The 71,784-nt window shown below is 47.4% G+C and overlaps 4 protein-coding genes across 4 annotated transcripts; 2 read left to right on the forward strand and 2 right to left on the reverse strand.

The window, feature by feature from the left end:
• The first annotated feature begins 14,066 nt into the window (after positions 1-14,066).
• LOC142002586 (olfactory receptor 52K2-like) lies at positions 14,067-15,053 on the forward strand. The gene has a single exon (XM_074978803.1). It carries the CDS (start codon positions 14,067-14,069, stop codon positions 15,051-15,053), a length of 987 nt encoding a protein of 328 aa, XP_074834904.1.
• An 11,051-nt stretch (positions 15,054-26,104) lies between these two features.
• On the forward strand, positions 26,105-27,052 carry LOC142002591 (olfactory receptor 52M1-like). The gene has a single exon (XM_074978816.1). The coding sequence runs from the start codon at positions 26,105-26,107 to the stop codon at positions 27,050-27,052; it is 948 nt and encodes a 315-aa protein (XP_074834917.1).
• A 13,310-nt stretch (positions 27,053-40,362) lies between these two features.
• Positions 40,363-41,334, reverse strand: LOC142007620 (olfactory receptor 52E4-like). The gene has a single exon (XM_074984308.1). It carries the CDS (start codon positions 41,332-41,334, stop codon positions 40,363-40,365), a length of 972 nt encoding a protein of 323 aa, XP_074840409.1.
• A 15,285-nt stretch (positions 41,335-56,619) lies between these two features.
• Positions 56,620-57,558, reverse strand: LOC142007621 (olfactory receptor 52N2-like). Its single transcript, XM_074984309.1, has one exon. The coding sequence runs from the start codon at positions 57,556-57,558 to the stop codon at positions 56,620-56,622; it is 939 nt and encodes a 312-aa protein (XP_074840410.1).
• Between the last annotated feature and the right edge of the window lie 14,226 nt (positions 57,559-71,784).

A 71,784-nucleotide genomic window follows, 5' to 3' on the forward strand; every position in this document is an offset into this window, starting at 1 on the left:
ACCATCAGCTGAGGGGTTGAGAGACGCTCTCTCTCGAGCCCCTGCGGGGCTCTATGGTCACCGTGGGCAGCAGCCCTTAGCCCAGGGCTTCTGGCTGCTGCTGCCGCAGCTGGGGATCCATGCTGCAGGCACAGGGTCTGCAACCAGTTGTCAGCTCTGTGTATCTTGTGTTGTTTAGTGCATCTGTGTCTGGGAGGGGCCCTTTAAGGGAGTGGCTTGCTGTTGAGTCCGCCCTGTGACCCTGTCTGCAGCTGTGCCTGGCACCCTTATTTTGATGTGTGCTACTTTGGCATGTAGACGTTCCCTCGCAGCGCCTATTTCGATGTGGTGCCGCACAACGTCGAAGTCGAACATCGACGTTGCCAGCCCTGGAGGACGTGTAGACGTTACTCATCGAAATAATCTATTTCGATGTAGGCTTCGCGTGTGGACGTAGCCCAAGAGACTTTTGAAAGTTACCCTCAAATTCCTAAACATGACTTGTCATTAACTGCTTGAGTAATTGTCCATCTAAGGCTGGGTCCACATGGCATGGCTTTCCCGGCAGGTCCTTGCTAACGAGCAGCCTCGACATTGCAAATGGCTGCTCATTAGCATGGTGCCTTGGCTCATTAGCATAGCCGTGCAAGAGCTCGCTCTCGACCAGGGCAGGGAGGGGGCATGGTGGCAGTAAAGAGTCCATGTCGACATGACCCTGCTGGCAAAAAGCCCATCTGTCACCACACCCTTATTCCTGGGGCTGGGATGGGGCTGGGAGCAGAGGGAGGTCAGGTGGAAGCAGGGGTGTGGCGGGGTTGGGTGCAGCAGAGGGGCAGGGGGAGTAGGGGCACTGGCTAGAGCCATTGCCCAGTGCTGCAGGGTCTGCACCAGCACCTGGGACTTGGGCTCCAGGGGAGCAGGGGTGTGGGGGGCAGGGGAAGCAAAGGCAGCAGTCGGGGGGAGAGAGGCAGGAGCCACGGCCGTGGCAGCCTGGGCCGTCCTGGCCTACAGAATATCCAGGAGGCAGTTGACCTGGGCCAGCCACTGGTTAGGGGCCTGCTCTGGGGACTGTTTCCTCTGCTCCTCCCGCCACAGCTACTGCTCGGTGATTTCATTCTCGTGTCGAACAGTAGCCACCACTGCCCACTGCCCCTTGTCAACAGTGTGGTGATGGAGCCTCTGGCCACTGCCACGCCTTGTGGTGGTGGGCTGCCCTCCCTGTGTAGTCCTGGTCCCAGCTTGTGCAGCTCCAGCACCTCCCTGGGGATGGCCTGGCCCCTGGATGCTGCAGATGGGAGGACAGTCCAGGAGATGGTGAACCCTCACCATGACATGGGCCCTGAGGTCCCATCCCCCTGGCCTCCAAGCTATGGGGTGGGGCTATTCCAGGCTCTGCTGCATGGGCACCCTGTGGTGCCGTGGGTACTGGGCTGACCACTGCATCCTCCCACCGGCCAATGGGCGAGTGGCCCTGCAGGGAGTGCATCCAATCACAGAGGGGTTCCGGCATAGGTAGCAGGTGAGCCGTGCACAGCTAGTCCTGCCTGGAGCCTGCCAACATGCCCACGACTGTCAGCACTGTCCGCTGCAGTGGGTCCTGCCTGTTGGCTGTGGGTGGTCCTGCCAGCAGCGAGCCACCCCCCTCGATGGTGTGTCCAGGTCAGGTCATTGAATGTGTGATCATCCTGCTCCCAGCCACGTCTAGGGAAGCCCCGTCCCCCAGTTTCCTGGGGTTCATGAGGTCTCCAGTGGTGTTGGCCATGGGCCAGTGCCTGTGCCCATGGGCTGCCTGAGGGTCTGGGTGGAATGTACTGCCATGTACATGGGCCAGGCCTGCAGCGTGGGTACCTGCCTGAGCCATGCTGTCAAGGTCAGCAGCACACCCTACGTACACCTCAGCTCTCCTGATCCCCCCGGGTGGGCAGCTCCTGGGGTACTCACCATACGGGTCTTTTGAGGCCCGTGCTGAGATCCTTGCTCTGGAGGTGCCTGACTCCAGAGTGATGACTAGTGTCCCCAGGCTGGACTCTGCATCCGAGGGCTGGTTCTCCTGCGGCTCCAGCTGGGTGGGCTGGGGCACAGGCTGCATTGTGGGAGACAACTCCCCTGCCAGTGGATGTGCCTGGTTTTGTCGACAAAACCCTCTTGTGTAGGCACAGCGCTCTAGTGTAGACGTAGCCTGGCTGTTTTGGTTCCATGGCTGGCCCAACTGGATTCCCCTGAAGGAAAGGTTTCCTTAACCAGGCAGCTGCCTAAAAGGTGTGGTGGTCAGTACAGCAGCAACTGCTTCTTTGTTCCCTTCTGCAGCCTTTGTGGGGCTGTCCTGGCAACAGGCTTGCTACAAAGATGTACATGTCTAGAACAATGGACACCTCACTTTCCTTAAAGGAAAGAGATACAGAAAGGCTGAAAATTTCTGGACTGACATGTTCCATGTCTTTAGCAGCTGCTCAGCAGAAAGGGGCAACACAGCATCAGGAGTGAAGATATGTTGAACCCACAACCATCCCCATCAGATCTGCCACTTCTGGAAGCTTTTTAGTGGGGACTTATAACTAGAGAAAATGTCTAGGAAATTCGGAAGTGGGCAGACCAAGGAATTCCACTAAGGAGCAGGTGAACATGCAGCGAGAGCTTCCTTGTCCCAGGGCTGCCGCACACATAAAGAACCAGAAGCTCTTGTGGACATTCTTAGAGGTTAATCTGGGCAACACTCGCTTTGCGAGGAGGCTACATTGCATTGGTACGGATGGGAAGATGATGAAGAAGAAGACTGATGGGATAAATGGCTCCCCAGGTACTGTGCTAAAAAGTCTGTTGATCCAGTGATGTGTGTGAGGCTGGAGACCGAGAAATTGCAAGTGACACTGACCAAAGAAAGAGAGAGGCAAGATTTTCAGAGGGTCTCATGTTGGCACTTGATGAGCACTGGAGAAAACACTGTTTCATTCTCCTTTTGCTCTGTACCTCAGCTTGCTTTTGGTCTGTTGTCCAAACCACAATGCAGACTTTTCCAGGACATGGATGTGTCTTACTTATCTAAACATACAACATTATATCTTACAGAATTCACCTTCAGTTGTCTGGTCTTGGCTCTCATTAAGGCCAGAGATGGACAGAAGAACAGCAGGCATGGGACAGGGAGAGAAAACACAGCTTCAAGGGGAACAGTACAGAAGTGGAACCAGGTGCTAGGGCACCACATGGCGAAGTGAGAGGGTGTCTCTAGGGCTGCCAACTTTCTAAACCTAGAAAATCAAACTCTCTTACCCTGTCCACTGCTGAAGCCCTAACTCTCCTGAGGCCCCATCGCCACTCACTCCATCAGCTCTCCCCATCACTTGTCTCCCACACCTTAGCTCCCTGCAAAGCCCAAACAGGCATATTTATTATTCCTACAGATATAGGTGTGTGTTATACTAAGTTAAGGTTTTATTTGTTGAAGGACACTGGGGCTGCGTCTACACGTGCACGCTACTTCGAAGTAGCGGCACCAACTTCGAAATAACGCCCGTCGCGTCTACACGCGTCGGGCGCTATTTCGAAGTTAACTTCGACGTTAGGCGGCGAGACGTTGAAGTCGCTAACCTCATGGGCTACGTCTACACGTGCACCCAACTTCGAAATAGCTTATTTCGATGTTGCGACATCGAAATAGGCTATTTCGATGAATAACGTCTACACGTCCTCCAGGGCTGGCAACGTCGATGTTCAACTTCGACGTTGCTCAGCCCAACATCGAAATAGGCACAACGAGGGAACGTCTACACGGCAAAGTAGCACACATCGAAATAAGGGAGCCAGGCACAGCTGCAGACAGGGTCACGGGGTGGACTCAACAGCAAGCCGCTCCCTTAAAGGGCCCCTCCCAGACACACTTTCATTAAACAGTGCAAGATACACAGAGCCAACAACTAGTTGCAGACCCTGTATATGCAGCACGGACCCCCAGCTGCAGCAGCAGCAGCCAGAAGCCCTGGGCTAAGGGCTGCTGCCCACGGTGACCACAGAAGCCCCGCAAGGGCTGGAGAGAGAGTATCTCTCAACCCCCCAGCTGATGGCCGCCATGGAGGACCCCGCTATTTCGATGTTGCGGGACGCGGATCGTCTACACGTCCCTACTTCGATGTTGAACGTCGAAGTAGGGCGCTATTCCCATCCGCTCATGGGGATAGCGACTTCGACGTCTCGCCGCCTAACGTCGATTTCAACTTCGAAATAGCGCCCAACACGTGTAGACGTGACGGGCGCTATTTCGACGTTACTGCCGCTACTTCGAAGTAGCGTGCACGTGTAGACGCAGCCATGAGGAGATAGGAATAGCGCCCTACTTCGACGTTCAACGTCGAAGTAGGGACCGTGTAGACGATCCGCGTCCCACAACGTCGAAATTGCTGGGTCCTCCATGGCGGCCATCAGCTGGGGGGTTGAGAGATGCTCTCTCTCCAGCCCCTGCGGGGCTCTATGGTCACCGTGGGCAGCAGCCCTTAGCCCAGGGCTTCTGGCTGCTTCTGTGGCAGCTGGGGATCTATGCTGCAGGCACAGGGTCTGCAACCAGTTGTCAGCTCTGTGGATCTTGTGTTGTTTAGTGCAAGTGTGTCTGGGAGGGGCCCTTTAAGGGAGCGGCTGGCTGTTGAGTCCACCCTGTGACCCTGTCTGCAGCTGTGCCTGGCATCCCTATTTCGATGTGTGCTACTTTGACGTGTAGACGTTCCCTCGCTGCGCCTATTTCGATGTTGGGCTGAGTAACGTCGAAGTTGAACATCGACGTTGCCGGCCCTGGAGGACGTGTAGACGTTATTCATCGAAATAGACTATTTCGATGTTGGCTGCACATGTAGACGTAGCCTGGAGCTGCCAGCAAAAGAGTCAAAAAGTAGTGAACTTTCTTTCCCTTCTCTCTTCCCATTTTTCATAACCAGCTCCATCTTTTATGTTCACTGAAGTCATAATTTTATCTGTTAATTATCACAGCTGCAACTGGACCATTAAAAGCCCATTGATGAAGCCTACATACAAACCGATAGAGCACAGCCACAGCAATGCACCTGTCCAGATACCTGTATAATTAAATCAGTAAAAGCTGACTTACATACCTGCATGCAGATACACATGGGTAGCTTGTGTACACACGTAGTCTACAGCAGCACATATACTTCCACATTATCCATTATTACAAAAGTCCTGTAGTGCCTAGAGAGCCCAACTGAGATGAGGGCACCAGGATGGTAATTGCTGGATACACACATAAAAAAGATAGTGCCTGAAACTAAGAGTTTATAATATAGCTAAATGATGGCAAGAAACGTATGATACAATGGCTCTTCTGCAATTACTTGTCAGCAAGGCTGACTTTGAAAGAATTAATACATTTTTGGAGTGCCCCTCTCTTTGAAAAACCTTGCAAAGAAATGAATACACACAGATTTCATGTCCTCATTTTTCTTGTGCAGAAGCCGGAAAAAAGGAATAAAAATCAAAGTGTTATTCTGTAAACACACACACGGCACCAGAAGTTGATTCTGATGGTATCTGCTACAAAAAATATGTAATATGAATCATTTGGTGAAAGGCATGGACTGAAACACTAATGCACTGCTGTTTTTCAGCTAACATAGGCTCAAAGTTTTCAATGTCCAATGGCTCTGTTGTGTGTAAGCGTTCTATTTCAAAATGCATTGTGTGCGTAGCTGTGCTATTTCAGAATAAGCTATTCTAGAATTCCTCTTCCAGAACAGCTTATTTAGGAATAATGCAGCTGTGTAGACATAGCCTAACTCTCTTGCAATAAGCTCGTGGGAGGTGTGAAATTCTCAGTCCCAAACCAACATCCTGGCACTTCCATATTGGCAACACTGGTGTGATTCTGAAGTGTTTTATACAACACATATAATGTAAGGTATCAATAGAAAATATATGGTTTGCTGAATGTAGTGACCCTATTGATATGCGTGTATCATTTTTGTACCCAAAGGATGAATATTGAGTATGTACCAGTATTTGAAACATGTTTGCTCCTAGATATCACCCACAAGGTAGTTTCCATCTAGTTTTACCAGCACATTTTGGATGAACCAGCCAAGGTAGTGGCCCATTTAAACAACAACAACAATAACAACAATAAAACCCACATGAGGCCTTAGAAGATCTGAACTGAGTGTTTTGCTTCCCACCCCAAGCAGATGCTGTAATGGGGGAAGCAACCTCATCACTTCATAAAACCAATGAGAAGTCCCATGGTATCTTAAAGACTAACATATATATTGGAGCGTAAGCTTTCATAGTCAAATATCCACTTTGTCAGATGCATACTTCCTCTGATTGCTGTCATCACTTGGCGTAACTCCCCCTCCACTCAAAACCATACAATAACTGAGGAAAAAGGGCTGAACTGGACCTGGAATCCCAGCTGGAAGGATTTCTCACATTTGTATGGAAGATGGGTGGACTGTTTGTACAAAAAGGTTAAGACGCTGCTTGATTCAGATCCTGTATGGCTACGTCTACACGTGCAGCCAACATCGAAATAGTCTATTTCGATGAATAACGTCTACACGTCCTCCAGGGCCGGCAACATCGATGTTCAACTTCGACGTTGCTCAGCCCAACATCGAAATAGGCGCAGCGAGGGAACGTCTACACGTCAAAGTAGCACACATCGAAATAGGGATGCCAGGCACAGCTGCAGACAGGGTCACAGGGCGGACTCAACAGCAAGCCGCTCCCTTAAAGGGCCCCTCCCAGACACAGTTGCACTAAACAACACAAGATCCACAGAGCTGACAACTGGTTGCAGACCCTGTGCCTGCAGCATAGATCCCCAGCTGCCGCAGAAGCAGCCAGAAGCCCTGGGCTAAGGGCTGCTGCCCACGGTGACCATAGAGCCCCGCAGGGGCTGGAGAGAGAGCATCTCTCAACCCCCCAGCTGATGGCTGCCATGGAGGACCCAGCAATTTCGACGTTGCGGGACGCGGATCGTCTACACGGTCCCTACTTCGATATTGAACGTCGAAGTAGGGCGCTATTCCTATCTCCTCATGAGGTTAGCGACTTCGATGTCTCGCCGCCTAACGTCGAAGTTAACTTTGAAATAGCGCCCGACACGTGTAGACGCGACGGGCGCTATTTCGAAGTTGGTGCCGCTACTTCGAAGTAGCGTGCACGTGTAGATGCAGCTTATAAAATATAAAACTTACATTGTTTTCTTCACTTCTTAGGTAACCAACTTTAATCTGTAAACTATTCCTATTCCTTATAATCACTTACATTGGAAGTCTATGCTTAATAAATCTGTTATATTTCTCACTCACTCACCCCAGATGAGGTCTCAGTGCCTCTGGGTCTGTCGGTATTACAAATGCGAGAGGAAAATCTGCTCAGGATCAACATCTGGTGTACGGTTTTGTCGTCGTATGCAGGGGACCTTGGTGGAACTGGCTGGAGTCTCTCTGTTAGTTCATGAGTGGTTCTTGTAAGCATTCATGTAACTGCTGCTGGGTGTGTCCCTGCCTGTGTATTGCTGTGTAAGTGCAAGACCTGGGGAGCATAGCAGCCTGTCACTGCCTGACTGGCCAGAGCGAGCCAATACTGGTATGGCTCAGTGGTACTCAGATCTTGTGAATGCACAGTGAAGTGCATCACAATCACAAGCCCTGCTAAACCTTGAGTCCATCTTCCTTTTCTTACACACTTCCTGACAGAAAGACTGAGGTTATGGCCTGGAGGTCAGCATTCCTCAGCTCTGTCGGTCAATCTCTGTGTGACCATGGCCAAGACGTGTCTCACCGTGCCTCAGTTTGCTTAGCAGTGGTGGCAAGGTAGACTCGTGTCTTGTCAGGGTCCCACCCCTCTCCCTTTGGTGGGGGTGGTGTGATAAACTGCACCCGCCTCTGTCTGTCTGAGCCCCTTAGCCTGTCTCTTCCCCAGTAGCCACAGTCAGGGCTTTCAGTCCCACTGCGGGAGGGGATCCCATGCATGTTCCTGTCGACCAGTACTCCCTCCTGCTTCCCCCTATCCTTTGTAAAAGCTGCAGGCCTCCTTATGTGTCTTGTCTCTCCTTCTCTCACTCTCACCTGCTTCCCTACTTCCTCTGCCTCCTCTCCCACTCTGCCCTCCCCTTTCCCTGACTGGAGTGGCTGTTTAAAAGCCCCACCAGCATGCAAGCCCTGAGATCAGCTGCCCCTCACTGATTAATTGCAGTGCCTCCCTGCTCTTCCACCTGGGGAATTAACCAGCTCTTTCTTTTCCTCCTGTAGGCAGGGCTGTGTCCTGAGCTGCCTTTCCCACTTCCTACTAGGCTCTGCTGTCCTGACCGTTAAAAATTGGAGATATACATCTTCTAGAACTGGAAGAAACCTTGGGAGGCCATCTAATCCAGTCCTCTGCCCTCTCAACAGGGTCAAGCGCTATCCCGGATATCTTTTTGCCCCAATTCATAAATGGCTTCCTCAAGGATTGAGCTTACAACCCAGGTTTAGCAGGCCGATGCTCAAACCACTGAGCTATCCCTCCCCTGCATGCTAGCAGTAATGACTTCTATTTGGTAGACTTTGTGAGGCTACCTGACTGAATGGGGCAGCCCGGTATGTTGATTGTCACTGCTGACAATTTTTGATCTCTACTTCCAGAATATCATCTCGCATGGCTGCAGACCATGGTCTGTCTCCAGATCTTTCTGCTGTTCCCCAAGTCACCCTGACAATTAAAATGAAATGAAGCACTGTGGAGATCCAGGCACTGTCCCTTGTTTTCTGAATAATTAATGCTAACATTTAAATAAACAGACATACACATGGCCTCCAGTTCCTCTCTGGCACTGCACAGAGCCCAGGAGTTCTCTTCTCCTTTTGGTAATGCCTGTTTACAGTTACAGTTGGAAAGGGAAGACAGGAGACACATTGCGAGAGAGAGAGAGAGAGAGAGAGAGAGAGAGAGAGAGAGAGATGGGTTAATGTGTGTCTGGTCTCCCACCAGTTTCCATCCAGATGCCACATCTCCTGGAGACACTGAGCCAACCCCGCTGGGACTGCACAGAGCTATATTATAAACAGCGCACAAGCCTGTGTCACTTCTCACAGTGGACAGTTGTTGCAGATGCTGAAGTGAGAGAGGTGAGTGATGTGGTTACCTGTGTGGTTCCCAGGGAAGACACTTCAGTTTCAGGGTTCACAGACAACCATCTCTTGCTTAGGAGCTCACCTGCACGACAAACCCAATGCAGCATAGGCATGATGGGACAAAGGATGGGTCTGTTCTCCTTTCTGTTCTTTGTCTCAAGAACCACTGAGGCAAAACTGCCCCTGGAGTGATAAGAGAGTAAGGAAATCAGGAGCCAGCTATGTGTTAAAGCACATGCCTCTGCCTCTTGCATTTGAAGCCTTTGGTTTATAATGTAGCTTCTGATAGCTGAATGTCACGTCCTTGAAAGCATGGAGATGCCACCTGTTTTTCAACATTAGCAAGTTGCTTATACCTTTGCCAGACTTACAGTTTTGGGTCTGTAATTTTCCATGTCTGGTGTCTGTTTCTGGCTGTACTGTTTTTGAAAGTTTGGAAGGTGTCAGAGTTCTTTATATAAAAATGGTGCCACCAGCACCTAGGATAAAGCAAAATCCATTTGTGAATCCCATTCAGCAGATCTGTGCTCCTAGAGTATCTATGACAAGGAGCCACACAGGACAAATACAGATCATGTAAATGGTTTTCTTCAATCAGTGTTACGTGTTCAGACTTTCCGTGGAACCGAATGCTCCCTTGTTCTTGTGAGAGCCTAGGCTGTTTTATTTATCAATGTATTCATAGGGTTTAGGGCTAGACGAGACTATTAGATCATCCATATCGAATTCCGTTTATAATACAAGCAATTAAAGTTCATCCAGTTATCCATGGCCTCCCAAGTTGCCTGTTCCATTGTCCTTCTGTTCCTACAGAGAAGAACTTTTCCCTGGCATCTCATCTAAATTTGCTATGCAGTGGTTTGAACCCATTCACTGTTGTCCCTCCCACCCCGAGAGGCACAGGAACTTTTCTCCAACTTCTTTATCGCAGTCTGTCATGTGTCTGAATCATGCTGTTATGCCCCCTTCAGTGTCCTCATTTCCAGAACTGAACTCACCCTTCACCCTTTGCTCCTATGGCTCGTGCTCCATCCCTTGGATCGCCTTTCTCCCTCACTTGTGGATCCTGTCCCATTTCTCTGCAAGCTTCCTATACATGGGTGTTTCCAACTGGACACAAGAGACCAGCTGAAGGCTGCCCAATGCTATTAGTCACCTCCTGTGACCTGCCTCAAACACCTTTGTCAATGCAACCGAAAACATTTTTTCCTTTGTTTTTTGTTTTGTTGTTATAGGTTTGTTTCCTGGTTTTTGTTTGTTTTTTGCCATTGCAAGCTAGTGATGTAGCTACATCATAATATCCCCTGTACAGAGTAGCATGAGGGAAACAGAAGAATTCTTCCACCACCCCCGCTGACACATGTCGGGGACATGCATTACCCTTGCTGAGGGGAGAACCCTTGCTGTTGGTGAAAGTAGTGTCTACACTGATATACTACAGCACCACCGCTGCAGCATTTTACGTCTACTCCATCCCCACCAGCTGATCTTCTAGAAAACAGGGAGTTAGAGAATCCACCACTTCCCTTTGCCGTGTGTCCCAAAATTTAATCGCCCTCACTGCTGAAGATTTGGCCCGTATTCCTTACAAGTAATTGTCTGGCTTCCGCTTCCAGCCATTGGGTCCTCCTCTGCCTTTGCCCACTGAATTACAGAGCCTGTTACCACCCATTTTTCTCTCCCATTGAAATTTTCCGCTGATTATCTTTCTCATTAGTTAAGTCCCTCACTGAGCATCATTTTCTCAAGCCTGCAGGCATTTGTGTGACTCTTCCCTGAAGCCTCCCCTGCTATTCACCACCCTTTTTGAAAGGTGACCCCAGGACTGGACGCAGTCAGTTCCACCAATCCCATGTGCGGAGGTAAAATCCTTCCCCGGCTCCAACTCACCACTCCCCTGTGTATTCAGTCAGGGATCCCATCAGCCCTTTTGTCCACAGCATCACACTGGGAGCACAAGATCAACTAATTGTCCACAGTGAACCCTAATCCTTTTCAGGGTCCCAATAAGGTGTCGTACTGTGTGGGCAAGACCTTCAGTCACTGCTTCTTGAGAGTACCTGCGTTTCTGACTGCATTAAGGATGCTTTTTTCATGCACCCAGCTCACCAAATGCTCCACATAAATGTATGTCTTCTTTGGCCTCCTCATTTCAACCACTCTGCCAATCTTTCAGTCATCCACCTTTTTTTTTTCTGCAATTATTTTCCATTTGCTTCCAGATCATTGATGAAAATGTTGACTGTCATTAGGCCCAAAATTCATGCCTGGAGACGGCCATTACAAGCAGCCCCATTCTCCGAGAATGGCCCTTGGAAAACTGCTCTCTGAGATATGCTGGTTAGATGGTTTGTCCCATTTTAAACACGCCCTACTGATATTGTACAGTGGCCATTTTTAAAGAATACATTTTCCACTATTAAATCAAATCCCTGAAAAAAATCTAAGATTATTCCATCACCTCACTTTCCTGCATCAGCCAATTGTGCACTCTCATTAAAGGGTAAAATCAGATTTATTTGACACTATGTTTTCCACAATTTTAACATTCCTTTTTTTAATACTTCTGCGAACTGTCCAGCGTTTCCTATTTTCATGCTCTGCTGCTGCCTACTCACATAGTTCTGGTACCCAAAGAGATGGGTGGTGGATCAATCATTTTGTAACTCTGGAGTTCAGAGCTGTAAGTTTCTACCAGCTCCAGATCTGTTCGTCTGTAAGGTGCTACAGGATTTCTTGTTGTTTTTGTGTTTGCTACCCCTCTGATACTCACCAGCTCCAGATTGACTCTCCTGGGGGACTGGGGCTAGCAGGTTTTTATGGGGCCCTATAGGCTCTGAGATGAGGCTTTAAATTAGGGGGTTAGTATGTGAGAGAGGAATGGTGGAGATTGGGCCGGAGATAAGGGGTGTCAGAAGGATGTTGGGTGCAGGAACAGGATGGGGGATGGACAGGTGCAAGAGGGGGCTGGTGGTGAGGAGCCTGGCTGGGAGGTAGGCTAATGAAGCAGGCTGCAGTTTGGGGGATGTTGCCTTGGTAGGAGCTAGGTTTCAGGAGTTGGCCGGGGCACAGGGCTGGGGTCTTGGCGACAGCTACAGTGCAGGGTCTGGCTGGGAAAGGGGATGTGGGATCTGGGCACGAGGCAGATGAAAGGGTGGACTGAAGGTGCGGAGCCCGGCAGGTGTTTGGGTGGTGGAGAAGCCTGGTCAGCTGGAGAGTCTGGGAGGGACAGATGGTATGGGAAGGAGTAGAGCCTTGGGGCACTTATCCGGTACATCTCCTGAGGTGGGGGACAAGTGGCTCCATGTGGCCCTGCACTTGCAGTCATTGTCCTTCCCCTGCCACTGATATTGCCCAACACTCCCATAATTTCCAGCCAATGGGAGTGGCAGGGCTGGAGCCTGTCGGTGAGCACCACTAAGGGTAATGCACATGGCGCTGGCTGGTGGGTGTATGGGGGGAATGGCAGAATGCAGAGCTCCTTCCCTTCCCCTTCTTTCCTGCCCTGCCAGGAGGAGACACAGCACACAGAGGCTTTAGTCCACCTCAACCCACGTCCCTGTGCTGCAGTCCCTAAACCCCCTTTCACAGTCTGGCCCTGGGTTCTACTCTAGATTCTGTTTAATATCCTCCTTGAATGCTAATAGGCCAGAAAATATTTCCTCATGTGATATGAGGGCCGGCAACTGCTCCTTCACAAATGCAGAACTGAACTATTTTGTGAATGAATTCATCTTTCCAGCCACATGAACGAGTTCCTCTTCTCCCTCTCGTAACTGCAGAGAACTTCTTCTAGGATTTCTTTTGGCCTGCGCGTACTTAATAGCCAAGTGTTCGTGATACACAGCTCTGCCAAGCACTGATTTTTCCTGGAGCTCTTCAACATCTTTTCTCAGTTTTAGCAACATCTAATGTGTATTGCTTGCCATCATCTCTTTTCCCTTTTTTCAGTCATTATACATTGCTTTCCAGCACCTGCACTTTCCTTGCTAGTTATGCCTTGCCTGGCCCACTCACTTTTATTCACTGTGGAAATGTGGCATTTTAGCTATCTAATGAAAACCTCCAAAGAACTCACAATTTTCATTCTCATTTTTTTCTGCTAACCTTTTTCCTCCCAGTCTGGTTTGCTCATAATTTGCCTCATCTTTGGGGAATTAGAATTTTAGAAGACCTAAGGTCTACAGATATCGCTAGATGGAAACACCTCTCTTTGTCCGTTTGAATGTATTGAGTCCCAGGCTTTATTTTTCTCTCTGAGATCTTAAGTGCCTTTGTTTGCCTCTTCTCTAAAATAGTACCAGAATTTTCAGTCTGTCTGCATAGGGGAGTCTCCTGCAATCTCAAAGCCAGTCTGGGAAACCCCCTTATTATGTGCTATAACCTTCACAGAGACTGGGCAACCAAATCTAAGCACATGCTGAGAACAGGTTTTTCTCCATCTCATTCTCTAGAACTCTTAACATTGTCTTTGTTTTGGTATCTTTTACAAACAAGCAGGTATTTCCATTCAGCTGCTGTCACTGAGGTTCAGGTCTTTTCCCAAGGTGGAGCTGAGTCAAGAGGTTTCCACTGGCAGATGACTTGGAAAAGATTTAATTATTTTCCACTCTCACATATTGAGAAACTGGGTAATCTGTAAAATCTCTAGAGCACAGAATTGGAATAGGAAACAATGAGAGTGTTCCTACTTGTTCCTATTATAATTTCCCACACAAAAATGTGTTGGAACTATTGACTCATGGAGCACCACCAAGTATGGAATTGGCATTAGTAGGTTCGTTGTTCAAAATTCGTGTATCTGATTTTGTGATGGTGAAGAACAACCAATGTGTTTCACCACGGGAAAAGCCTCCAGCAGTGCCTGTAGTGTCTCTCATTTACACTGTCTCTCTATCCAGGAATTTGCACTGGGACCATTACCGTAGACCCTGGGCACGTACAAGAAGTCACAAGAGCATACGGTACCATATGTTAAGCCTGAGAGTTGGACATCGTCTCCCCTACTCCATGTCAGATTCCAACACAACCGACTTTACCAACCCCTCCACCTTCGTCCTGCTGGGCGTTCCTAGCCTGGAAGAGGCATATGTCTGGATCTCCATCCCCTTCTGTGCCATGTATGCCATAGCTGTCTTGGGGAATGTCACCACCTTGTTCATGGTGAAGAGGGAGCCAAGTCTGCATAAGCCCATGTATTATTTCCTCAGCATGTTGGCTGCCACAGACCTGGTCCTGTCTACGTCCATCCTACCCAAAACACTGAGCATCTTCTGGTTCAATTCTAGGGAAATCAGTTTTAGTGCTTGTCTCACCCAGATGTTCTTCCTTCATTGTTTTACAGTGATTGAGTCTGGGATCTTTGTGGCCATGGCTTTTGATCGCTATGTGGCCATCTGCCACCCCCTGAGACATTCCACCATCCTGACAAACCGCATGATGGCCAAGATTGGCCTGGCTGTGGTGCTGCGTGGTGGTGTGCTTGTACTGCCATTTTCTCTCCTGGCACAACGCTGGCCATATTGCAGGACCAATGTAATCGCCCACTCGTACTGCAGGCACATTGCCGTGGTGACCCTGGCCTGTGCTGACATCCAAGTTAGTAGTTATTACAGCATCTTTGTGCTTTTCTTTGTGATCAGTCTGGATCTGCTTTTTATAGCATTGTCCTATAGTCACATCCTCAGGGCCCTCTTCAGTCTCCCCTCAAAAGAAGCCTGGCTCAAGGCTTTTGGGACATGCAGCTCCCACCTTTGTGCCTTCTTAGTCTTTTATATTCCAGATGTTTTCTCCACAGTCATACACCGCTTTTGTCACAATGTGCCTCTGCATGTCCTCATTCTCATTGATAATGTGCACTTTCTACTGCCTCCCATGCTACACCCCATCATCTATGGGATGAGAACCAAGAAAATCCGGGACATGTTGCTCAGAGTCTTTACTCTGAAAAGGTCATAGAGGTTTCTCCTGGTGCCTCCATGCTCAGACCCAGTTTCATGCAGACCTCACTGGTGACATGGTGCGGGGCCCACTTTCCTGAATCACTGACAAGAGAGTCGGAAAGATATTGGATCCTTTCCTGACATTACTGCGTCCTGTCAGAATTACAGACAAAGGCACTGGTCTACGGATAACCTTTTGGAGGGGCTATAGTAATGTGACACTTCAGCATTTGCTAATAAGTCACTCCCATGAATATGCAGCACCTCATTAGCACAATGGCAGCCGCATGTGCTTTGAAACTGCTGATTTCAAAACGCACACCACTGGTGTAGCTGGGGGCCTTTTGAAATGGCCCACTGATTTTTAAAGCCCCTTTCCATTTGGTTTTGGGAAGAAAGGGATTTTGAAATTGGGGGGGTTGTTTTGAAAGATCTCCAGGTGGCATGCATTTTGAAAGCAGTACTTTTGAAATGCATATTCATGGAAGTGCCTCATTAGCATATTCCAAAGTGCCACATTACCATAGCCCTTCTGAAAGGAGGGGATAGTGTGGCCACAGTCTTTGAGTTCACACCTTTCTTATTTCTTGTAATTAGACCCTTGCACCTCTCCTTTCCATCACATCTTTTCCATAAAGGACCATCTCTGTTCTGCCTGGTCTGCCCAGGACTTTCCTGACATCATGCCTCGTGGACTCCATCTCAGTGGCACACAACAAGGGCAGATACATCTGTAGTATATATAAGAACATCAGAATGGTCATGCTGGGTAAGACCAATTGTCCATTTATCCCCAGGATCCTCTCTTCCAAGAGTAGCAAATGCCATGTGTCCCAAAGGGAATACGCAGAAGGAATCACAAAGTGATCCAGGACCTGTCATCCACTATGAGATTCTGTTAAACAGAAGTTACAGATAGCATCCTTGCCCATCCTGGCTAACCACCACTGATCTTTGCCAACACTACAGCCTCAGGAAAAGAGTTTCACAGACTGACTATGAAGAAATACTTTCTTTGGTTTGTAACAGAGAGGAAGCCGTGCTAGTCTACACACTATCAAAACAAAAAGCAGTCAAGTAGCACTTTAAAGACTAGCAAAATAGTTTATTAGGTGAGCTTTCATGGGACAGACCCACTTCTTCAGACCACAGCCAGACCAGAACAGACTCAATATTTAAGGCACAGAGAACCAAAAACAGTGAGCAAGGAGGACGAATCAGAAAAAGATAATCAAGGTGAGCAAATCAGAGAGTAGATGCGTGGGGGGGAAAGTCAAGAATTAGATTGAGACAAGTATGCAGACAAGAGTCACTATAGGGTGCTCTGCCGTATCTAATGCGCATCTCATCATAGGTGCCTGTTTCAAACGCACAAGGGGCTGTTATTTCATCGACATCAGTGGCAATTGCAGGCGTGACACTTTGAATCGTTGCATCTGAGAATTTATCTGAAGAAAAGGCAGTGCCCATTCCTCCACTTCTTAATCCGTCTTAATGGTCCTTCGCCATCAAGCTGCTGCAGAGTACAACCAGCTTAGTACAGTAAACACTTTTACATCCAGCAGCCCTGGGACCTTGAGGTTGCTGGATATTCAGATGTTCTGGATATTAAGTATACCGAGCAAGGCAGAACACTAATGAAAAACAAGATTAGCTATTAAGAAACAAACAAAAAGTCTGCATAGTACTTTATTTACCAGCAATAGTAGCATTGTACATTGTAAACTTATACTGTATTTGCTGTATTGATTTGTGTTTACTTTCACTATACTGCACTTATGAACTAAAATTTCTTATGGTTAAAATGCCAGTTATTTGAGAGTTCTGGATGATAGGATGATGGATAGGACAGCGTTTACTGTGTCAACCTGTCTGCAGGGATTGCTGAACAGGGGTTAGCGTCATAGACAGGGATGAGGGCTGCTTAAAGGATCTGACTGTTTGTACAGCAGCAGGTTACCTATTCCTTTCGAAGCCCTTTTGGGGATGTCCTAGGAACAGGCTTGCTACACAGCTGTAGAGCTATAGAACAATGGTCACCCACTTCCCATGGAGAATAGTAGCAGAGAGGTGGCTGTAGGGTGCGAGAAGACATTGTGACGGTCAACAGTGCAGTCCGACCCCTCTGTGAACCCTCAGGAGAATTCCAAACAGACCAGTCTGTGCAAGGTGAAAAGCTGCAAAACAAGTATCCTGCCAAGGCAAACAGCTGTAAAACAAAGTACGATCGCCAGAACTTCAAGGCTAAGGTGGCAGTAGGCCACAAGAGATAGTAAGAGTAGTGCATAGGCAATTTTAAGCAATTTTATGTAAATGAGTTCAAGCTTTATTAGTTAGTGTTAGGAGGCCCGTTACAGAGCCTGTCCCCCGAGTGAAGCTCCGACGCATCGGGTTTTCCCCCACAGGTGACTGCGGCATTTCCGGGGCTCCCGTCATGGGTGTCACGCTTTCAATAAACCAAATATAGCACTCGCCTTCTGGGTGCAGCCTCGTTTCTGGGGAACCCAAGCCTGGTTGGTTACAGTGGCCATGTTAGTCTGTACTCCAACAAAATAAAACAGTAGAAATGTAGCCCTTTAAAGATTAACAAAATAATTTACTCGGTGATGAAACAAGACAACAAGAAGTCTTGTGGCATCTTTTTGACTAACAGATATTTTGGAGCATAAGCTTTCGTGGGCAAAGACCCACTTTATCAGATGCATGAGTGAGGGAGTGGTTTCAGAGGGGTATCTAAAGAGTGGGGTCCCAGTAAGAGGGACGGCCAGAGCTGACAAAGTCTTTTCAGAAAGGTGGAAATGGCCCAGTATCAACAGTACTTATCAAAAGAGTCAAAAACAAGTCAGATCAGACAGGGGGATGTGAGCCTTTGCCAGAATCTAATGGGGGGCTATTAGCATCCAAAGCAGAGAAATTGCCTTTGTAAACTGCAAGCCACTCCCAGTCTCTGTTTAATCCTTGGTTAATGAAGTCAAATTTGCAAATAAATTGCAGCTCAGAGATTTCTCTCTCCATTTGATTTTTGATTTTTTTGTTTGTTTCAGAACTGTCACCCTTAAATCTGCCACTGAGTGTCCAGGGAAACTGAAGTGTTCCCCCACAGGCTTCTGTATATTACTGTTCCTGATGTCTGATTTATGTCCATTTATGTCTGTCATACACACACACGCACACACACACACACACACACACACACACACACACACATGGAATGACTGAGGAACACTGAGAGTCATAGGGGTTAAATTTTCCACGCTTCTGGTCTGTACCAGCAGCTTAGCAGCAAGGGGCATCACAAATCAGGGCTACAGAGTGGCAAGTGGTGGAAAGAAACAGAAGAAGAAAGTGAGCACCCGCAAGAAAGATTTTATAATATAGCTTGTCAAAGGCGGCCACTGAAGGAGTGGGTCTGACCCACAACAGCTCATCACCTAATAGGTTATTTTGTTAGCCTTTATAGTGTTCCAGGCCAGCTATTTCGCTTTCACTTTGTAGCAAGAAATGTGTGCTACAGTTGGCTCTTCTGAAATTACTAATCAAAAGCTTTCACTTTCGAATAAATAATACATATTTCTGTTAGTGTTCCCTTCCCTTTCAAAAACTTGTTAGGAAATGAATATACAGAGGTTTTGTCAGCCTTGTTTTTGTGTGCAGAAGCCAGCAAAAGGAATAAAATTCAAAGTGTTAAGCTGAACATTTTATTCACACAAATAAGAGGCCATACAGTCCCCTTCCTACACCAAGACACTCAAGCTAAGTTTGCACTACAGCAATCTGTCGACAGAAGTCACTGTTAGAAGAGATCCTCCGATAAAACTGGTCAGCAGAATGTGACCAGACCGTGAAGTGTATTAAAAAAGCAATCAGGTCTTCCGACAGAGAGTGGCAGGACTGCCCAGCCCTCTCTTGACAGAATGGCCAACAGGAAGCACAGCAGACAGGGCTGCCTGATGACCCAGGAGCTCTGTCTTTAGACAAAGGGCCACCTGGAACATCCGCACGGTGCTTTTGACAGCAGAGTCTGTTGGGGAAGCCTGGTATTGTTGACAAAACGTGCAGAGCGTTCATGCAAAAGAAACAGGGTTTTGTCAACAGAGCCCTCCAGTGTAGATGTAGCCATGGTCTCTTACACACAATGCATTCATGTACACACCTGTCTACACAGTTACTTAGACTTTTCCAGGGGCTGCAGAAATCACCCAGATGGAACGAGTGGCGGTTGTAGAGGAAAAGATGGTGGGATGGGGCAGAAGATGGAAACAGAAAGAGTATTGGGATGAGGGGGGGCACAGAAGGAGAGAGGAGGGAATGTGGGGAGTTTTGTTGGCTGAGTGGGGCTGAAGGGGGCAGCTGAAGTTGACAGGTGCCTAGGATGTGGGGGCGCAGAGGTGTATACAGAAGTAATTGGGAACATAGCACTGCATGGAGGTGAATGGAGTGTGAAGGTGTGGGGGTGAGAGACATGGGAGTGATAGCTCTGGGGAGTGAAGATCTGGGGAACAGGGAGCTGTAGAGGGTACAAGCAGGGATGGGGAGGGGAGCAGGACAGGAGGGGATGGAGGAGGGATGTAGTGAGAGGTGGGGGGGTGGGGATGGGACAAGGAGGGATTAGTGGGTCAATTTTCGATCAGAACACCTGGTAAATGAAATCCTTGAAGTCCTGATCACTGCATGTCTCCATGCCCCAACACTCAGAGATGGAGATACACAGACCTTGAAGGCCTGGGTGCTAGGGAAGGGGCAATAGACCACACGTGCCACAGCTAGAGCCCTGCCAGACAAGAAGCATGAGAATGGACGAGGCAGCACTGGGAGAGAAACATACCGCACAAGCCCTCAACAGCCACCTGCTGACCGTCTGAATGGTGCTAATTCAGTGCTGGGCAAACCTTTTAGCCCAAGGTCTATATTGGGTATGGTGATTGTATGGTGGCCAGGGATGGGAAGGATTGTAGTTTGCCACAGACTCAGCAGTGAGAAGTAACCTAGGATACACTCTAGTGAACAGCCAACAGGTCTCGTGAGACCCTGAGTCCATTTCCCTTTTGTCTCACACACAGTTACACACAGAAGCTACGTCTACACCAGAGAGTTTTGTCAACAAAACCCATGGGGCATCTACATTCCCAAGGTGTTCAGTCGACAGAACGTGGCACTTTTGTTGACAGCATTCTGCTGCTCCCCCGTGATGCAGAATACCTCAGTTGACAGATCTCTGAGGCTACGTCTACACAAGCAGTCCACTATCAAAAGAGGCATGAAATGAAGGGAATGAAAAGGAAAATGAGGCACCGATTTACATATCTGGAACCTCATTTGCATATTCTTTTGAAAGAGCTTCTTTCCAAAGAAGAAAAGCAGCATAGAGGGGGCTCTTTCAAAAGTAAACCTCATCTTCTTCCTATTTTTTTAAAGAAGGCTTCTTTTGAAGATGGAGTTTCATTTCAAAAGGGCCCCTTCTACACTGCTTTTCTTCTTTCAAAAGAAGCTCTTTCAAAAGAATATGCAAATGAGGTGCCAGATATGTAACTCTGTGCCTCATTTCCATTTTCAATTCCCTTCATTTGCATGCCTCTTTTGAAAGAGGAATGCTGGCATAGACGTAGACTCTGAGATCTCCCTGACTGAGATATATCAACAGAAATCAATCTGGAGGTGCCAGGGGGCCTTTGATCAACAGACATAGCTTCCAGGACACCGGGCACCCCATCTGCTGTGCTTGCACTTGGCCATTCTGTTGAGAGAGTAGCTGGGCAGTTCATCCTCTCTCTGTCAACAGAGCAGATGCTCTTGTGATCCATTTGGCAGTTTGGTCACAATCTGTCAACAGAACTTTAGTTGAAAGGTATCTTTCAACAGTTACTTTTGTTGACAGGTTGTTCTAGTGTAGACGTAGCCTGAGAGGCTGAGGTTATTTCAGGGAAATCAAGACTCCTGGGTTCAGCCTCTCATTCTTTGTGTGACCCTGGCCAAGAAACATCTCCCTGGGCCTTGGTTTCTCATCTGTATTATGGAAGTATGTTCAGAATGACTTTCATTTCCTAGACTGTGTGAAGATCCTTGAGTGAAAAGTGCAGCCCAACATGGTTATAGTTACTGATGAGAATTACTGATCTCCACTTCCAAAAAGGCATCCCCTTATTCTATTGTCAGTGTTCGGTTTTCCCGAGTCCTCTATCTCCATATTGACCAATGCACTTGTGAATAACGTTCAGCTAAGCACTGTGATCCTGTAATGTCTGTAGCGAGCAGATGCACAGGAGAAATGCAGATTAAGTAAACAAAGTTCTTCCTTTTTTTATCTTTTCTTCTTTTTCTATCTATCCAGAAACTTTAGTATCGGAGGGGTAGCCGTGCTCTAGGCATTTGCAGAGTGAAAATCAATACCATGAAAATCATGGCAGTATTCCTAATTTTCTTACTAATCAACTATAGTATTTAAACATACACAAACACACAGAACAGCCCATTCCTCTCTGAGACAGCACAAAGCTCAAGAGTTCTTGCCCTTTGGGAAGGTCTCTTAATTACTGTTTACTCCTGAAGCTGGAAAGAGACCACAGAAGCACAGATATGGAAAAAGAGACACTGGGTACTGTGTCTCTGATCTCTTGGACACCGAACGTATCCCACTGGGATTGCACATGGCTCTGTTAAAAGCGGCGCACATTCCTGTGTTGGCTGTGGGCGCGGGATATCCTGGCAGATACTGGGTCAAGAGAGGTGTTGGATGCAGCTATATTAGAGGCATTCCAAGGGAGGGCACTTCCATCTCAGCATTCACAGGTACCCATTTCCTGCAGAGGAGGAATTCTGATTAACAAACCAAGCACAAGGTAAATGTGATGGGGTGTAAAACAAGCTTGTTTTCTTTCCATTCCACACAGCCATTAAATGTCCTAAGCACCTTCTACTTCTGATGAGTTTTCTCCAGTATCATGTGCTGATATGTCCCTCTTTTGCCTCCAGACCAAACTGGGCTCTATTTCTGCGGCACAGTGACTCCATTGGGGTGAAAGTACAATGGAAGGCTGCATCCTAAGACCATGGGCCCATATGTGACTCAGTATCAACTGAGGGAAAATTCTCACAGGCGTTCAGACCTCAGGAGCCAACTGTGTGTGAATGCATAAAGTCTATTGCTTCCTCCTTTTGAATTTCAGGGCTCTGGCTATTAATTGTGGGTGTTAGCTGATTTTCATATGATGGGAAGCATGGATGTGCTGGGACTCTTCAACAGAACAATTACAAGAATTTTTCCATAGGGGCAAGACATCTTGTCTCCTAGCTCTTACCTCCACAACTTATAAAAATATGCTAGCCTGAAACAGACACCAGGCCTGAAAAATTACAGTCCAAACAGCTAATGTTTACCAATTGTTTTCTTTTTCATTATGCAAAAATGTGTTGGCCTTATAGATGTGTCAGAGCGTCTTAATGAAAGGTGAAGCTATCAGCTCCATCTAACAGGGCCAAGCACTTGTGAATCACATTCAGATAAGCACCGTGATCCTGTAATATCTGTGGCAAGGAGATGCACAGGAGAAATATGGATTATTTAACCATTTTTTTGTCTTGTGTCTTCAGCCTTTCAATCAAGGGACCTGAATATTCCCTTGTTTCTGTGTTGTGAGACAGTTATTACAAATGCCAAATCTATTTGCTTTATTTATGGGATCATAAGGTTTAAGGGTAGAAGGCACTATTAGATGATCCAGTTGAATTCTTATATGACACAGGCCATTGAATTTTGCCAGTTATCCCCATAGTGAATTCCATAACTTCCATTTGACTAAGGCTTGGTCTTCACCAAGATTCTACAACACAGGCTTAGAAGGGAGTGCCAGGCCTAATTAGTCCAACATCCCTGCCAAAATTCAGGATTTGTTGTAGATAAACCATCTAGGACAAATGGCTATTCAGCCTTCTTTAGAAAACTTTTAGTAAAGCAGCTTCTATAACCTCCCAAGAAAACTCTTCCACTGTCCTTCTGTTCTTACAGTTAGGAATTTTTCCTGTTTTTCCTGAGAGCTCATCAAAACCCACTGTGCTGTAGTTTGAAACCCTTCACTCTTGTCCCTCCCATTGTGATAAGAAAGAGCACCATTTCTCCATTATTTTTATGGCAGCCAATTAAGTGTCAGAAGTTCACTGTCATGTCCCCTTTCAGCCCCCTCATTTCCAAATTAAACCTACCTTGTTCCTTCAGCCTTTGCTCCTATGCTTTGTACTCCTCTAAGTGGTGTGTTCAAAAGATAATCACCCTCACTGCCAAAGATTTGTCCCTTATTCCATGCAAGAAGTTATCTGACTTTAGCTTCCAGCCATTGGGTCTTGCTTCACCTTTCTCTGCTCTATCACAGACCCCATTTCTTGGAAGTCACTTGATAACTATCAGTTGGCTCACGGTCAGGTAGCAGTCTACAGTCACCCCTAAGTCCTCTGCAGGGGGCCTTAGTCTGTGAGTCAGGATGGCATTCCACTTTCTGAGATAATGCCTTTAGCTATGATAATAGTAAAAGATTGCATGGGTCTTGCTCGCCAAATGCTCCAGGTAAGTGATATTCCTGCCCTTGCTTTTAAGCACTCTATGAAATCTTTCAGTCATCTGCAAATTTAGTCTGTAGTGATTTTCTATTTGCTTCCAGATCATTGATGAAAATGTTAACTGTCAGAGGCCCCAGAACTAATCCCTGAGAAGTCTACTACAAGCAGTCCAAGTCACTGACAGTGTCCCATGACAAGTGCCGAGATCTGTCACTTAGACAGTCTTTAGTCCATTGGACATCAATGCAATGTTCAATTTTAATATTTCCAGACACTAAATCTAACACTTCAGGGAAATGTAAACGTGTTGCTTCTGTGCACTTCTGTTGATCAACCCAATGTGTACTGTCATTAAAGAATGGAATCAAGTTTATTTGACAAGATCCGTTTTCCATTAACCCTGTCATTGAACATCATAAACTATAATTCTAGACTTTTACTTTAAACTAACCTCAGAACCAGCCTTTCTATTGCATCCTCACCATCTCAGATTTTTAATTTCCCTCTTTTTAATACTTTACATTTGACCCAGAATTGTCCTGTATTTTTCTTTTTTTAAAAGCTCGGTGGGTGACTGGATGTGTACTTCTGCTTCTGAGAGAGATGAGGGGTTGATTGGTCAGTTTATAACCCTGATGTTCAGAATGCTAAGGTTCTACTATGGATATTACTGAACCTCCTCTTTGAGATCGTGGAACACGAAGCAATATATTTTTATGGGGAACAACTATGAAAATATTCTTCAGAAATTGTCAGCAGACTGAAAAAACAAACAAACAAAAAAAATTAGCGATAGATACAGAAAAACCAAAATTAAGTAGTTGAATCAGGGGTGTTGTAGTAATGGAGAAGTAACAATGTAACTGGTCTTAATAACAGAGAATATATACATGCACTGCACATCTTTGCTAGTTGCTACACCACTGCAACACATTTGCACATTGTGCCGAACACAGTTTGAGAAACACTGTGTTATAGGAATGGAAAGTATTTTATCTCCACATGTGACGTGTGTTCCTCAGAGTGCTTCTTTCCAAATGAAGAATAAAACTATTTTGTGAATGCATCTACATTTTCAGCAACAATAACAAGGTTCCTTTCATCTCATAACAAGTGCAAAACTGTTCTATGATTTTTTAAAAAAAATAATATATTTATTAACCATATTTTTACTTTTTAATATCCCATTTGTATTGCTTGCTATCATATTTTATTTCCCCCAGTTGTTATATATTGTTTTCCCAGGTCTACCCTCACACAGTTGCTGCTTCCCCTTTCCCACTGACCTGCATATTTAACCAAAGTTAAACTTTTAAGGGCGTGATCCATAGTCTATGCAGACTGAAGGATGCCTACTACTGTTCTACCATGGAATCACAGCTTTTAAGCTATCTATGAATGCCCCTCAGGAAACATAATTCCCTTTTTTTTTTAAATTTTTCCTCCCAGTCCTTTCTATTTATAATTTGACTGAGCTATAGGTTATTAGCACTTTGGCAGCAGTAAAGGTCTATAGATATCACTGGTTGGGCACTAATCTTTGAGGGGTGGCCAGATTAGTCTGTAACTTCACAAAAAAAAAAGCAGTCCTGTATCACATTAAAGACTAACAATTTTATTTATTAGGTAATGAGCTTTCCTGGGTAAGACCCACTTTTGAACAATCTGAAGAAGCTGAAGAATTGGATCTTACCCACGAAAGCTCATTACTTAATAAATAAAAATATTAGTCTTTAAGATGATACAGGACTCTTGTTTTTTAGTTGTTTGGTTTGGTTTGGTTTTGGTTGGGAACTGTTCTCCTTTTGTCTATTTGAATATGATAAATCCTATTCTTTGCTTTCCTCTCCTCTGTCATAAGCCCCTTTGTTTGTCTTGCCTCTGTTTTCATAATTCATTTATCTGAATAACAGAAGTCTTTTTTTTCCTTTTTGTAAGGCGGCAATCTGCTTCAACCACAAAAAAAGCCTCTAGTAGTGTATGTAGGTAGGTAAGTCTTTTCCACTCTTACATCTTGGGGGCCATGATGACCACTAACCAGCTTCCCCTGCCTTGGGTGATCTATTCCAGTTCTGATTAGTTTTATCCCATCTTTGTAGTGTCTGCCTTAAGGTCTCTATGCTAGGTGTTTCTTTGGGTGCCTCTTTGCCTTTTTGCTTAGGGGTTCCAATTTAAAGCTTGCCCTGTGATATTGGTGGCTGGTTTTCTGAGGTTGTGTCCAATCCATTGCCATCTTCTCTTCATGATTTCTTCTTCAGCAAGAAATTAGTAAATGAGTTGCCACAGGTCTGGTTGTTGACAGTGCATGGCCAGTGGATCCTGAGGATTTTATGGAGGCAGTTATTGATATGGATTTTTTGATATGCATGTAGTGTCTCATATTTACATTGTTTCTCCACCCAGGCATTTGTACTGTGATGATAACCCTAGATCAGAACACAAAAAAGAAGCCAGAGAAATATCCAGTACATGTAGAAGAAACACTCCTCACTCAGAGTTGGACACATAATCACCTACTCCATGACAGATTCCAACACAACCAACTTCGCCCACCCTTCCATCTTCATTCTTCTGGGTATTTCTGGCCTGGAGGCAGCCCATGTCTGGATCTCCATCCCCTTGTGCACCATGTATGTCATAGCCCTCTTGGGGAACTTCACCATTCTCTTCATCATGAAGAGGGAGTCAAGCCTGCATAGGCCCATGTACTATTTCCTTTGCATGCTGGCCATCACTGACTTATTCCTGCCTACGACCATTCTGCCTAAAACACTGAGCATCTTCTGGTTCGATTCCAGGGAGATATATTTCAGTGCCTGCCTCACCCAGATGTACTTAATTTACTGCTTCACAGTGGTGGAATCTGGGATTTTCGTGGCCATGGCCTTTGATCGTTATGTGGCCATCTGCTATCCCCTGAGACATTCCAGTATCCTGACAAACCACTTGGTGGCCAAGATTGGCCTGGTTGTGGTGCTGCGTGGTGGTGTGCTTGCACTGCCCTATCCCATCCTAGCAAGTCAGTGGCCATATTGCAGAACCAACATCATCCCCCACTCTTACTGCAAGAACATAGCAGTGGTGTCTCTGGCCTGTGCCAACATCCATGCCAGTAATTACTACAGCCTCTCTGTGAAATTGTTTGTGACTGGTCTGGATCTGTTTTTTATTGCCGTGTCCTATAGTCAGATCCTCAGGGCCATCTTCAGCCTCCACATAAAAGATGCCAGGCTCAAGACTTTTGGGACCTGTAGCTCCCACCTCTGTGCCATCTTAGCCTTTTACATACCAGATCTCTTCTCCTCCATCATGAACCGGTTTGATCACAATGTGCCCCCATATATCTTCATTCTCATTTCTAATGTGTACATTGTGGTGCCCTCCATGCTACATCCCATCATCTATGGCATGAGGACCAAGCAAATCCGGAATAGGTTGTTCTGGCTCTTTACGCAGAAAAGGACTTAAAGTTTTCTCTTGTTGCATTCAGTTTCAGGCTGAGCTTCATGAAGAGCTCACTGGTGTCATGGTGGTGGGACCTCTTTCTTGAATGACTTACTAAGTATAAAGGAACATAAAGGCTTACAAGAAAGCATCTTACAAATCAACTGGAAGCAAGAGCAGGACAAAGGATAGGTTAGGTATGTTTCTCAATGAATAGGGGAAAAACAATAACAGAAAATGTGGAACTAGCAGAGATGGTTACCTACCTCTCTTTTTCAGTTTTCACCAAGCAGGCTGGTGGTATTTGGATGCCTGCATTAGGGAAAGCTGGGAAAAAGAAGGTAGGTTCAGAAGTTAAAATAGGAAAAGAACAAGTTCAGGATTATTTAGAAAAGTTAGATATCTGCATGTCAACAGTGACTGATGAAATGAATCCTACAATACTCAAGGAGCTGACTGAGTCATTAGCTATCATCTTTGAAAAGTCATGGAAGATGGGAGAGTTTTTAGAAGACTGGAAAAAGGCAAATATAGTAGTCATCTATAAAAAGGGAAATAAGGACAACTCAGGAAATTATAGATCAGTCAGCTTAGCTTCAGTGCCAGGAAAGATAACAGAGCAAATAAGGAATCCTTCTGCAAAAATCTAGAAGACAGTAAGGTGATAAGAAACAGTCAGCAAGGATTTGTCAAGAAAAATCATGACAAATCACCTTGGTAGCTTCCTTTGACAGGATAACACACACTGACTACATCTACAAGTGCCCCAAACTTCGAAATGGCCACGCAAATGGCCATTTCGAAGTTTACTAACGAAACGCTGAAATGCATATTCAGCGTTTCATTAGGATGCGGGTGGCCGCGGCACTTTGAAATTGACGCGCCTCGCCGCCGTGTGTCTCGTCCAGACGGGGCTCCTTTTTGAAAGGACGCCGCCTACTTTGAAGTCCCTTTGTTCCCATCAGCTCATGGGAATAAGGGGACTTCAAAGTAGGCTGCATCTTTTCGAAAAGGAGCCCCATCTGGACGAGATGCACGGCGGTGAGGTGCGTCAATTTCGAAGTGCCGCGGCCGCCTGCATGCTAATGAAGCACTGAATATGCATTTCAGCGCTTCATTAGTAAACTTCGAAATGGCCATCTGCATGGCCATTTCGAAGTTTGGGGCACGTGTAGACACAGCCATTGTGGATAAGGGGGAAGTGGTAGACATGGAATACCTAGACTTTCGTAAAGCAATTAATTTAATTACTCATGATTGCCTCATGAGGTCCCTTCCAGTTGTAGTTTTCTATACTTCTGGGATTCTATGACATATTTCTCAACTCTTTTTAAAGTACTGCTTTTGAAAAAATATAAGTACCCTGAGTACCTACAATTTTCTGACACATATTTTCTTCTATCATTGCAGCACATTTATTTGAACAACTTAACCAAAATGGGTTGGTTGGAAGAACTTGCCCATAGAAGATAAACTTGTCATTTTAATTCTGATTGTGCACAAGGGATAAATTAAACAATTAGATGAACATAAAATAAGTCCACTTTTTATTCATAAAATAGAGTTTGCGAAACACGAGTACCTTTGAGTACCCTGGGGTACACACACCCCTGGTTGAGAAGCACAGTTCTATGACAGTCAGACAGACATTGGACACTTTCCTCACCTTACTGTGCTGTCAGCCAGACAAATGGGGGGTCAGTTTACGTACGATTCATTGAACATAAGAACAGGAACATAGGAACAGCCATATTGGGTCAGAACAAAGGTCCATCTAGCTCAGTATCCTGTCTGCCAAGAGTGGACAATGCCAGCTGTCCCAGAGGGACTGAACCGAACTGGCAATGATCTTTCTCCTGCCATCCATCTCCAGCTTCAAAGAGACAGAAAATATTTTTGTCATACCAGTTTACTGTCATTAGAATTTCCAGATCTGTAGAAGCAGGTCTGTCACACAAAAGCTCATCACCTGATAAATTATTTTATTAGTCTTTAAAGTGCTGCATGATTGCTTTTTGATTCTGTGAAGATCCAGACTAACACAGCTACCTCTCTGTGGCTAGGCTACACTGAGCCATAATGCCGGCAGCTTGATGCAAATGAGTGGTCTTGAAAATGCCTAGAAAACAAAACAAAACTGGATAAGGGGCTGCAGACAATGGGGGTTTTGGGAGGAAGAACCAGCTCTAAGCTTCTTGTTTTCTTCCAGCAGCAGCCTCTGCCAGCATGGCAATCTTGTGTGAATATGCAAATTAAGCAAGTTAATATGCAAATAAGTGACATTTTTGAGACTGCTTATTTGCATTACACTGCCAGCACTAGGGCTTGCTGTAGCACTCGCCTGTGACTGTAGTCCAGTGTATGTCTGTAATTGACACCAAGGTGGGATGCACATTAGAGGTGGCAGAGAATGGGAGGTGTGTGTCGGGGGTGAGGAGGCTAGTTATAAAGGAAGGAAGAGGTGAAATAAAACATGCAGAGACAGAAGGAGAGAGAGAGAGAAACAGAAAGAGGGGATGAGCTGAAACCTTTTGGAAAAGGGTCCTCCTCTCTCTTCAATTCTGTGGAGCACTTTCCAAGACAGAAGACAAATCCCCTTCAGAAGAGGACACCCCTGAGAGGGAATGTATCTGTATCAGTATCTACCAACTCACTTTGAATTAGAATCGCAGGTTTGGGAGAGACCAGAGGAGGTAATGAAATCCGACCTCCTGCCCAAAGCAGGACCCACCCCAAGTAAATCATCCCAGCCAGACTTTGGCAAGCTGGGACTTAAAAATCTCTAGGAATTGAGATTCTACCCCCTCTCTAGGCAAAGCATTCCAGTGCTTCACCACCTCCTAATGAAACAGATTTTCCTAATATCCAACCTGGATCTCCTGAACTTGACACCTTTGCTCCTTCTTCTGTCATCCATTACCCTTGAGAACGGCTTCTCTCCATCCTCTTTAGAGCCCCCTTCAGGAAGTTGAAGGCTGCTATCAAGTAGCCCCTCACTCTTCTCTTCTGAAAACTCAATAAGCCCAAGTCCCTGCATCTCTCCACCTAGGTCATGTGCTCCAGCCCCTTAAACAAGTCCATTGTTCTCCAGTGGACCCTCTCCAATGCATCTACATCCTGTCTATACTGGGGGCCCCAGAACTGTGTATGTAGTATATACACTATATAATGTATAGTACCTTATTTCTATGTGAGTTGGTAAATACTGATACAGATACACTCCCTTTCAGGGATGTCCTCTTCTTTGAAATATGGTCAAATATGGTAACCCTAAGCTGGATCAGCCCTTGTCAAGAGCAGCCAGAGAAATACAGAGCAGAGGAGACACAGCTGGGAGCTTCTGGGTCTGGGCTTCCCAAACTACTCTCAGGGTTCAGCTTCTGTTCTAGCTGCTCCTTCTGGGAACAGAGACCAACAAGCCAGCACCAAGTCTCTGAGACTGGTTTAAGTTCAGCTCCTACCAAATCCACAATCATTCTGGAGCTCCCTCTTGGGCACAGTCCATTTCCAGGTTGTCTTTTTGGGGCTCATGATGTTTACAACAAACAGCCCCAAGCCTCAGAGAGGATGTGTAGACACATGGCCAAACTGGGTGAAGCACCTTCCAGGCTCATTTAGCCAGATTCAGTCTTCCACAGGGGAAGGCTCTCTGTGCCTCTTAATGAGAACCTGACTTTTTGGTTCTCATTCGAGCTACACGAGTGTTGGTGAGCAGGGCCTTATTCTTACTAAAACAGTGGTTCCCAAGCATTTCAGCATCACACCCACCTTTTGATGTTTAAGGAACCCTCATATCCCGACCTCTTCTTTACCATCATCCAACCCCCCTTTAAAAAAATCAATTTGTAATTTAAAATAAACACAAAAACTTGATATTAAAATTTCATTTAAAATTAAAAATAAGGACAAATAGTTTTCCTTGGCCCCTTGCAGGTGTCTGGTCCAGCCCCATCTGGCCAGCTGCCTGAGCCCTGTGCCAACCTCCCACCTTCCTGAGACCTGCACTGCCAGAGACATATTCCCAAGCCAGCTGCCTGTCAGCCACTGGGGCTAGCTGCCCACCCACACGCCCACCCTCTACCCAAGCCCTGCACTGCTGGGACCAGCCACCCACACCAGCCACAGGCGAGCTACCCAAGCTGCCTGCCCAAGCCTTATGCTACCAGGGCAAACCTCCCACCTGCCAGCCTAAGCCTCCTGAGCCCCACACTGCTGGGGCCAGCCACCCACCTGCCAGCCCAAAACGCCCAAGCCCCCCACTGCCAGAACCAGCCACCCACCCACTAGCCTAAGCTGCCCAAACCCCACCCTGCCAGGGTCAGCCACCTACCTGCCAGCCTGGGCCACCCAACCCCCATGCTGCCAGTTCCAGCCACCCACCCGCCAGCCAGCCTGAGCCACCTGAGCTTCATACTGCTGGGGCCAGCCACTCACCCACCAGCCTGAGCTGCCCTAAGCTCTGCTTGCTGCAGCCATGCCTCCCCTCCGTTCCCCAGACCCAGCTACCCAGGAATCTGCCTGAGGCACATCAAAAGCTGATTTGAAGAGCTGGTTTTCTGCAGAGGCGCACCTAAGTCTCCTCTGATGGGGGGGCTGGGGCACCATGCTGCCAGCCCAGGACTCTTTTGGCTGTGGGGTCCTGGGGGCTTCTCTGGACAGGGGGACTTGCCTGGGACTCCTCTGGTGGGGGGCACTGGGGGTTTTTCGGGGACTGGGGGTCTTGCAGCTCTGGTTATGGAACAGCAGGGTCTTGCAGCTCTGGCTGTGATGGGAAGGAGTGGCTCTAAGTAGTGGAGCTGGGGGCTAGCTTTTCCCAAAGGGAAAAAGGAGGCTTCACCTGCCCATATCTGTGGACCACCTGGGCACTTTGAAAGGAATTGGCAGGGTCCTAACCCTTGAAAAATGGTCTGGCCTGAGAGCCAGAAGCAAAGGCCAGCTTTTTCTTAGGGTGGGGAGAATGATGGGGGGCTGGGTCACCTCATGCCCCCCCCGAATTTCTTCATGCACACCCCCCAGTTGGGGAAGCCATGCACTAGAAATTTATACCATTATAGTAAGGGCAAGACGCTCTTCTGTTGCAAGGCAGTTTTTTGAAAATATAAATTGTGCTTGGAAAACTATGTAAGTAGAAATCAATGTAGAAATGCATACCCTGAGGCCATGGCTACGTTAGAAGCATCTGCCGACAGAAGTTACTGCCGACAGTGAAATCGTGACAGTACTCTGTCAACAGATTGTGTCTACACAGCACTTCTGTCCACAATACCCTGTCGATGGATTGTCATGCCTCGAATTTTCAAGGGATAATACTGTTGAGACAAATGCAGAGTTCTGAGGAGACTGTCAACAGAATGATATAAGTGTGTATTGCTACTTTGAAATATGCTACTTCGATGTAGCGTTCTAGTGCGGACGTAGCCATAGAGCTGGAAGGGACCTCAGGAGGTCGTTGAGTCCGGTCCCCTGCCCTCTTGGTAGCACCACATACCATTCATTTTTTTTTAACCTATGTACACTAGATCCCTAAATTTCCCCCTCAAGGATTGAGCTCATATCCCTGCATCTAGCAGGCCAATGCTCAAAACACTGATTTATCCCTTCCTGCAAATTTTGGGGGGGCCATTGGGAATCATCCAACCCTCTTTTAGGGAGGCCCCACAAACGGGCAAGTGCTCTGCCAGTGATCCCCACTGATGACGTGAGCCATCCTCTGGGCTTTCTGAGGAGGAAACCACTTCCCTTTCTAGTCCAGCAGTTTGCCAGACAGCTTAGAGAGTTACACAGGCTGTGGGTCTTCTCAAACAGCAATAGAGAGCCCCTGTCCTCAAGAGCCCCTCACTTAAGCTGAATACCAATGGCCTCTGATCAGAGTCCTGTGCCTGACAGGCAATCATCTACCTTACCTGAGCCCATATTCCACCTAGGCCCAAATCCCCCTTACATGTGCTACCAACTCATCACACCCCTGCACGGCCATTTGGTCCTACATGGATTACAGGAGCTACTTAGCTAGGTTTTTCAGTTAGTGCCTATCACCACTGTATCTGAGAGACAAGTTTCTGGGTGCCATTTGTCATGTGGGAAGGCGATCTCTCTTCCGTCTAAAGAGTAGCCAGAGTTTCTGGTTCTTGTTCAACTGAAAGCTGCATGAGAGCTGGTGAGCAAGGGGTTGTTCACACCAAGTTGCAGCACCTCTGAAGCTTTAATTAGTTGAGTTCAAATGCTACAATCCCCCTACTATGGATGCAGTCGTATCAGTGTAAATGTGCTTTCTACCTCCACATTGAATACAATAAGTTATTTGGTGTATGGAAGTTTTATAAAGCTGTAAGTTGTGCTTTGACAACTATTCAGGCAGGAATTAATAAAGAAATCATATTCACCAAATAGTCCTGTGGCACCTTATCGACTAACAGATATTTTGGAGCATAAGCTTCCATGGGCAAAGACCTGCTTCTGCATCTGAGGAAGCAGGTCTTTGCCCATGAAAGCTTATGCTCCAAAATATCTGTTAGTTCATAAGGTGCCACAGGATTTCTTACAGTTTCTGAAGATACAGACTAACGTGGCTCCCTCTGTATAACTATTCCCCAAATAGTTCCTTAAGGACAAAGAACTAAGTGAAGACCAGGTCTTTACATATTAGGAAATATACAGGTTGAACCACTCTAGTCTGGCACCCTCAGGACCTGACCGGTGCCGAATGAGAAAGTTTCCCGATCCACTGGAGGTCAATATTGTTTGGCAGCATTACCAGCACTTCCACTGCTCACTGGGATCTTAGAAGACATTTAGGGTTAAATTACAGCTAAATAACAGCACAGAACACTGAGAGACAGGACTGGTGGCTAGAAACAAACTTCATGGGACTATGGGATACTTGGCCACACTCATAATAAGCGGTCGTTCGGCTAACTAAAATCATGCAGCATGTAATAGGATGGGTTTCTGGGCACAGCTCAAGAAATCAACCCAGGTATATTTCCTTAAAATCCAGACCCCTTGAGGCTGTAAGTACAGATGTTACTTGGTGAGAGAGTCCCAGATTAGAGGTTCAACCTGGACAATGTAGTAATTGAGTAATCCCCCTACTATAGGACCCTGTGACCCATACTGGGAAGATTCTGTGTACAGTCATCTAGCCATAGTGACTGCAATTCCCCAAGAATTATGGGAACCATGTGTGTTTCCAGGAGTGCTTAACGCAGAGAGCAGGCGGTGGGCTCCGTTGTGCAGACAGGAGCCAGTTAGGTAATGGGGAGCTCTGTCCAGCCCAGTAGCTGCTGCTGGAAGCTAGAGCTGGCTGGCGCTCTGATAGAGGCGGGAGCTTCAGAGGCTTTTGGTGGGTATCTCTGAGGGGAGGGACTCTAGCTGTGCTGGAGCTGACTGAGAGAGGCCTGCAGCGAAGGGGCTGTGAGTAACCGGGACTTTTGTTTGGGAAAGTTCTGCGTGGGGAGGAGCACAGCAGGGGGACCGAATATGAGTCTGGGGAGAGGCTGAGTGACCTGCCACTGAACCAGGACCTGGAGCTGCTGGGGCTTGGGGGGCACCCAGTTCCCATTTCTGAGGGGTTGTGCAGCTTATCCGCATTGCTGGACTGACACAGCCTGCACAGTGCTGCCTCGCCTCCACCTGGAGATCTTCAGTGGCCAGCAGTCAGATGAGATGATCTAATGATCTCTTCTGACCTCCAAGTTTACAAACCTGTACAACACTGAGTGTGGACCATTGAGCAGCTGCCGATGATGTCAAGTGTAGACTTCTCGATCCCCACAACTCACCGTGAACAGAGGGAAAGTAATAAAGAGGTGCACCTCAGCCATCTACAGCAGCTGGCCACAGGCAGGACATTAGCCCTGCAGGTCAGGGGTGGATGTAGTGGTGACATCACAAGGGCCTTTTGTAGGATTTCAGATTATTGGTCAATGGCTGCGGGAAGGTGATGACATCACAGAGATTTCATGACAATGGTAAGGTAGGAGCAATCTCAGAGACCCCTGGGACTTTGCTGCAGAGATTCTCCTTCTTGAGGTGTCTCCGTAGAGACGGATGGAGAATTCAGATTAAAGTCTGTGAGCACAAAAAGAAAACTCCTTGTAACTTTCTTCCTTCCTAATGCTAATTTTGCTACAAGATAAATGTCTCTGCCAATAAGGTAAGAGCCACAGAGAGGTTTTGTGCATGTCCATCCAGCATGATCCACTTGGCTCTGTCCCAACACAAGGTGCAGAAAACACTAGGTTAGGGCCTGAGAAATGTTTACCCCAACTGGGCCTTCATCCCTTCAAATCACAGGGGACATTGGGAGTTGTCTTTTGTAGTTTCCCTTTTCCCAATCCACCGGCCAGGAGGGTGCTGCTCCCTAGCCCTCCTTCAAAGAGGCCTCACAAAAAGGAGGAACAGGGAATTTTTTTCTTCTAGTGATCATCACTGGTGACTTGAGCCATCCTTTGGGCCATCTGGGGAAGATATCTCCGCACTTTGTGCTTCCTCAGTTTACCTAACAACTTAGAAAGTGAAACAGACTATGGGTCTTCTCTTTGGGCAGCAACAGAGAGCTCCTGTCCCCAAGACTCCTTCACTTGCACTGAGATCCGATGGCCTTTGATCAGAGGCAGGTGCCTGATGAACAGAGCATAGATGGGCTTTGTAGAAGAGATGTGGGAAAAGCTGGGGCCTTAGATGCCTAGTTACAAGCAATAAGAAAAGTTACAACTCAGTGTGTTGCACACAAACCAGTTCCCCAGTTTCCCACATGGATGCAGAACATTAAGTTCGGGAAAAGGTCAATATGTATCTGACTGTCCAGCAGGTGATTCAAGAAAGAGGTTCCAGCACCATGTCACCAGTGATCTCTGCATGGAGTTTGGCCTGAAAGTGACTACACCAAGAACAAACAAACAAACAAACAAACAAAACGTTAGGTCCTTTCATGAGTGAAAAAGCAGAGGAACCCGTCCCAGATTTGTTTGGTCCTCACCCCAAAGATGATGGGGTGTAGCATGGGGGGCACCACAACATGCACATTAGAAATGAGAATCAGCACATGCAGGGGCACATTGTGATCAAACCGGTGCATGATGGTGGAGAAGACATCTGGTATGTAAAAGACTAAGATGGCACAGAGGTGTGAGCTGCAGGTCCGAAGTGTCTTGAGGTGGCTGTCCTTTGTGTGGAGGCTGAAGATGGCTCTGAGGATCTGGCTATAGGATACCACGATAAAAAAAATATCTAGACTGCTCACAAAGAGACCATAGTAACTACTGCAGAAGGTCAAGGAACGATGTGTGTTGATGGACGGGATGGTGGGACATAAAGCAGCCAAATCACAGTGGTGCGAAGTATTGAAAGTGGGTGAGAGAAGGAACAGTCATTGTGCCTAATGGCGCAGAAGAAAGAGGTGCAACAGTGCCTCAGAGGATACGGGTCTGTCTCAGGCTGTAATGTAATGGGGACCCACTGTACAAGATTGTTTCTGACATCATCCTCCATCCGGGCCAGCTCTCCTCCTGGGTGCAATCACTCTGCAGCCTTGTAGCAACCTCAGCAATTGCCAGTATGGAGAAACATCCTCAGGAAGGTGTGTCTGAGTTTCTCACCAGCCACAATACTTCAGAGCTTTGTGTCGTTTTCGGGAAGGGTTGTTTTGGCTTCTTTTAGTCTCCAAGTCCTCCTGCCCTGCAAATCTGTCTCTCCCTCCCGGCACTATCTGAATTGCTGCTTCTAGGCTCCCCTTTGTCCCCAGATAGGCAGTTCAGGCTGATCTCCCCCTTTTTCTCAGTTCAGCAAACACTGAGTTTAACCTAGTCTGAGGAGATATTTCCTTGAGCTGTCACTGTGTTCTCTGGGACCTGGGTGTGAGGTATCACTGTGTGTCAAGAGCAGTCTGGGGACATACCTGGATATATAAATAACACTGGAAGGAAATCCTTTCTGGGGCATGCAGGGGATACACATGGAGAAGCAGTACTGGACACTGGAGGGAGGTAGGGGGCATCCACAGAGGACTGGCCAGTGGTGGTTATGGTGGGGCCATGCAGAGAGAACTACAAGGGGAAGGAGGCAATGCTGGGGGTGATATGAGTTAGGCACGAGGGGTGGAACAGAGAGAAGGTCAGGAGATTTACATAGGCAGCATTGATGTTTATGGATGCAGGGAGTCGGGTGTAAACAGACAGGCAGCCTTAGTTGCTGAAATTCAATTTTTCTTTGGAGTTGTTGGCATTTCCACTCTCCTTCCCCATCCCAGGCTGCCCCAGTTCTAAGAGCTCACTGGTCTCCAGTGTCCTCTCCGTGCTCCCCAGCCATCACTGGCTCACGCAACCTCCCAGCTGCTGCCCACTGCTAACAACTCTTCCTCCGCAGGGTGTGAAGTGCCTGCTGTCACATCAGCTCCACTGGCTGGAGAATGATCTGTGACTCTTTGGCAAATCTCACACAGAGAGTTTCAAGTGCCAAGTTGTGAAGGTTGTGAAAACCAAGACTTCAACAGGGTTCAAAAAAGAACTACATAAATTCATGGAGTTTGGGTCCATCGATGGCTATTAGCCAGGATGGGTAGGATGGTGTCCATAGCCTCTGTTTGTCAGAGACTGGAAATGGATGAGAGAAGAGGGATCATTTTGGTGATTCCCTGTTCTGTTCACTCCCTCTGGAGCATCTGGCATTGGCCTCTGTGGAAAGACAGGACACTGGGCTAGACAGACCTTTGGTCTGACCTATTGGGGCCATTCTTATGGAACTTCACTCTAAGGTCAAAAATGAAGTCTTTTCAATCCCTCTCTGTATGAAAGTGTCTCTATGAACTTGTTCATTCTAATTGCCCTTGCCCAAGTCCCTCTAGTTCTGTTATACCCTGTAGGAAAAGAAGGCCAATATACAAGAGAGGAGTCCAGAGGAGGGTGAAGCATTCTGTTACTGGTTTCAAGACATATTTTCTGCATGAGCCTCCATACAGCTCCTCCTGGATACCAATACTTTATTTTCTCTCCATACTTGTGCTGGAAATCCATTTCACAGAGCTGTGTGCAACAACATCCAGGCCATTGCCCTGCATTCATAAGCTACGTCTGCATGTGAATGCTACATCGAAATAAGCTATTTCGATGAATAGCGTCTACACGTCCTCCAGGGCTGGTGCCGTTGACGCTCAACGTTGACGTTGGGCAGCACCACATCGAAGTAGGCACTGCAGGGGAGCGTCTACACGCCCAAGCGGCACAAATCAAAATAAGGGTGCCAGGAACAGCTGCAGACAGGGTCACAGGGCGGACTAGCACTTCTGGGGCAACAGCTAGCAGCTCCCTTAAAGGGCCCCTCCCAGACACACTCAGCCTGCACAGCACGCGGTCTGCAGAGCCATAGGCACGCACACCTCGGCGAAGCAGTTATGGACCCCCAGCAGCAGCAGCAGCAGCAGCAGCAGCAGCAGCAGCAGCCAGAGGTCCACCCAGCCGCCCCTGCAGGAGCAGTGTTTGCCCTGCTCCATGACATGCAGGAGGCAGCTGATCACATTTTATTCGTGGAAGAGGAGCTGCCCCCAGGGGAGGAGGAAGCAGCCCCAGACCCTGCTGTCCTCCGTCCTCCCCCCACCGCACATGCTGCCACCTGTGGAGCTACCCCACGAGCACCGACTGGTGGGAGTGGCTGGTGCCCAGCAAGTGGGATGATGACCGCTGGCTCCAGAACTTTCTCATGAGCCAGCAGACATTCCTGGAGTTCTGCCAGTCGCTCACACCCGCACTGAGGCACCAGGACACCGCCATGCAGCGTGCCCTCAGCGTGGAGAAACGGGTTGGCATCACTGTCTGGAAGCTGGCCACTCCAGAGAGCTACCGATCCATGGGGCAGCAGTTTGGCATCGGCAAGGCAACCGTCAGGGCTGTCCTCATGGAGGTAAGAGGACCCACGGTGAGGGGGAGGGCAGCCCTGGGGGTGGAGGGGAGCCCTGGTGGGGGAGAGCCAGACACACCCTGCACACCCCTCACTGGTGCTCTCTCATGTCCTTCCCCTGCAAGTCGTCCGCGCCATCAATGCCCTGCTCCTCCACAGGCTCGTGCGGCTTGGGGACCCGGATGCTGCCATCGCGGGTTTTACCAGCCTGGGCTTCCCAAATTGCCTCGGGGCTCTGGATGGGACCCATATCCCCATCCAAGATCCGGAGCACAGTGGAGGACGCTTCCTGAACAGGAAGGGCTACCATTCGGTTGTCCTCCAGGCCTTGGTGGACAGCCGGGGCCACTTCCTGGACATTTAAGTTGGCTGGCCTGGCAGCACCCACGACACCCCGGTATTCAGGAATTCGGGCCTGTGCTGCTGGCTGGAGGCAGGGACCTACATCCCCCAGTGGGAGATCCCTGTGGGGGACACCACCATGTCCCTCTGTGTCATCACAGATGTGGCATACCCCCTCCAGCCCTGGCTCATGTACCCTTACACGGGCCATCTCACAGCCAGCCAGGAGCGCTTCAACATGCGCCTGAACCATGCGCGCCAGGTAGTTGAGCTCACTTTTGGCTGCCTCAAAGAGCACTGGAGGTGTCTCCTCACCTGCCTTGTTGCGGGCCCCACCAACATCCCCCAGATTGTGGGTGCATGCAGCGCACTCCACAACCTGGTGGAGAACAAGGGGGAGGCATTCTTTCAGGGCTGGGCTGTGGAGGCCGGCAGGGCTGACATGCAGCCACCCGCTGACCCCAGTCGCCAGGTGGACCCCGAGGGGATCCAGGTCCAGGAGGTCCTGTGGGCCCATTTTGACCAGGCCACGGGGTGAACGCTGGCAGGCCCCCCACTGCACCCCCCCATCCTCCACAACACTCCCTGCCCCCACGCCCACACCACAGAGTACCCAAGAGCACACCCCCTCCACTTTTCTTGCAAATAAAAATAGACCTGTTGTTTTTGAAACCACAAAACAGTGCATTCTCTTATTATTAATACTATATATATAACAGTGGAACAAAAGGGGGGAACTATTTACATGGGGGACAGGTATCATAACAGAACAGGGGTCTAACACAAACTATATACAAATATAATGGGGATATGTACAAAGGGAGAGGGGGGCACGTCCTGGGCCCCGCACCCCCTACTGTCCAGCACCTGGGGTTGGCGGGTGCGACCCTGGCCGAGGCTAGCTGGGGGCCGGGCGAAATGGCAAATATGGCCGGCGGGAGTCAGCAAGCCCCAGGTCCCCCTCGGCGGAAGGCCCCGCGGTGGCGGACGGCAGTGGGATGAATGCAGTATTTTGGAAGTTCATCGCCTAATAAGTTCCTCACATCTAACTGCACCAGAACACCTTTTATTGCCAAGGAGATTTCTCTTCCCCCGTCTTATCATGAAGGTTTAAAGTAAGTGGCCCAAGGCAAGCTTATTCGGCATGTGTGTTTGCCCACTTTGTCACGAAGCTCTTTGGTTTTGACCCCATAAACAATAGGATTGAGCATGGGGATGAGGAGGAAATAGAGATTGGCTAAAATGATGTGAACGTGGGGAGCAATGCCCAGACCAAACCGGTGTGTCAGAGTCGAGAACAGGAAAACAGGATAAGACATTAGCATGACACAGATGTGAGCTGTGCAGGTATTGAGGGCTTTCTGGTGGGCGTTTTTTGAGGAAATTCTGAGGACAGCTCTGATGATGAGGCTGTAGGACAGGGCAATCAGAGAGAGGTCTACCCCAAAGAATACCGATGCTATCACCAAGCCATATAGTTTGTTGACTGTGATGTCCCCACATAATATTTTTGCCACAGACATGTGGTCGCAGTATGTATGGGGGATAATTCGGTGGGCACAGAATGAATGACTGCTCAGGAGCAGGGGTATAGGCACGACAGATAAAACAGATCTTGTCAAACATATCATCCCCAGCTTAGCTATCCGTGCATTAGTGAGGATGGTGGTGTATCTCAGAGGGTTACATATGGCGACGTAGCGATCAAAGGCCATTGTCACAAGGACAGCTGAGTGCATTGAAGTACCCAGGTGAAGGACAAACATCTGAGTGAGGCAGCCACCCACAGTAATGCTTTTCAAGTTGAACCAAAATATACACAGTGCCTTGGGTATAAGGGAGGTGGATGTGCTAATATCTATGAGGGCCAACATGCAGAGCAGCAGGTACATCGGCTTGTGTAGGGTCTGCTCTTTGCCTACGACAAACAGAAGTGTGAAATTTCCCAACAGGGCAACAATGTAGCATAAAAAGAAAGGGATGGAAACCCAGACATGGGCAGCTTCCAGGCCAGGGATGCCCATTAGAATGAATATTGAAGGGTCAGAGGAGGAGATGTTGAAAGCTGCCATAAAATCATGAATGAGTTGATCAGATTCCCAAATTCTCTAGTGGCCTGTGAAAACACAGAGAGGGCATTACACACTTCATGAGAAATAGCACAGTACATATTTGATTGTTATTACCAGTCTGGAATGAGGAACTGGGTAGACAGTCGATTGAGAATATGTTCTCTCCATCTCATAAAACAAGATAAAGGGGACATATAATTTTACTGAAATATGGCTAATTCAAAAGTGAGAAAGAGGGCTTTCTTTGTTCACTGTCCATGTTTCTCACAAGCAGCAGCTAATGTCACAAAACAGGCAAGAATCAGGTTTGGGACATTTACAAGGGTGGAGAGACTCTCCATTTACAACAGTTCAGCAACTAAATTTTGGGAAGTCCCTATGCCAGTGTGTTTCAGGGCACAAGTCAAGCTCTAGCTTACAAGCATTAGGGTGCAACTCTCAGCACTGTCATGTCACACATACCCGAGCCACATACTGTTAGATTTCTTATATCTTCTTCTGTGACACTGGGGCTGTTACTGTCAGAGACAGGACACCAGATTAGATGGACCAAAGATCTGATCTCCAAAGCAATTTACATATTGGAAAGGAACCAAGTTTTCCCCCTTGGAAATAAACATTGTCATGATGGGCTTTGACTGTGCTCAACAGAGTGGTCAAAAAAGGTGCAAGAATGTTGATATTTCAGGCTATGCATGTGCACCTCTCTTCCTTCCTTTTTAATTTTGGGGAGACGATTTCATGGGCACCCAGATTTGCCAGAGAAGAAAGCTACAGCTGTTACCTGGCAAGTGTAAGCAGAGACAGGAGCCAGAAACTGAGCTGTTTGCCCTTCTTATGCCTGAAGTTTGCAGGTGACACAAAAACTGTAAGATCATTAGTCATGAGGAAGGCAGGACATTGATTCAGAATCATCAGGATTGGCTGGTACATTGGGTCAATGAAAACTGTGTGTGTTCTATTATAGCCCTGTAGCTATCTGTATGTAGGAACAAAGAACATAGGTAACACTTACACAGTGGGGGACCATCGTGGGAGGCGCTATGACTTAAAGAGTTGGAGGTGTGACAGGACAATGAGCGGAGTATGAGCTCCTGAAGTCACCCTCTGGAGACAAATGACAATGTGATCTTTGGATCATAACAAGGGGAATCTCAAGGATATGTTCAGAAGTTGTTTTACTGCTGTACTTGGCAGAGGTGCGAGTGCTGCTGGAATACTGTGTCCTTTTCTGGAGTCGATAATTCAAGATGGATGTTGATACGTGGATGATGGTTCAGGAAAGAGTCCCAAGAATTATTAAAGTGATTAGAAAACCTGCCGTACAGTGATAGATGCAGAGAACTAGTCTATGTAGTTTAACAAAGATGGTTAAGAGGCAACATCACAATCAGAAACTACCTTCATGCAAAACAAAAAGCAGTCAAGTAGCACTTTAAATACTAGCAAAATGGTTTATTAGGTGAGCTTTCGTGGGACAGACCCACTTCTTCAGACCACAGCCAGACCAGAACAGACTCAATATTTAAGGCACAGAGAGCCAACAACAGTAAGCAAGGAGGGCAAATCAGAAAAAGATAATCAAGGTGAGCAAATCAGAGAGTGGAGGGGTGGGGGGGAAGGTGAAGAATTAGATTGAGCCAAGTATGCAGACAAGCCCCTATAGTGACCCAGAAAGTTCCCATCACGATTTAAACCATGTGTTAATGTGCCGAATTTGAATATAAAAGCCAGCTCAGATGCTTCTCTTTCCAAAACGGAGCAATAATTCCTTTTCTGTAACACACATACCTTGAGGTGATTGACAGAATGCCCCATTCCATTAAAATGTTGACTAACTGTTTGTGGATCTGGAGTGTTTTGATGTCTGTTTTGTGCCCTTTGACCCTTTGTCTAAGGGAGTTAGAAGTCTGTCCGATATACAAAGCACCTGGGCATTGTTGGCACATGATGGCATATATGATGTTAGTAGAGGAGCATGAGAAAGTGCCTGTGATTCTGTGAGTAACCTGGTGAGGTCCAGTGATGGTATTTCCAGAGAAGATATGTGGACAAAGCTGGCAGCGGGCTTTGTTGCAGGGAAAGGTTCCAGGACTGGTATTCCTGGGATTACTTCACATGAAATCAAACAGAAAAGAGACAGGATCAGAATTTCCAGATCTGAAGAAGTGGGTCTGTCCCATGAAATCCTATCACCTAATAAATCATTTTGTCAGTCTTTAAATTCTTTTTGTTTGCTTTGTTTTGCTTTTAGAAAAGAGACAAAATCACCAAGTAAAGGACAAAGGTTATTTATTAAGTAATGAGCTTTTGAGGGTAAGATCCCCTTCTTGTGAGGTCAAAAGCTAACTATTATCTAATAAATGTGTTAGGCTTAAAAGTACTACATGATGTTATCTGTGAAGCACCTAAGTAACATAGGTACCTTTCTGAAATAATGGACTATCATTAAATTTGATGAAACAAAGCTAAGGGGAGAGGTAGATACATTGGAGGGTAGAGATAGGATCCAGAGTGACCTGGATAAATTGGAGGACTGGGCCAAAAGAAATCTGATGAGGTTCTACAAGGAGAAGTGTAGAGTCCTACACCTGGGACAGAAGAATTCCAAGCATTTTTCTAGGCTGGGGACCAACTGGCTCAGCAGCAGTACAACGGAAAGGGACCTATGGGTTATTATGGATGAAAGGCTAGATATGAGAAAAGAGTGTGCCCATATAGCCAAGAACACTAATGGCATTTTGGGGTGCATTATGAAGAGTATTTCAAGCAGATCTAGAGAAGTGGTTGTTCCCCTCTATTCAACACTGATGAGGCCATACCTGGAATATTGCTTCCAGTTTTGGGACCCCCAGTATAAAAAGGATGTGGATGTGCTGGAGCAGTTTCAGAGTAGGGCAACAAAAATGATTAAGGGGCTGGAGCACATGACCTATGAAGGTAGTTTGAGGGATTTGGGCTTGTTTAATTTACAGAAGAGAAGACAGAGGGGTGATTTAATAGCAGCCTTCAACTTTCTGAAGAAGAGCTCGTAAGAGTATGTCGAGAAACTGTCGTCAGTGGTGTCAGCAGAACGAGGAACAATGGCCTGAAGTTACAGAAAGAGAGGAGTAGGTTGGATATTAGGTAAAACTACTTCACCAGGAGGGTGGTGAAGCACTGGAATGCGTTACCGAGAGAGGTGGTGGATTCCCCATCCCTAGAGGTTTTTAAGTCCCTGCCTGACAGGGTCGTGGCTGGGATGACTTTTTTAGGTTTGCTCCTGCTTGAAGCAGGGAGCTGGACTAGAGGATCTCCTGAGGTCCCTTCCAGCCCTATGATTATATGTAACTGAGCAAATGTGAGGCTGAACCCAGATGAGCCAGAAGCATAGGGAAGACTTGAAATAGGATTGCTCCTCAATAAACCTTACAGGAAAAAAAGACAGATAAATGCACAAAGTGGGAGAAGTGCTCTGGTTTGGGACAGCAAAATCAATGCTTACATTTTGAAAACTAGAAGATGTTATTGGAAATCATATTAACTATAGTTTTTTTTTTTTGCTAAAACATAGAGCATGATAACTGTTTATACGGTGGAATACAAAATAACAGAATACACTTGTTGGAATTCCCATTGTATTATATATATATGAAATATAAAATATATAAAATATAAAAGATTACTAAAATTAACTTATAAAATTACACTGTATTTTTGAAAAATGCATTCATTTCAACCAAGCATGTATGTTTCCCCCTTTTTTTTAAACCTAGGGAGTAAAGCAACAGTGGGTAAATTTGCCACTTGTACGCTAATCATGTTTTAAGATTACCACGTTGAACAGTAAGGGGTGCAGTTACACACAAAGGTCAATGGCTCTTTCCTCTGATGAAATGCCTGGAATCATAAAAGAAATAAAAGACTGTTGGGAAAAAAAATCGGAGTGAAGGTTGTGACATCCAGGCTCTTGTTTTGTGATCTGCCTGGGCAAAGGGACCCTGAGACAGACAGTAGATGCCCTTGGAACTGGGAACATAGTGCTGGCTTTTGAGCCACAATCACAAAGAGTAATTTCATTTCAGCTCTGCTGACAGTGTGTCTGCTTACCTGTCCGTGAACCTACAACCTTCATTTCTGCTGGCTTCTCTGTCTACAGCTCCCTTCCTATCCCTGCAGTCCCCATCACTGCCCACCTGTCCATGTACACCTGTGTCTAGAGCCCCAAGTTCTGGACACTTGTCCATGTAAGTCCCACAGAGCTTTCAGTCCTGCCCCACAGTGATACCCCTCACCAGGAAGAAAACCAAGTGCCAGACCCACAGTGACAGCTCACAGCTTCTCAGGCTAGGTTAACCTCGGGGCCTGCCTGTGCAGGGGGAAAAGCAGGGAGAGGTCAACTTAAGCTGCTTGTATGGTGTGAAAGGAACCTCAAGCAATAGCTCATGATGTGCAGGGATAAGATGGGAGACAGAGCTGGAGGGAGGGAGACAAGATGTGCAAACTAAAAGGATCCAGCCTGTGTAAGTCTTCCCCAAAATGACATACAGCTTTAATGTAGTGCAGCCCCATAAATTCCCACCCAGACCTCCCTGAGGCGGCTTGTCCCTGTTGGCGATTGCTGACATTGCCAGGAGGCTGCAGGAGGGAGTGCTTATAAGACCAGGGATGTTGCAGGTGGAGGATGGAGTCGGAAGCACTCTCCTACACTGTGGTCCATGTTAGGTTTCAGTCTGAGACAGCCCTTGTTCCAGGAGGCCTCCCTATACCTCTATGGTCTGTGCATGAGGAAGGAAGGTTCTCTCCATACTTCACCCACTTCCAGAGGCCGGCACAGACCCTAGCAGCATAGGGAGGCCTTCTGGAGTATGGCATGTCTGTCATCTGGATTTTGCAAGTCCTGCTCTCATCCCCCTCCCCCACCTACTCCCTTACACTGTGGGTTCCCTGGCCTCCTTTGGGGAGATTTCCAGTCCTTCCTTTAAGCCAGATACATGGTTTTGGTTTTCCTGCCTTTCGGCACTTCTCATCCTCCCTTCTCATCCGATCCTTCTCCCTCCCTGAATACAGATCTCCTAACTCTGCTGACCTGAACAAAGCAGCAGAAATGTACAACTTTGAAGACTAACAAAATGATTTAGTAGGTGATGAGCTTTCACAGGACAGACCCACCTCACCACTGATTTGTCCCACGAAAGCTCATCACCGACTGAATCATTTTGTCAGTCAGCCTTTAAAGTGCTACATTTCTGCTGTGTTGTTTTGCTGAAGTATAGACTAACAAGACCACCTCTCTGTTGCTCTTCTGAACTGCTCAGCCTGTGAGTTTGCGGTTTCCGCAACTCTTCTGTGAGTTTTCTTCCGACCCAAGTGAGCTCACCCACCCTTAAAGAACACAGGATGACTCCGGTTGAAATCACTGACATTTATCAGGCCTTTTACTGAAGTCCCCCCATGGGGAATTATGGTGAATTCCTGGTGCTGCTGGGAGTTTTGTCCTGGAACTCAATGTGACCACAGGCTTATTTAAGTTTTAGATCTCAGCTGCACATATCTCAGCTTTGGGCCGTGCTATAGACAGTGATATTCTACTAGGTGGCTGAAAGAGTGTAAGGAATCTCCTCATCACCCCAGGTTATATGGCTTCTGAGATGGGGTATGAACACCCCTAGAAACAGGCAACTCACCGAAATCCTTCTCAGCAATGAGAGCAAATTTCCATAATGGGACAGGAAGACAGCCCTGAGAGTCAATGCATAAATCTCACATCTGTATCTGAGTGTGCTGGCCTGTGACATTTATAATTTCCCTCTACATTCCCTGTGGATTCTCAGGTTGGCAGGACTCCCAGAAAACACCCTCGGCTCTTTGAGCAACGAGAAGAGCAGAAAATAGACCCTGGAGAACTACAGCTTGGCAGCCTCCCCTGGGAGAGGAGAAATGGCTTATCTATCTCAGTGTCTCAGATTGTCAGAGCAAACTGAGCCTTGAAGACCCTCCAGCCTAGCAAATGATGATGGCTTTTTTCAATGCATGTAATGTGTACGTCCATCAGCACCATGTGTGGGAATGCAGCCACAAGTTGTGGGGAAAAAAGCGTTCATCTGATCATCGCATCACACCACAGCATATAAGCAGAGAGTTGTAAAAAAAGCTGATCATCGCATCACACCACAGCATATCAACCCGGGAGTTGTAATCTCCATTCCATTTGCCTCTTAAAAATCACTTTCTCCCATGGATTTAAAACAATTGCTGCGATTACATTCTGAGTTTTGGCTAGTTGTTCTGCAAAGTATTGTATGGATTTCCTAATTATTTCTTGACATTCCATTTGTCAGACTTTGTGCTTCTTTCTATTTTTGTCAATAGAGTTTTACTCCTACTTATCAAAGCATAATTTTTTGCCACTGAATCCTTCTTTTACGCTGGTCTTTAGGCATAGTAACACTTTTTGGCTGAGTCTACACTAGAGAGTGTTGAATAGTAACAGAGAGGGAGCCGTGCTCGTCTATATACTATCAGAACAAAAAAGCAGTCCAGTAGCACTTTAAAGACTAACAAAATAATTTGTTAGGTGATGAGCTTTCTTGGGACAGACCCACTTCTTCAGACCATAGCAAGACCAGAACACGCTCAATATTTAAGGCCTTGAGAACCAAAAACAGTAATCAAATTTTAAAAATCAGAAAAAAAATTATGATTGAAGTTGTAATCAAAGTTGATCGATACCTTGATAATTGATTGAAACCTTGATATTTTTTTCTGATTTGTCAATTTTGATTACAGTTTTTGGTTCTCAAGGCCTTAAATATTGGGTCTGTTCTGGTCTGGCTATGGTCTGAAGAAGTGGGTCTGTCCCACGAAAGCTCACCTAATAAATTATTTTTTTAGTCTTTAAAGTGCTACTGGACTGCTTTTTTTCTTTTTTTTTTTTTTTTAGGAGAGTGTTACTGACAGAAGGGACCATCTGTTGACAGAACTCAGGGAGTATCTACACACTTAGGGTGCACCTACACTAGCAAGTACATTCGAAATCCGGGTCAGAAGGCCGAGTTCTTTCAAAAGAACCCGCGGAACATGTACACATACGGCGCTCTTTCGAAATTCCCTTTGAAACAGCTGACTCCATGGCCACGATCAGCTGGCAGGAGGTGGTGCCGCTCGCAGCACAGATGGAGCTCTGTGGCTCCAGTGTCCAGCCATGCTTAAGGATGGAGGCTCCCAGAAGCCCTCAGGCAGGAAGCTGAGAGGGCAAAGGCAGCAGGGAGCCCATGCTGATCTTCAGCTTATCAGCCTCCGCAATGGCCAGCCAGTTCCTAGCACCTCCCGGACCCATGGACAGCCACCCAGACACCCACTCACCCTGGGGCCCTCCAAGGACAGTGGGGAATTGTCGCAGGAGGCAAGCCAGTCCCGGAAGTGCCAAGCCCCCTCCTGGAGAGAGGCTGATCTCCAGGACCTCCTCTCCCTATAGGAGGATGAGGGGATCCTCCAACAATCGGGAGTCCATCACCACAATGCAGTGGCCCTTGAGCCTCTGGTGAAGGAACTGGTTGGCTGAGGCCACCCCACCTGCACCCCGGACCATTTCTGGTCAAAGGTGAAAGAACTTCTGCAGGGGTATTGCAGGACCCGGGATGCAGCCGGGCAGTCAGGGGCATCGCCCATGAGCTGCCCCTATTACAAAGAGCTCCACCGCCTCCCAGGGCTGAAGGAGGCCAGATCTCCCTTCGCTGTGCTCGACATGTCACTGTGCTCAACCGAGCCAGAGATGACGATGGAGGGCGAGGAGCACCCTGGGTCGTCATCCAGCACCAGGCACACATGGACAGTACGGCGACTGACCCCACCAGCGATGGTGAGGGCTCAAGCGAGGGGGCCCTCGTCATCAACATCCCGTCCAGGCTGTCCAGCCAGGCCTCTTCTGCCCGTGCCTCTCCTGACTTCCCAGAGGGACCCATAGGTAGCTGGAGTGCACACCAGCCACCCCAGTGCCCAGGCAGGGAGTGTCAGGTCCTGCCCGGTGTGGCCGCAGGCATCCCACATGGTCACCAGCCCTGGTGCATGTGGACACCAGATGGCTATGCTCCCAGGCCTGGGGAGACAATGTGCGGCACTCAGCACCACCCGGATGGGACCGCACCACGGGCGGCCCACCCATGGAGAGACCGGGGGGGGCAGTGGCGGGGGCCTGCACCTGTGGTACCTATGCAAAGCATCTAGGGACATGGGCACCACAGGGACCCCGGGAGGGGGTGTGGTTGGGGACACGGGGACCTGCACCTGGGATTAATGGCCCATTCCCCCCTCATTTGCTGTCTCCATAGCTCCTGCAGCCAGCAGCCAGATCAGCCCCACGACCGAGGGTGAGGGGGAGTGCCCCGGATCCCTAGTGGGAACCACCCAGATCTGCCGTTGGGCCATTCGCCAGCACCACCAGGGCGGGGAGGCGGAGGCAGGGGATGCTGCACACACCACAGCTCTGTGGGACCTTACCAGCGTGCTGCAGAAGGGGCTTGCCCGGGATTCTATGATAGGGTCAGTTCTGGGGCTGGTTATCAAATGTTTTGCTAAAGTCAATGTATGTTACTTCTCCGGCCTTCCCCATGCCCACAGAGCCAATTACCTCATCAAAGAACACAGTCAGTTTTCCAGGCTTGACTTCTCCTTGCTGAATCTATGTTAACTAATTCAGATAACTTTCCTTTCCTCTAACTGCTTCAAAATGCATTACTTGAGGATTGCCTCCATGATTTTCTGGGGTCTGAGGGGAGGCTGACCAGTCTGTATTTCTTTCTTTTTTTTTTAAAGATGGGCACTACATTTGCTGTTTTCCAATCATGTAGCACCTCCTCAGATTGCCCCATGTTTTCAAAGATAATGGCCAATGGTTCTGAAATCACATCAGCCAACTCCCTGATCACCATCGGACGAATTAGATCCAGCCTCATGATTTTGTGTATGTCCAGGTTTTCTAAATAGTTCTTACCCTTTTCTTTCTCAACTAAGGGCTGCCTAGTTCCTTCTCATGCTGTGTTCCTAGTGCAGCACTCTGGGAGCCAACATTTTATGTGAATATAGAGGGGAAAAAAAATAAATATTTAAGCTGTTTCCACATCCTCTCTCTCTATCAGTCTAGGAAAGACCAAGGTACCATTTCAACTTGCTCCAGGATCTGCTGTTCTCCCCACTTCAATCTTTCTTGAAGAAACAGAGTTAAAAACAGTAGAGGAGTTCAAGTACCTTGGCAGTGTGATAGCCAATGATGGCTCCCTTGAGAAAGAAATCAGTGCCAGAATCTGCCTGGCCAACCAGGCACTAGGAAGTCTGAGAGCACGAGTGTTGAATCAGCACAATATCTGACAGTCTACTAAACTGAAAGTGTACAAGGCTGTAGTCCTGACCAGTCTCCTATATGGCTGTGAAACCTGGACCTTCTACAGAAAAAAATAAGCTACAGTACTTTCTGGTAGTCTAGAAGACATGGAAGTGCTGAGTGAGAGGGAGTTGGGAGGGTGGGAGTGGCTAGGTGGTGCTAAAAGAGATCACACGATGGTCAGCAAGAGGGAACGTAGAAGTGACTAGTGACACAGTTGTTACTTACAAAATTTTCTTTACACAGTAATATTCTTATTCTCTATTTATTGACAATTACCAAGCAAGTAGCATACATGCCAAGCACACAGTGTCATGGTCACCAATCCTGATAAAGGCAGGCAGACTTCCCCTGTTGCCAAACAAAGTTAGTCTCCTGAATGCTGGTTGCTGCACCTCATTGTTATGCAGAGGAAATTTGTCAGTTCTGGCATTAGGCTGTGTCTTGGAGGAGAGTTCTTCTATCAGGACATTTTCTTTCTTCTTCTTCTTCTTTCCTGCTGTTTTCCTTCTTGGGCCCCAATTTATGTCATGAAACTTGTCCTTCTTAGCTGTGTCTTGACTAATTTATAATTAGTATAATTTAACATAATTATCTAAACAATCATATCCCACCACATTAGTTGACATACAATAAGGAAAAATAATCACATAGCACACAGAATCAATTAAAAACCAGAAAGAGATCATACAGAAAACCAATAGGGAAATGAGGACAATCATCGTAGAATGAACATACTACAACCTCAGCTATCGATACATAGCTTCTTGCCAGACAAAATGATGCTAACTAAGTTTCCTCTGTGGCATTAGGATGGGGTCTCCTTCTACCAGCCTGTTGTGATATTATTGTAATGAAATTTAGATGGAAAGTGAGTATGTGACTCCTAGCTTTACCGTTAATGGCTGATGCCTTTTGTGGAAGAAAACACAGTCTTCGCATTGTGGTTATCTCAGATTTGCCAGAGGCAACTTTATTAAAAGACAAGTAGCTGCTGTGGGGAGTCTTCACTAACTGACACAGAGGCCCGCCTCGGCAAGAAAGTTACAAGGCTTTTATAGTCTTCATTGCTGCATATCATCTGTCACAACTGGATAGCTCCAGTTTTTCAGGACAAAGAACAGATACTTCCTGATCAGTTACACAGATGCAAGCAAAGGAGAAATACACGCCTACTTGGAAGTCCATCAACCAACAGCCACGTCCTCCTTATCATCTTGCAACCCACTCTAGGGCCACCAAGCATGTATGCAGACTAAGCCAAATTTTAGGGCCCAGTTCATTCAGATTCCACACTTGCCTTTTGGCTTCAGAGGTGGCCTTTCGATACGGTTATAGAAAAAAAAACATATTATTATACTGTTACGGTGTGAAATGATGTTAGTTGTGAGGAGCTTCTCAGGTTTTGAATAACCGTAAATCTGAGCTCGGCAAACCTGGGACAGAGCACTCTTGTTGAACAAGGCACTATCCCTTCCCCCTCTTGCACACAGGCTTAAATTTAGTGTCCTATGGGATCGCCTTCCACAGATGTATTTTCCAATTTTGTCACGAAGCTCTTTGTTTTTGATCCCATAAACAATAGGGTCGAGCATGGGGGGTGTTAGGAAATAGAGGTTGGCCAGGATGATGTGAATGTGTGGAGCAATGTCCTGACTGAAACGGTATGTCATACTTGAGATAAAAAAAGGAGAAAAAGACATAAGCATCACAGAGATGTGGGCTGTGCAGGTATTGAAGGCTTTGAGGTGGGCTTTGCTGGAACAGATAATGAAGATGGCCCTGATGATCAGACTGTAGGACAGAGCAATGAGCATTAGGTCAAACCCACTGACTACAAAAGCTATTACCAACCCTTACATGTTGTTGACTGTGATGTCCCCACATGATGTCTGTGCCACAGACATGTGGTCACAGTAGGTATTGGGGGTAACGCGTTTGGCACAGAATGGCAGCCTGCTCAGGAGCAGGGGCATGGGAAGGATGCAGAGAACAGCTCTTGTTAAACCCACTAGCGCTAGCTTAGCTATCCCTGCATTGGTGAGGATGGTGGTGTATCTCAGAGGGTTACATATGGCAACATAGCGATTGAAGGCCATAGCCACAAGGATGGCTGAGTGCATCATAGAACCCGTATGAAAGAAGAACATCTGAGTGAGGCAGCCACTCACTGTAATTTCTGTTACATTGAACCAAAATATCCACATTGCCTTTGGAACAACACAGGTTGATGTTCCGACTTCTGTGAGACCCAGCATGCAGAGCAGGAAGTACATTGGCTTGTTTAAGGTCTGCTCATTGCCTATAACACAGAGAAGAGTTTTGTGTTTCCCAACAAGCCAATCATGCAAATAATGAATAATGGGATGGAAATTCAGATGTGAGCAGATTCGAGGCCTGGGATGCCCATCAGGATGAATGTGAAAGGTTCAGGGGAGGTGTGGTTGAAAGCTGCCATCAAATGCTGAATGTATCAATCTGGCACAGAAATGCTCCAGGTGTCCGTGAAAGAAGAGAATCACAGTGATTATTATAGTACTCTGTTATAACAAGTCCCATGGTACATACTTTATGGTCATAACAAATCTAGAAAGGGCAGTGAGAAGAGCAATTAGATGAAATGATTTATAAACTCAATGAGTTTGTTTATAGTCAAGTCTAGAGAAATTTTCAGAGGAAGCTTACAAACCCACATGCATGAGCAGCAGGATGGCAAATGAATGTGATGGCAGTAACTGAAGTATGTCTGCCCATTGGAGAGAAAAGCACATGCTCCTCAAACATCTAACAAATTTCTAATTAAAGTATATGGACGCCAAGATGAACCTGCCATAATGGCACACAACTCTTTAAACAGCTGTTTCCAGGTTATGCACAGTCAGAAACTGGACAACACTGGGCTCCAGAACAGGTGAGAGGTGAGATGGTGAATTCCTTCAGAAAAGACAATGCCATGAGAAATCAATCAATACTCCACTATCCTCTGGACTCAACCTGCAGTACAGGATCCACTTCTCACATGAGATAATGCATAAAAAAAGGGGAGTCAGGCACTGCGATGTAATGGGGAGATACACCAGTTAAAGCAGAAGTTGCGCCCTAAGGAGAGGGAAGGGAACATCCCCCCATGTAGCTCCTCCCTATGACTTCTCCCTCCACCCGGGGACAGCAGTTTGTAGTGGGAAAGGCCACAGTCGGGGTTGTCCTCATGGAGGTAAGGAGGCCTGGTGCTGAACCCCCTGGGGAGGGTAACCTGGGTGAGGGGGGCCTGGGGAGGGTGGCTGAGTAAGGGGGCCTGGGTGATGGGGTCACACTCTGCAAACCCTCACAGGCACCCATGTTCCCTCCCCACAGGTGGTGTGTGCACTCTATTCCCTGCTGCTGAAGAGGGTTGTCTGAGTTGGGGTCCTGGACGCGGCCGTCGAGGGATTCACCACCATGGGATTCCCCAACTGCTTTGGAGCCGTTGATGGGACCCACATCCCCATCCATGCCCCAGACCACAAGGGTGGCCGCTACATCAACGGGAAGGGCTACCACTCTATTGTCCTGCAGGCCATGGTCAACAGCCCTGGCCACTTCCAGGACATCTACGTGGGCTGGCCCGGCTCTACCCCCAATACCCGTGTTTTCTGGAATTCGGGACCATGACGCCGACTGCAGGTGGGGACCTACATCCCCCAGAGGGAGATCCCTCTGGGGGATACCATCACCGTACCCCTCTACCTTGTGGGGGGATGTGGCATACCCCCTCCAGCCCTGGCTTATGCAGCCCTATACAGGCCACCTCACTGATAGCCAGGAGCGCTACAATGCCCGACTCAACCATGCCTGACAAGTGGTTGAGTGAGCCTTCAGGTGCCTGAAAGGCCGCTGGCGTTGCCTCCTGGCACACCTAGACCTGGGCCTCCCAAACATCTCCCAGGTTGTGGGGGCCTGCTGCAGACTCCACAACCTGGTGGAAAGCAAGGGGGAGGCCTTCGTGAAGGGCTGGTCACAGGAGGCCTCAACAGCCAACCCCCAGCCAGCTGCCACCCCGAGCCGCCAGGCCCACCAGGGCAGGGTCCAGGTCCGGGAGGCCCTAAGGGAGTACTTTGACCAGGAAGCCCAGTGAGCAACTCCCCAGCCATCCCTGCACCCCATCCCAGCACCTACACCCCACCCTCACCAAAAGCACATGGGACACAGGTTTTTGGAAAAATAAAACTATCATTATTTACAGGAAAAAAATGTCACCTCCTTTCAGCGTATAATACAAGAAAATAAAACAGATTCAATGAAAATAATAGCTATATACAAGTGCGGACATCTCTAATAAACTATGTACAGGGGGGTCAACTATAAATAACTATATACAGGGTGGGGACGACTATGTACGGCGGGGAGACATGGGCAGGCCACACATCAGCCCATCAGTCTGGGGTGAGGGTGGAAGGGCGCGAGCCCCACCGTGTTCAGCTGGCCGGTCCCCCTCTCAGCCGGGGTCCCCAGCGAGGCCAGCTGGGGGCCGGGAGGATGGTGAGGTATGGCCGAGGCAAGTCCTCAGCCAAGGGTGGCACCTGCCCTGAGGAGCTGGTGGGTGGGGCAGCAGGCGGGACATCAGGCAGGGCAGCAGGCGGGATATCAGGCAGGGCAGCTGCAGAACATCAGCAGGCAGGGCAGCAGGCAGGACATCAGCAGGTGGGGCAGCAGGAGGGACATCAGTGGGTGGGGTGGCGGGGAGGGCAGCACGGAGGACATCGGGGGGGCAGATGGGTCACCAGCTCCTCAAAGGTGTCGGCCACCTGGTTGAAGGTGGCCATAAACTCACGCCAGGCCTCCTGGCACCAGGTGGCTTCCCGCTGCTCGAATTGGAGCCTCCGCTCCATGAGGTCCACCTGGCGTCAGAGGGCCGCAGCCACCTCGGGGTCATATGTGGTGCGGTGGTGGCCCCAGCGGTGGTAGGTCCGTCCCGGCGCAGGCAGTGACCCCAGGCATTGGTGTTCCAGTGGTCTCGGAAGGCTGTCTGGGACCACGGATGGTGCGGTTGCAGAAATAGGGGGAAAGGGGGAAGGGTGAGGGGGGCCTGGGGAGGGTGGCTGAGGAAGGGGGGCCTGGGTGAGATCTTGAGATATGGGTTTTTTTATCTGGTGACCGAAGGTGGTATTAGGATGGGGTCTCCTTCTACCAGCCAGTTGTGACACTACTGTAAAGAAATTTAGATGGAAAGTGAATATGTGACTCCTAACTTTACTATTAATGGCTGATGCCTTTTGTGGAAGAAAACACAGCCTTCACATTGTGGTTATCTCAGATTTGCCAGAGGCAACTTTATTAAAAGACAAGTAGCTGCTGTGGGGAGTCTTCACTAACTGACACAGAGGCCCGCCTTGGCAAGAAAGTTACAAGGTTTGTATAGTCTTCATACTGCACAGATTTCTCAGGTACAAATACGGAGGCAATTATGGAATTAGGAAAGCAAGGTTGTTAAAATGAAGGAAAATCACATCTTCTGTAACAACTGGATATCTCCAGTTTTTCAGGACAAAGAACAGATACTTCCTTATCGGTTACACAGACGCAAGCAAAGGATAAAGACACGCCTACTTGGAAGTCCAACAACCAACAGTCACATCCTCCTTATCTTCTTGCAACCCACTCTAGGGCCGCCAAGCAGGTATGCAGACTAAGCCAAATTTTAGGGCCCAGTTCATTCAGATTCCACACTTGCCTTTTGGCTTCAGAGGTGGCCTTTCGATACGGTTATAGAAAAAAACCCATATTATTATACTGTTAGGGTGTGAAATGATGCTAGTTGTGAGGAGCTTCTCAGGTTTTGAATAACCATAATCCTGAGCTCAGCAAACCTGGGACAGAGCACTCTTGTTGAACAAGGCACTATCCCTTCCCCCTCTTGCACACAGGCTTAAATTTAGTGTCCTATGGGATCACCTTCCACAGAGGTATTTTCCAATTTTGTCACGAAGCTCTTTGTTTTTGATCCCATAAACAATAGGGTTGAGCATGGGGGGTGTTAGGAAATAGAGGTTGGCTAGGATGATGTGAATGTGTGGAGCAATGCCCTGACTGAAACGGTATGTCATACTTGAGATAAAAAAAGGAGAATAAGACATAAGCATCACAGAGATGTGGGCTGTGCAGGTATTGAAGGCTTTGTGGTGGGCTTTGCTGGAAGAGATAATGAAGACGGCCCTAATGATCAGACTGTAGGACAGAGCAATGAGCATTAGGTCAAATCCACTGACTACAAACGCTATCATCAACCCATACATGCTGTTGACTGTGATGTCCCCACATGATGTCTTTGCCACAGACATGTGGTCACAGTACGTATTGGGGATAATGCGTCTGGAACAAAAAGGCAGCCTGCTCAGGAGGAAGGGCATTGGCAGTATGCAGAGAATAGCTCTTATTAAACCCACTAGCCCTAACTTAGCTGTCCGTGCATTGGAGAGGATAGTGGTATATCTCAGAGGGTTACATATGGCAATGTAGCGATCGAAGGCCATGGTCACGAGGATGGCTGAATGCATCATAGCACCCGTGTGAAAGAAGAACATCTGTGTGAGGCAGCCACTCATAGTAATTTCTTTCACATTGAACCAAAATATCCACATTGCCTTTGGAACAACACAGGTTGACGTTCCAATTTCTGTGAGACCCAGCATGCAGAGCAGGAAGTACATTGGCTTGTTTAGGGTCTGCTCATTGCCTATAACACAGAGAAGAGTTATGTTTCCCAACAAGCCAATCATGTAAACCATGAATAATGGGATGGAAATCCAGATGTGAGCAGACTCCAGGCCCGGGATGCCCATCAGGATGAATGTGAAAGGTTCAGGGGGTGTGATGTTGAAAGCTGCCATTAAATTCTGAATGTATCAGTCTGGCACATAAATGCTCAAGATGTCTGTGAAAGGAGAGACGCACACTGATTATTATAGCAACTGTGTTATAACAAGTACCATGGCACATATTTTATAGTTGTAACCAATTTAGAAGGGGATTGGAAGATGAGCAATTCGATGTCATGATTTATAGATTCAGTGGAATTGTTTAGGTCATGGTGAAGTCAAGAGAAATGTTCACAAGAAGCTCACCGACCCATGTGCATGGGCAGCAGAATGGCAAGTGAAAGTGATGACTGTAACTGCAGCTTTTCTGGCCTGTGGGGGGGGGATAGCTCAGTGGTTTGAGCACTGGCCTGCTGAACCGCCGGTTGTGAGCTGAATCGTTGAGAAGGCCATCAAAGGATTGAGGTAAATAGATGTCAGGGATGGTGCTTGGTCCTGCCAAGAGGGCAGGGGACTGGACTAGATGACCTACCAAGGTCCCTTCCAATTCTGGGAGATGTGTGTCTTCAATTATTTCTAAGAAAAGCACATTCTCCTCCAACACCTACCAATTTTCTAATTAAAGTGTGTAGACTCAAGGAGGGACCTGGTCATAATGGCATACAGCTCTGTAAGAGCTGTTTCCAGTTAAGCACAGTCAGAAACTGGGCAACACTGGGCTCCAGAACAGGTACATGGAGAATCATTCTGAAAAGACAATGCTATGAGATATCAGTCAATACCCCACTGGCCTCTGGACTAAACCTGAAGCAGTGGGCATACATCTCACATGAGATAATGCATAAATAAAGGGGTGTCAGGCACTGTTGTGTAAAGGGGAGGTACACCAGTTAAAGAGGAAGTTGCCCCTCAAAGGGAGGGAAGGTAACAGCCCCCCATGTCCCTACTCCACCCTGAGCAAGGGAACCCCACACTATCCCTGTTTTCTCCCCTTCCCAAGTTACCTTCAGTGGGGTGCTCCAACTGTGCTTTATCCAGGCCCCAAGGCATGTGGCTGTATTAATGCACTCTTCCTCTGGGCTCTGCACTGCAACAGGAATCCTCTCAGGTTTACTCTATGGCTGGAAGCTTCCTAGGCTGGGAGAGTACAGATGCTGTGCTGAGCAACACAGGTAATGTGACCAGAAGAGTAAATTTTCTGGACTCACAACATCTATTCTCTGTCTGCCTCCTGGCCCACTGATCCTTCCACTTTTCTGTTTCTCTGGTTGCAGGGAATGGCAATGAGAATGATTCAAAGGAGATGAACAAGGCGTTTCACATGAAGGTACCCTGGGTTAAGATCAAAAAATAGAAAAGTTTATGAACTACAGTTTGGATTTCTCATGGTTCCATGCACAGGCTAGAAATCCCTTCAGCCTGAGTCCATCCATGTCCCCAGATCAGTTCTACCTCCTCCGGTGTTACTAGGAGTCCCCTTGTGTTGGGAGTCCAGAACCACTGATGGTGTAACTCCTGGCTTAAATAGCTTTAGAATAGGGCAGGAACCCTTTCTTTCAGAATGTGGTCCCCAGACCAGCTTGTGGGAAATGAACAGACTTCTGAAGGTGCCATGCAGAATTGTCTTGCTTGTACACCTTTATAGAGTTATAGTGCTCATTACTTATATGGTGTCTGGAGTGTTCTCAGAGAGAGGAGCTCTTCCTAAGGCCTACTAGTTTCCCGAATGGATCTTTGCCCGGAGTAAGCCCTTTCTATCCACCTATCTAAACAGAAAGTATCCTGCCTAGTAGGTATTATCCAGTTGTAAGTATGTTTGAATTCCTGACGCATGCACAAGGGACTAACGCATCCTAGCCTGAGGCCTAGACAAAAGCAGTCAAGACTTTTATAAAATAAATCAAAGCTGATCTGTACGCAAAAGGCAGGGGCTGCTCACAGAATCTGGCTAGAACAGGGCTGATATTACGGAAATAATTGTACCTAACTCATTGCAGAAGGGTGGCAGCAAACCACCTACCCAGGAGATATCTTGATACCGCCACACTCTGTACTGATAACAGGACCATGCTGGCAGTGGTTCAGGGTGAGTTTATGATGACAGCACAATAGATAGTGATCTTTTGATTGAACAACCATGCATAGGGTGTTGGGCGGCACCCAGGGATGTCAGAGGTTGTCACAATCCTACCTCAGGAACCCTGTACAACTTTGTGATGTCTATATAAGACAACGTATGTCAGAGGGTCTGTCCTTGTCCAGCAGAGGGGAAAGTGAAAACTCGTGCCAGTGACAGAGCTGCGTCCAGTGTCAGGGCCATCCATTCTTTGTATCCTCTTTGAGTGTAACAGGACCTATTACTGTGCTCCACTGACAATATATATGGCCTGGTGCCTTTGTCCCTTAATCATTGTGGGCTTAGTGGTGATTCTCTTGGAGTTTGCCATTCCTTCTACTTGACCAGAGATTCCATAACAAAAGGAGCACACAAACAAACACAGCTCAACAGACATCATGATTTGAAGGAGTAAAGTACTTTCTATGAAAACACGTCAATGACTTCTGATTACTCATAGCCTCAGCTACAAAAATGAGACATGCGTACAAATAGGAGAATTGGATTCATGAAATAATATTTTTACTTTGACATCTTCTATGATCTGTAAACGGTGTTTTAAAGACTGTGACATCCAGGCTGCAGGTCTGTGACTTGCCAGGCCAAAGAGAACCTAAGACCTACTTAAAAACAATCAGAGCCAGGAAATCTACCAGTGATGGCCTTGGAGCACTAATCCCAAAGAAAATTTACATTTCAGCAGAGATGGCCATCTACCCTCACCCCTCCTGCTCCCTGCCCCCACCATCTGCAGCACTGCTTTCCTATCCCTGTACACTTCCTGTCCCCACAGCAGTGACCAGTATTGCCTGATTCTTTGTGTACATCCCATTTTTGTACAGTACCCAGCTTTGTTTCCTTCACTGTGTACCACCACTTTCTACCCCACAGTTCCCATTCATGGCTTCTTGTCCATGACATCCCCCACCACTAGAAACTCCAGCCCTGACACACCATGTATTCCCTCATTTAGGACCAAAACTTGATGCAAAATCCTCCACTTGAAACTCGAAGAAATACCTCCTCAGACTAGCTTAAACTCACTGTCTGCCTGAACCAGGGATAAGGTGAGATCAGCCTGAAAGGCCTTTCTGGTGGTGAAGGGAAGCCCAGCAGCAGTTCAGCCTGTGGAGGGAAGGAGATAGACACACCCCATGAAAGAGAGAGATGACATGGAGACGAAAAGGAGCCAGTGAGGAAATCTTCCAAAGACAAAATGCTTTAATACTTTGCAGCCATTAGAAACTCAACCTTCCCTCATGCTGCATTTCATGGGAGCAGGAATGGTCTTGATGACAGATGGTGTCTGAGTCAACCTGCTATGCTACAGTGCATGTTACATTACAGTCTGACACTCTTCCTGCCCCAGGGGGCCTCAATACACCTATTTGAGCTACGTAATACCTAGGCTGACCATTCCCTATCAATGTGGTTCTGGAATCCATACCACTGTGGTGTCAACAGGACACATCTCCTCCATCCTACGCCCACACACTGAGCATTCCTGGATCTTCTCTGGTGAGATTGCCACAATGACTGGTTTCCTCTGAGCCAGAGCCAGCAACCTGATTTTCTTATTACTGCATCTTGTCCTCTCTACAGCAAAGATGCAGGGGCACAGACTGAGCAAAGCCCTCACCTTCCCTGAAGGAAATTGTTATGCCGATTGCATTCAACCTTTCAGCCTCTGAGTTTGAAATTCAGCAACTCTCATGTCAGTTCTTCTTTGATCCCAATAAGCTCACCTGTCCTTTGAGACTTTGGAACTTCTCCCGCCGATGTCACTGGAGATGACTGATTGATTTTGTATCAGACCGAACTAGAGGAAAAATCTGCAGAAAAAAGGAAGCTACCAAAGCAGAAAGAAGGACCAGTCAGAAATGAAGAAATGATTTTAATGACAAATGTATTTTGATAAACTATGTCCCATATGTCTTTAGTTCATGTTTTATCTGGTAAATTTCTGGATATTTCTGAGAATAATAAACAGTTTAAGTCGTTTTGCTGGTAAATTCTTTTCTAAATGATTCTGGACATGAGCTCTGGAATCTTTGCTCAGCCCTTAACACTAAACTGTATTGCAGAAACATGCAACTCACCACAGTCCCACACAGAAATCTCCTTCCCGAGACAGTAAGGCAGAGAATCAGCGTATGAATCTTACATGTCTGACACTGAGGGTGCTGGACACCTTTAAAAAAATCCCGTTCAGTCCCTGTGGGGTCTCATGTTAGCCATTCAAAGACAATTCACTGATGTATGGGGTCAGTGGTATGAGCACAAATTAGACCCTGGAGATCTAATGATTGGGCACTTCCCAGAGGAGTAAAGCAATGTAATGATAATTGGGGCTCAGCTTGCCAGGACAAGCCGGAGCTTACAAATGTTCAGCCCAGTTTTCTTTTTGTGTGTGTATTGTCCTCCATCTGCATGATGTGTGTTAAGGATGCCCCAAGTTATGGGACCGAAAATCAGCGTACTTCATCAAAGCTGTGTACTGTCACACGTAACCACAGATTGATAGAATCAAATGCATTGACCACAGAAAAATCACAGCCACCCAGTGTAGGCCAGATGACATGGTCTTGTGTTGATGAATGGTGAAGAGCATAGAAATGCCTTCTTTCTCCAGAGGTGTGTCATTAAAAGTATTTCCCAGTTTCGCTTTGTAATGTTTACATTGGATACATATTTGTGAACTCTAACTACATCAGATGGCCATCTCATACAAGGCGTTGTGTTACTACAGGGTGTTATTCAAAATTTGTAATATCAGTGTCTAATATGAAAAAAATTCTGAAAACCGTATTTATCTAAAACCGGCTTCACTTTGAAAGGCGTATCCTGCTAGTCTCTCTCTCTCTCTTTATATGTATATTTTAATGCATTTGTCTGTCTGTGAGTTTGTGTGTGTGCACGTGTGTGTGTCTGTCTGTCTGTCTGTTCATTAGACTCACGGAATCAGAGGGTTGAATGAGACCTTAGGAAGTCACTAAGTAAAACCCTTGCTAAAAGCAGGACCAACCCCATATTAATCATTCCAGCCAGAGCTTTGTCAAGCCAGGACTTAAAGATTGCTTGGGAAAGACATACTGCCACCTGACTAGGTAACCTGTTTGAGAGCTACACCACTTTCCTACAGAAGAAGATTTCCCAAATATACAACTTAGACCATTTCCTCTGCAACTTGAGAGCATTGTTCCACATTCTGTCATCTGTCTTCACTGAGAACAGCTTATATCCATCCTCTTTAGAATGCCACTTCAGGTTGCTGACAATTGCTATCAAATACTGCCCTCACTCTTCCCTTCTATAGATTAAATAAGATCAAAGCTCTCAGCTTCTCCTCAGAAGTTATATGTTCCAGCCCCCGCCCCAATAATTTTATTGCCCTCATTCTTTCAGTAATTGAGAGCCCAAAATTAGACACAATATTCCAGAGGTGGCCTCACTACTACTGAATAATAGGGAATAATTACCTCCCTATATCTGCTAGTAATTCTGGTTCATATCCTGATTCCCATCCACTGTAATTCCTTGGTCCTGTTTTGCGAACTGCTGCTTAGCCAGTCAGTTCCCAGCCTGGTATAATTCTTGGGATTCCTCTGTTCTAAGCGCGGAATTCTGCATTTCTGTATGTGTTTGTTGAACCTCATCATATTTCTTTTGGCCCAGTCCTCTAATTTCTCAAACTTTCTGTAGAACCTATCACTACCCTCAAGTGTATCAACTTCTCCCCCTAGACTAGGGTCATCTACAAATTTACTGAGGATGCAATCCATCCCCTCATGCAAGTAATTAATAAAGATTTTGAGCAAAACCAGCCACAGAACTGACCCTTGGGGCACTCCATTTGATACCAGCTACCAATCAGACATTGGGTTGTACATCAGTACCCATTTTGCCCAATAACATAACCAGCTTTGTATCCACCTAATAGTCTATTTGTTCAATTGATTCTTCAAATTGCTGGCAAGGATATTGTGGAGGGACAATATCAAAAGGATTGCTAAAGTTCAAGTATATTGTGTCCACTGCCTTCCCCATATTCACAGCGCCAGTTACCTCATCACAGACACAGTCAGGCTGGCCTGCAATGACTTGTCCTTGGTGAATCCATATTGACTATTCCTGATCACTTTCCTCTCCTCTAAGTGCTTCTAAATGGTTTACTTGAGGATTCCCTCCATGACTTTTCCAGGGACTGAATTGAGGCTGACCAGTCTGTAGTGCCCCAAATTCTCCTTCTTCCTCTTTTTTGAAGATGCGCACTACATTTGCTGTTTTCCAGTCATCTAGGACAGCCATCTTCCAAATGCCCATAGAAGCCTTTCTGGTTCCCTTTCACATTCCTGGCTAGCTGCAACTCCCATTGTGCTTTGGCCTTCCTGATTATAGCCCTGCATGCTTGAGAAATATATTTTTACTCTTTCCTAGTCATCTGTCCAAGTTTCAAAAAAAGATAACAACTAGGACTACCAAATTTCATATGCAGTTTCTTTTTATCTTAACCTAAAGAAAGGTCCTGGTTTGGTTGTGCCAGAAAAATGGGATGTGCCTGAATTGTAATTGTTTTCTGAAACACGGAAAGCAAGGTGATTAATTATTTGCACAGTAGTGTTGCAGAGCGAGCAATGCAGGAAGCCAGAACAGGGGTCATCTAGTATGCATTTCGACATCCAGGGGACAGCCACACCAGGAAGACTGTAGCCAGCTCTGGACAAGGCTGTCTACTTTGCAGACCACCAGATAATGTAAGTGGCTATGCCACCCCAAACCACTCTTTCCAAACCCTTAGACACAGAGTTGCATGTGGAAGAAACTCTGACAGACACTCACTCCCACCACTGTAGTTCCCATGGCGACCACCACTGAGACAGGAGCAGAGGCCCAACCACCCTGCTGTAGATACACCATTGCTGAGGACGACTACTCAGTCCCCTCTCACATGAGGAGACTGTGTGTTTCGATTCCTCATGTCTCAAGTGAAGATGTTGCAGCCCCTCCATTTGGAGGACACACAAGGGCCAGGAATCGAGGCCCACCATCCACCTCACCCTCAGAAGAGATACCATGGCATAGCTTCCATCCAAAGGATAAGCCAGGACTAGGAATTCTGGCATGCCCTTCACCTTGCCTTGAAGGAAACACCATAGCCCACCTACGTCTGATGACTCACTGGAGTTGGGAGTCATAGCCCATTCCCTTCTCCACACCCACAGAGGAGATGTTGCAACCCACCACCCCTCCCTGGGAACACTTCCTCCTTTCTGAGTCCAGCTATGAAGGCCCTCTTCTCTGCTGATGTCTATATGCACAGCCCCTCTACGCCCACGGAACCACTTTGTTCTCTACAGCTAGTCATTGTGCTTGACTGCCATGTTATTTTCTGGTGAAGTTGCAATCCGCACTCTTGGCTTTTGCACTACAATTTCTGCTATTGCTCAGCCCTGGCTGTCTGTGGTCTGTGCTTAAAGAATTCTGGAACCTCAGCTTTCCAGGTGCAGTTACCCATTAACACTTCAGAACCACTGCTCTGCATCCAGCTCAGCTACTAGCCTCCAGTCAGTGTCATGTCTCCTGCTCCTGCCAGCTCTGCCTTCTTGGCTGCTTCTCCATCACAGAATCATAGAATCCTAGGGCTGGGAGGGACCTCAGGAGGTCATCTAGTCCAGCCCCCTGCTTCAAGCAGGATCAACCCCTACTAAGTCATCACAGCCAGGACCTTGACCAGCTGGGACTTAAAAACCTCAAGGGATGGAGATTCCACCACCTCTCTAGGCAACACATTCCAATGCTTCACCACCCACCTGATGAAGTCGTTTTTTTCTAATATCTAACTTGCACCTCTTACTTTTCAACCTCAGACCATAACTCCTTGTTTTGTCATCTGACATCACTGAGAACAGTTTCTCACCCTCCTCTTTAGAGCTCCCCTTCAGGAAGTTGATGGCTGCCATTAAATCACCTCTAAGTCTTCTCTTCTGTAAACTAAACAAGCCCAAATCCCTCAGCCTAAATCCCTCTGCCCCCCAAAGGCCACCCAGGAACAGGACTCCTGTTTCACATGTGGGGGCACTGGGCACTCTTTGCTACTCTGCTCATACATGGAATGCAACTTTGGGAAGCTCTGATCCCCACAAACACGGGCGCACCCCCAAGGCCCCGCCAAGCTGACCATCCCTGTGTACGTCAATGGGACAGAGGCAACAGGACATCCAGCACCTGATGAGGTGATTGACTCAGGGTGTTCCCAGACCCTCGTTCAGGAAACGCTCGTGCCTGATGTAGGGTCCCCTCAACACACCATCAGGCTGCAGTGCATCCAAGGGTATGTGAAGGGCTATCCCTGCACCCGGGTGACCCTATGGGTGGGGAGGCACGAAGAACTAGTGATGGTCGTTCTGGTCCCAGACCTTGTCTATCCAGTGATACTGGGTAGAGACTGGGAACTTTTTCAAGAACTACTAGCAGGACTTGGGAAGTCTTCATCTAGGGAACAGCAACTCCAGCCATTGATCACGGTAACTGGGGGGACCACAACTCTGGCTGGAGTAGGGAAAGTGGCGGACTCAGGGGAAGGGACTTCAGGTGCCAGCACCATCCCACGTGGACCCGGGTCCCCATCAACTAGAGAGGGAGCCGCCCCCACTTCTTTGATCCACAGTCCTTGCACGACCCTCAGACTTTGTGGGGGAGCAGTGGGCAGATCAGACGCTGAGCTGAGCTGAGCTGAGCATACGATCAGGTGGCGGTAGTGAAAGGGAAGATCACTGGAGCCCTTCCAAAGGGACAGTTCCCCATTTTGAAATCCAGGGAGACCATCTGTACCATGTAGAGAATGACCCACAGATGGGAGAAGTGCACCATCAGCTCCTGGCTCTCCTGGTTCTTCTGAGAGAGGTCATGTGGCTTGCCCATGCCATCCCCATGGCAGGACACCTGTGAAGAGACAAGACACTGGCTAGTATCTTGGACTGCTTCTTTTAGCCCATGATCCGCAGAATGGTTGCAGACTTCTGTGCCTCCTGCCCAGAGTGCCAGCTCACAGCACCTCAGTTCATGGCAAAATCCCATTAGTTCCCCTCCCATTCATGAATATACCCTTCAAGAGGATTGGCATCAATATAGTTGGCCCCCTGCAGAAGAGTGCAGCTGGATACCTGTTCATCCTCATCATTCAATATGCAGCCAACTACCCAGAAGCCATTCCACCATGCTCAATGAGTGCCAAGAGGGTGGCAACTGAGCTCATGAACATCTTCTCTTGGGTTGGGGTCCCTCAGGAGATCCTAACAGATCAAGGGACAAACTTTATGTCCCAAACAGTGCAACCATTTTGCTGGCTGTTAAAAATCAAGAGACTCCAGATGTCCGTCTATCACCCCCAAACCAAAAGACTAGTAGAACTCTTCAATTGGACTTTGAAGGCAATGCTCCACAAGTTTGTACTGTCAGATGCTCATCACCGAGACCAGCTTCTCCCTGCCCTCATGTTTGCAGTTCAGGAGGTGCCCCAGGCCTCCACAGGGTTTTCACCTTTTGAACTCCTGTATAGAAGGCAGCCATGGGGTACTCTGGACCTAGTAAGGGAGATGTGGGAGGAACAGCCCTCCCAAAGCAGTAACGTGGTGCAATGTGTTCTCAGCCTATGGGAGAGGCTCGAAACTCTAGGTACACTTGCCCAGGAGAACCTCCTCCAAACACAGCAGGCCCAGGAGTCAACTTATAACAAACAAGCAAGACTCTGTGAGTTTCAAGTGGGAGATTAAGTGCTACTGCTACTACCAAGTACAGACTCTAAACTCCTCACCCGCTGGCAGGGGCCTTATGAGATCATCCAGCAAGTGGGCCCAGTGAAGTATGAGGTGGACCAGCAGAGTAAGCATAATGGGTGACAGATCTACCACGTAAATCTCTTAAAACTCTGGAAGGCCCAGAAAGGGTTACTAATCACCCCCTACCCACCAGACCCAGAACTGGGGTCCCAGGCAGCAGAGGTGGCAAACCCAGGGGAGGTCCAGAATGGGCCCAAACTTACCCTGGTACAGAGGCTTCAGGCCCAGGAGTTAGTCACCAACTTCTCCTTTGTCTTTTCAGCAAAACCCAGTCAAACTCACCTAGCTGTTCACCATATCCAGATCAAACCCAGGGTTAAGGTCCAGGAGACACCCCAACCTCTTCCCCAGAAGTTGAGAGAGGTGGTAAAGCAAGAACTGCAGTCAATGCTAGCATTGGGCATAATCAAGGAGTCTTTCAGCGAATGGAAAAGCCCAGTAGTCCTGGTTCCCAAGCCAGATGGGAGCACCTGGTTTTGCATCAACTTCCGGAAGTTAAATCCCATGTCCAAATTCGATGCCCACCCAATGCCCCAGGGGGATGACCTGCTCGATCGGCTTGGGGAAGCAGAGTACATCACTATCCTTGATTCAACAAAGGGCTATTGGCAAACCCCCCCTCACACCTGAGTCCAAGGAGAAGATGGCTTTCACCACTCCCTTTGGACTCTTCCAATTCCAGACCATGCCCTTTGGGATGAATGGTGCCTCAGCTACATTCCAGTGCCTAATGGAAAGGATTCTACATCCCCACAGACAATACACCGCAGCATATTTGGACGATATAGTGATCTACAGCTGAGATTGGCAGACCCGCCTCCAACATGCAACAGCCATATTGCAGTCCCTCCAAGAAGCTGGCCTGATGGTGAACCCAGCAAAATGCCACCTCAGAAGGGATGAGACCACCTACTTAGGGTACACCTTGGGGAAGGGCATGGTAAGACCCCTGGTGGGGAAGGTCCAAGCCCTCCAGTGGTATGCCCCTCCATCCTCAAAAAGACAGGTGTGCCAGTTCCTGGGGTTAGCAGGGTATTACCACCTCTTCATCTCGGGCTTCTCCTCCATCACTGCCCCTCTTACTGACCTCCTCAAAAAGGAGGTTCCCAAATGCATCCCATGGCCTCCAGCTTGTGAGCCTAGATGGGCACCATATTTGCTGCTTGCCAATCATCTAGAACCTCCCAAGATCACATTTTCAAAAATAATGGTCAATAGTTCTGAAATCACGTCAGCCAACTCCATCAGCACCCTCAGATGCATGTGATCCAGCCACATGGATTTGTGTACGTCCAGCTTTGCCCAAGTTTAAAAAAAAGGTAAGTGCTAGGACTACCAAATTTCACATGCAGCTTCTTTTTACCCTAGGTTAAAGCAAGGTCAGGGTTTGGTTGTGGCAGGAAAATGGGATGTGTCTGGAGTCTGATTGTTCCCCATTATATGGAAAGGGAGGGGATTGGTCAGTGGCACAGTTATACTGGAGCAAAGCGGTCAACTATTGTAGGATGGAATCAGTCTAGGTAATCTGGTATAACCAATGAAGAAGACACGGAATCTGACAGATCCTTCAAGATATTCAGGATCAGTCAGTTGGCCTGGCTGGTGCCTAATCCTCCATGGCACTGGATATTACTGCATCTGCCAGCCTGTGATGGTATCTGCCAAGCCCCGTTTCTGCCGAACTAGGCACTCACCTGTTTGGCTAGTTAGGTTGGTAATGTTGGGACATTGCCGACCTATATCCTTTAGGGCAGTATGCACCTCGACATTTTAGGTGTGGAACACCACCAAGGTGCAGACCAGTTATACTGGTCCTATCATTTCTAGTCCTGGATCTGGGACAGGAGTTTGTTCAGGGCATGATACACAATTGGGGGTTCTGCAGAATGACCTCCTGGGGCAGCCACACCATGAAGACAGTGGCCAGCTGTGGACAGGGTTGCCCACTTTTTGGGTCACCAGAGGAGGTAAGTGGCCATCCCACCCTAAACTGCATCCTCCTAGCCTTCAGATACAGAGCTGGATGTGGAAGGAGTTCTGCCAGCCACTGGTCCCACCACTGTAGAGAGCTCATGACAACCTTTGTGGCCAGGAGCAGAGAACCAACCATCCAGCTGCGGAAACACTGGTGCTGAGAACTGTTATACATTCCTCTCCCACTTGAGGTGTCCCACTCTGTGACCTGGATCCCGCTGCCTCCAGGTGTCGCAGCTTCTCCACCTGTGGGACACATCAGGGACATGAACCAAGGCCTGCCCCCAACACCCATATATCATTCAGTCCCCATCCAAAGGGGAATTCCACAGATGGGAACTGAGGCTTTGCCCTGCAGGAAACTCCACAATTCCTCTTTCCCTAAGCACACACTGGGCCCATTCCTTTCCCCTGCTGCCCACAGAGGAGATGCCACAGGCTGGATCCCCTCCTGGAGAACACTTCCCCTCTTCTGAATCTAGCTTTCAAGCCCTCTTGTTTGCTGATGTGTCTGTGCACTGGGTGCTGATCCCATGGCTCCATTTTGCTCTCCACAGCTGGCCAATGTGTTCAGCTGCCATAGTATTTCCTCGTAAAGTTGCAATCCTCAATCCAGGCCCCTGCAATGCACCTCCCTGTCATTGCTCAGCCCTAGCTCCCTGAGGTCTGTACTAACTCAGCTCCAGGTTTTCAGCTCCCCAGGTGCTGGTACCCGTCCCTGCTTCAGAACTGCTGCTCCACAACCAATCCAGATCCAAGTCTCCTGTCAGTGCTGTGTCTCTGTCTTCTACAAGTTCTGTCTGCTGGGCTACTTCTCTGGCCCTTGTGTCCAGACTGCTGCTGCTCTGACTCCAGCTCAGACTGAGTTGCTGCAGGTTTGCCAGATTTCTTTAGCCTGAAATCACTTAAAAACTAACAGAAAGTGGCCCAATCCATTTTTGAAACTTACAGGCTGGGACTGCTTAGAAGGATATTACTGGCAGCTTCATGCTAATGAGCAGTCTCACAATTGCAAATGGCCACTCATTAGCATAATAGTGCAGCTAATTAGCAGTGCAGTGTGAGATCTCTCTGTCTGAAGGAACTACTACCAGCAGTAAACAGGCCATGTGGACATGCCTCTGCTGGCAAAAGCTCCTCTGTTGCTGGCCCATTATGCCAGCCCTTAATATGCTAATAAGCAGCCATCTGCAATTGCAAGACTGCTCATGAGCATGAAGCTGCCAGCAATATCCCTCCACGTAGACCCAGCTGTAGTGGACTGTACATCAACTAAGAAATAGAAAACTTTTGTTTGATACCTAAAACTGGGATTGTGTTGGCAAAACTCATGGAGATTGCACACTACAAATGTGTCCTGTTGAGAAACTGTTGACAGAATTCAGCAGTTTTCTCAGAAGAGTTAAGTCACTCCCATACAAGACATAACAACTCTATTGACGGATTCTGTCAAAAAAAATAGCCCTGGACAGAGAGGGCTTCTGGTTCACAGGGCAGCTTGTTAGCTGACCTTCTGGTTGGTTGTTCTGTCAACAGAGGTCTGGGCACTCTGACCACTCTCTGTCAAAAGAGACCATCAACAGGGGTGATCCTTTATTAGGTTTAGATGTGTTCTGTCGACAGAGGTTCTGTCGGGAAATATCTCCTGACAATAACTTCTGTCAACAAAGCTCTGTAGTGTTGACCCACACTCAGTCTCGAAAAGACAGCATTTAATCTTCTCTGGCTTCATCAGAAGAAAAAGAGTTTCTGCACCTGGCCATATATATCAGTAGGGACTACTGCAAACATTTTCTCATGGATGTGGGTCTTTGCATAAACTCAGTGGTTCACCTGTACATATGATAAAGGAGTTTAGCGTTGCATACGTATTCTTTGTCCTTGAAAAAAAATGAATCAACCGTTTCTGGCAAACTGGTCAAGAACCCTGTTCTCACATGTCTACACAGCAATTATTTCAAAATAGCAGTTGCTATTTCAAATAACTATGTGAGCGTCCACACAATCCAGCTGCTATTTTGAAATAATTTCATAATGGCTGATGCCTTCTTTCAAAATAGGCAAACCTAATCCTACGAGGAATTGCACCTAATCTAAAATATGTATTTCATAATAGGGGCTACGTAGACAGGGAATAGAGTGTATGTAGAAATAAGTACATCCAATAGGTCTATTTTGAAATTGGTTATAGTGTGTGTAGACGCTGTATTTCGACATAGCTGAACACGTGCTATAGCTTATTCAGGAATAATGCTACTGTGTGGACATCACCACAATGTCTAAAGGAAAAAAAGACCTTGCGTGAAAAAGCTGCACTATCATCAGGTAGTCCAAAAAACGTGAAAGGGCTGAGAGACAGTGTGTAAGGAG

This window comes from Carettochelys insculpta, chromosome 1, assembly GCF_033958435.1.
Source record: "Carettochelys insculpta isolate YL-2023 chromosome 1, ASM3395843v1, whole genome shotgun sequence".
NCBI lineage: Eukaryota > Metazoa > Chordata > Testudines > Carettochelyidae > Carettochelys > Carettochelys insculpta.

What these genes read in the sequence shown, in the direction of transcription:
- LOC142002586 (XM_074978803.1), top strand. Translation starts at nt 14,067, where the DNA reads ATGTTAAGCCTGAGAGTTGGACATCGTCTCCCCTACTCCATGTCAGAT.
- LOC142002591 (XM_074978816.1), top strand. Translation starts at nt 26,105, where the DNA reads ATGACAGATTCCAACACAACCAACTTCGCCCACCCTTCCATCTTCATT.
- LOC142007620 (XM_074984308.1), bottom strand. Translation starts at nt 41,334, where the DNA reads ATGGCAGCTTTCAACATCTCCTCCTCTGACCCTTCAATATTCATTCTA.
- LOC142007621 (XM_074984309.1), bottom strand. Translation starts at nt 57,558, where the DNA reads ATGGCAGCTTTCAACATCACACCCCCTGAACCTTTCACATTCATCCTG.